The sequence below is a fragment of the Lissotriton vulgaris genome, chromosome 2_2 (genome assembly GCF_964263255.1).
Source record: "Lissotriton vulgaris chromosome 2_2, aLisVul1.2, whole genome shotgun sequence".
Classification (NCBI taxonomy): Eukaryota; Metazoa; Chordata; class Amphibia; order Caudata; family Salamandridae; genus Lissotriton; species Lissotriton vulgaris.
This window is the reverse complement of record NC_141688.1, coordinates 249795879-249867967: the sequence shown is the minus strand read 5'-3', so window position 1 is coordinate 249867967 and position 72089 is coordinate 249795879.

The following is a 72089-nucleotide window of genomic DNA, read 5'->3' as shown; positions in this document are numbered from 1 at the left end:
TCGCTCCCCCCTGAAAATATTAAAAGCAAAACAATGCGCTAAATGGATGGCCCCAGGTTTCTCCCAGTTCAATTTAAATGCAATTTGAAAATGTGCTTTCGATTTTTAAGGATCATTAAAGTACACTTCGCTACAAACGAAAACGAGCTCATTTGGATTTCAATAAAGTAGAAAGTAACTTTAACTACACATTGTTCCAAGGGGTAAGATTACACAGCAGTGGAATAGACTAAAACGAGTAGGCAGCACAAACATTTCCTCTGAACACATGCCTTAGCCTGCAACAACTTTGCTCCTCGGAGCTGTATGAAAGGGGGTGCCACCAAAAATGTGGAGGAGCATTGCATCAGCCAAGCTCATGGACCACTGTTGTATTTAGAGTCAGCTAAACTGCCATGCTTCCACTCGCGACGCGTTTGCTGGACCTGTCAGCGGACCCTTCGGACCCATCGAACCGTAGGGCCATGTGTCAATGAACGTCAGCTCATGCAACCTATTTGGAGCCTGAGTCACAAAGGTAAACTTACACTTCAGTGAACATTTACGATTTTCGCTATTCACAAAGAAATTTTGCGAGTAGCATCTTTACGGCTGCGCACTGCACATAAAAGGATAGTCAGGCAAGCAACAACAACTATCGGTATGAAGGGGACCCCCCCACTCATCCCCACCACCCCCTAACCCCCATCATCAGATGCTGTGAGCTGGGCTGAGGGTGCCAGGCAGTAATCAAGCTTCATCCAGTACATTAGTCTGTCTGTCCTAAAGCCCTAGCATACGCAGTAAACCTCTGTGTTTATATTTTTTACCTCTTTTTAGGGCTTGTGAAGCAAAGAGCCCTTTTGCAGGGGCTTAAAAATGGACCTTGAAATTACACACAGCTCCTGCTTGTGCATTTCCTAGGACCATTTTGATTGAGCTTTGCATTCGTGTTGTTTTTTAACAGAACACGTAATAGGCAATAGGAGGTCGCGTAGCTCCGCCTATGGCCTATTGGTGTTTGTTACGCGCACCAAAGCCCATATGTCTTCAATTATCGCGGGCAGACACGGACGCGATAATTGAAGACATATGCCCGCAGTGGCGCGCGCGCACCACTCGCGAGCTTCTTCTTTTTTTTTGGATCCATTTCACAGTGAAGCAACTAAATAAAACAACCGCTGACTTCTTTTAAATTGTGTGCGCTGAGCCGCGATCTCATAATCCTAGCTCAGCTCGGCTTGTTTTTTCTAGTAAAGGTTTCCCAAGACTACGACTATCTTCCTGGTGCCGCTCTGCCCCTGCTGCGACAAAGTGTCTGACCTTGCCACATTTTTCAAGTCGTGGGCATCTTATAAATGAAGGCCTTGAATACTATTTAGAATTACTCTTGGCAAATCTGGCTGTGACCGACCTACATAGAAATGGTGCAGTACACCGAATCGTTTTGGGATGGGCACCACTAACACACACATACTCACACACTCTTTACAACGCAGTGCCGAGCTCAAAGGAGATGCATCTGTACACGGAGTGTGGTGTACAGCGCTGAGAGCATGGGAGGTATATGTTAGTGAACTTCTCTACGGAGAGAAACCTCTGACAGTGGGCATCAGGACATCTGATGCGCACGGGATACACTGCGTTGTACATTGGGGCATCTGTAATGAAGGTATCTGCCCCTAACCAGGTGCAAGGAACATGTGGTGTCCCAAGAAGCATTGTGTACACCTATCTCACCCCTTGTCACAGAGGATACTTGCTACTTTTGTTCTTGGAAACTCTGTCTGTATTAATACACGGGAAAATGTGTGATGCACAGGGAGACATCCCCACTTCAAACTTATGTAGTGTATACAGGAGCACTGAGTGATGTGTGTGAAGACATCGTGCAGTGTAAGGGGAGATCTACGGGGCCAGCGTAAACGGGGGCATCTGACAAAGGGGCACTTATCGAGTATAGCATAGTATACTGGAGACTTTACCGCAATCAATGTACAGCAAGACATCTAGCTTGACTGTACCAGAGGATGTGTCCCATATATAGAGATGCCTAGTAAGTAATAGGGAAATGTCTGCACAGAATGTATCGGCCTCAGCTATTGTGCAGTGTACAGGTGCACCAGATGTACAGGTGTAGAGGGTAACATCTAACAGATGGACACAATGGGCGTACATAGACGATGCATATTCCTACGTCTAACTTTTACAGCAAGACAATTGTCCAAGGAGATGTCTACCTCAGTGAGTACACAATGGGACATGTCATGTACAAGGGATTTTCACACATGACTGTATTTTGGCAGTTCGAGTATATGGACAGGTTTGCGATGTATAAATATTGGTGAATCTTACAGTGCACTTGTGCAGAGGGGAGGTCTGACCGTGCCCGGGTGCAGCTAAAAGGAATTAAGCTGTGCTGTATGAACTGCAAGCCCGGCCGCCTACACTGCATATTTATCGGCTGGAACAACGATGACGGTGCTCGGACAGTTGTACAGCCGGTAGTGCCATTGCCAGACGCACCTGGGCATGCCTATCAGATCAGAAATGTGTACGTTTAGTGCCTAGAAATGACGAAGGCGCAACATAAATCGCTCTGTAATGTGTATTATTTTGTTTGGTACATCCACAAAGCCTATGCAAGCCGCCACTAGATGTGCTTGCAAGTCTACAAGTCCCTACTAGCTGCTAGAAGGGACTTGTAAATGTGCAGGCGTGTCACCTTTTCCCTTTGGACACTATCAATGTACTAATCACTACACCGTGGCTTGAGGAGTTCTTTATTCCGCGCTTCTGTCAGTCATCGCCTGCTGTCCCATCGGAAGGCTTTCATATATCCTTTTGTTGAACAAAATTGCTTTATTTTGCAATGCACCTTCACACAAATACATGTACGTAACCCTGCTTAGATGCCCCCGTGCTTATATTGTGCCGGTGGTTGCAGGTGGCTCACTTGGGGATCGGAACATACCGGTTCTTCTTCAGACTTTAAAACAAAAAAAAGAAGAGTTAGCGAAAGAGAATCAGTGACAAGGGGCAATTTGTTGGCAGGAATGAAAAATAAGCAGCAGGGTGAAATAAAGTAGCATTAGGTGGAATCAAGTAGAGTAGCATTGGCATTTGCAATCCTGGCACTCAGCAGCACTGGCTGCGACCTTCTGAGATACACTTTGGGCCCAGGACACTTATTCTTTACACATTAAGCCATGGATGCCTCCTGTGCTGGACACAGACAAGACTTTCTGGATGTTTAAGGTTTCTGCTTTTGAAAGGAAAAGACACACAATTATAAGGGGGCAAGGAAAATAGTTTTCTTTTTTATAAGACATGCTATATCTATATCTTCTATATACATGAAAACGAAAGTGGGCCGGCAACGGAAAGGTTCTTTTGAGCTCCATTACTTCCCAGTTCGTCTGCCCGTCCCAGTCCTAACTGGGTGAAATTCCCTCATCGAGAACAGAAATGTGAAGAAAAAAACAGACTGTGGCGGTGAATGCCTGAACCAGGACTACATTGTCTCTCTTGAATCGACTCGGTTGCAGCGGCGGTGATGCCATGTTGTGTGATCCTGTCCCAAGATAAGATTCTTTTAGAAGATAAGGGCACAGAGAGTAATTGGACTGGATGCGCGTAGATGACGTTGAGTGGCATAGGCAGGGAACCGAGTGCCAGCAGCTGGGACTGCTAGTCTGTGGGTGTACGGCCTGCCAGAGCTGCTTGTCAGTGACCCATAGACAGGCCAAGGTGAGCAGAGGTGAAACGACACTTTCTATACAACAGGGACGATGGTACTGTAAGTGTTTGCTTTGTCATAGAGTGTGTTTTAGTTTGATCCAGCAGGGCGGTGCTAGTTATTATTAGCTCAGACCTCCTCTGTACTCTCCAAAACCAGGTAGATTGCATCAACACCTATAGTTTCGCCTCAGCACAAAAGAACCCTTCACGTACACACCACTTGTAATAAAAGACGTGCCACATTACATTTTTTTACAATGCTTTTACACACATCTTTTTAACTTATTCAGATAATAGTTTTTATTAAAACTAACAAATACTGTTTCACACGCAATACAATTCACTTTTGCATATCCATTTCATGTTCACCTAAAACCTTGATGCGTCCTTTGCAAACAGCCACACATTCCACACTATCTCTAGACATTACAGGCCCCACATACTGTGACCTTTTATTACTCCTACAAGAACACTATCTTTTATTGCCTTGTACTGTATTTAAACACAGAGGGGCAACATATCCGCACCTGTGGGAGCAAGGTCAGTAAGGGGTGGGGAGGCAGTTAAAAACAACTGTAAACGTAAGATTACAAACTATCAGTCTGTGTGTCTGTATCTGTGTATCTGTGTATCTCTGTGTGTCTCAGTCTGCGTGTGTGTGTGTGTGTGTCTCAGTCTCTATTTGTGCGTGTCTGTCTCTGTGTGTGTGTCTCTCTTTCTGTATACACCTCTGTCTCTGTGTGTGCGTTTCTATGTCTGTTTGCATGTCTCTGTCTTGTGTGCATATCTCTGCGTGTTTTTTGCTGTGTGCAAGTTTCTGTGTCTGTGTCTGTGTGTGCATCTGTATGTGCGTGTTCCTGTCTCTCGGTGTACATCTCTGTCTCGGTGTGCGTGTCTCTATCTGCTTGTATTTTTCTGTGTGTGCGTCTCTATATGTGCATTTGTCTCTGTAAGTATGTCTCTTCTCTGTGTGTGCATCTTTGTTTCTATGTGTGTCTCTGTTTGTGCCTCTCTGTATGTGTCAGTCTGTATGTGTTCGTGACTGTCTGTGCCTTTCTGTGTGTATGTTTCTATGTGCGTGTCTGTCACTCTGTGTGCTTTTGTGTGTGTTGTCTCTATGTGTGTATCGGTGCATGTGTCTCTCTGTATGTTTGTCTCTGTATGGGTGCATGTGTCTCTCTATATTTTTGTATCTGTGTATATGTCTACTGTTATCAAATCCAAATCAACAAAAGAGTGACAACAAAGATGCAAAATACAGAAGGAAAGGCTGTAAAATAATTCAGTTACTACCACCAAAGTGCAAAGAAAGGAAAAGACAAAAAGCCGATAAGTTTTACATACACTGAGTGGAAAAAGAACCCTCAGGCAACAACTGAAAGTGGGTTGCCAGTTGTCTTCATTGGGTTCTTATGGAATGCATGATTTAGTATCCAACAGTGATAAAAAAGTGAATTAAAAGGAGTATGGACTACTCCCCAAATCAGAGAAAATATTTTAATGAAGGGGTAGTTCTAACTCCATTAAAAACATTAGTGAAAACGGACATACATATGGTTGTGTTAGTTTAAACCAAGTAGTCCTATACATGAAAAAACCACAAAGGTCGACATGTGGCTGGTGCACTCTAAGGCACCAAAAACAACTGGGTCGGGGCAAAAAACAGATTACAAACTTGAATGTAACCGATGCAGGTACTTCCTCGTGCGTCCTCTCCAAAGCGTGAGGGATGTAATTTTCGTGTGACTCAGGAGCGGTACCCCATGTGCTCGTGGCAGGGGGAATTCTTCACGCCCGGATCATTTTCTTCCAGGCGACTACCCTCCAGACGACCTGTTGCGTCCACATCCGTGGCCCGATTACGAATATATGTCTACTGTTAGCCTCAGTTGCAATGTAAACATGGCATGGGAACGCCATAATACACATACTTACTCCACAGATACATACAAACCTGCCATTCCCTAACACACACAGTGCACAAACCAGCAAACATATCCAGCTAAATATAAACAATGCCAAATTATCTAACTCTACCTAATGCGAGACCTGTTGCATTGTAAATTCTTGTTTTCTTTTATTAGCCTGCCCACATGACCCTTTCATTGCTTAATCAGTGTATCTGCATGACAACAGTGCTGAGACTGGCAATGCTAAAGGGTTTATAGTTGTGAAGTAAAGCCAGCCCTCCCCGTCCAGGAATGAACAACAGGCTATCATGAAAATGAAAAGTAATACACACCCATATCACAACAGGCTTTTTTCAGAGAATGTAGGGGAGAGATGAATTTAAAGTGGAGATATGATAGATGTATATAGGGTTGCCACTTTTCAGATACAACTTATGGAAACATCTTCTGTAAACCTTCTTTTGAAATTTCAATCACATCTCTGTTAACATTTTTGCAGAAACAATTTCCTTTTATTTTATGATGTGACCAAACTGAAATGACAATAGGGTTTTAATTGAACACAGTACAGTGAGGGTTACAGAAAGTATAGCAGTCTGAGAGAGGTCACAATACTGACTCAGAATTACAGATCAAAATAAGAGGTCATTTACAGTTGAGTGTATGTGAAGCCTGCAATTATTGCCTTGAACAACTGAGTCATCTAAGTCATCAAGTAAGATCATAATACATTTTTAGGGCCAAACGTTGAACATAAAAGAGTAAGACTCTGTTAGCTTTAATAATCATTAAGGAATTATGTATATTGCTTTGGAATCATTTTGATGCGATATATGCAGGGCCACTGGAATTCTGGGACAGGGGAAAGCCAAATTATGTAGCCGGTTTGAGTACAATAACTGACAAGGTAAGGCAAATTAAGAGGTGTACTGCCAGTACATTTTGAAATAGTATTAATTTATTAATTTGTCATTCTTACACCCGTTAGCACTGTCTAATCATTGGTTGCAACGCATTAGTACCAGTTTAACACCCAAATACAGAAATAAGCAACAGAAAAGTGACCAATCACCATTTGTAAAGGGCCTTCTACTGTGTAGCGACACATTTCACTGTGTTTTATTAAGGGCTGGGCGTAGTTTGTGAAGAAGAACATTGCAAAGCTACGCGAAGTGCACTTAGCACTATGCGAGCTACGTGTAGCACTATGCGAACTGCATAGTAGCATGTTGGCACTGTGCTAGATGCCATTTTCAATGATTGCACAGTGCGGACAAGCATCCGGCACTGTGCAATCATTGAAAACGGCATCTTGCACAGTGCGAGCTGTAGTTTTCTGCCGCTCGAGAAGATTTTTCCTTGAGCGGCAGCTTTCTCAATGCGGACTGGTAGTTTCTCATCGCGAGCGGTCGCGAGCATACGCGACTACTCGCAATGAGAAAACAGACCTCCCGCGTTGATAATCTCGCAGGAAGGATTATTTTCCATGCTCGCCATTGGCAACTTGATGTTGCTGATCGCGAATGAGAAAAAAGTCTCGCCCGGATGCCATTTTGCTTGCTCGCGGTCGCCAACTTGACATTGAGGACCGCGAACAAGCAAAAAATGACCGCTGCACTTCGCTTATGCAAACTTCGCCAACTACGCGAGCGTAGCTGTATGCTTTGCCCAGGCCTAGTTTTTGAAAGTTGTGAACCGTTTGACCAAAAAAAAAGAAATTCCTGTTAAAATTTGATGAGTATGTGGCAGATGATAGATTATGTGGCAAATGCAGCAAATCTGCAACTATGCAAAAAATGTCACAGTTATACAGTTGCATACTTCCAGTGGGCTGGATATATGCTTGTATTATCTGCTTAAACCATGTTTTTCAGAGAAGGCCAAGCTTCAGATCAGATTAGAACGCCTCTGTTGTCATTATGGGTACGAAGAATTGATTTGTATTTGTGTTCATGCTATAGACTACGAGGATACCTTGTGAATATGTAATCGTGACTTTGTGATCCTGTAATTAACACTGAGCTTGTTCAATAAAAAAAATTTAAAACATTAAATATGTATTTCAAAACCTTGTTTTTCGGGGGAGGAGCCAAGATGGCGGACGGGACGGACGTTTGAGCTCCCAGCTCCATAAGCCATCTGACTTTGCAACAATATCCTGTCGTTAATCCTGGCTCACACCGTGTTGGAATGACGGAACGAACGCGCGGAAGCCGACTGCTCTCCTTTGGGACCTCCGCCGTCTGACTTGGTGCAGGACTCGCTGAGTTCGTCGACCTCCGGAGCTGCCCGGGTAGCTGTGCCGATCGCCATCGCTGGACATCACGAACCCAAGACGGTGGGACGAGCGGGGGAGGTGCCGTTGCCTACGGGAGTATGGCGATCTCGGAAATGGACTTATGAGTTCTCTCCCGATGCAGAGTGAGTCACCCTGGCTGAGGAGTGTGTCTTTGTGCGACTGGAGCCCCCCACGCGGCGCTTCCCCCCGCTATGCTATTCATCGCCTGGACATTCTCCATTTTGGGGCGACTCTCGGCTGCAGAACACCCGCATTGGCGAGAAAGGCGAGGTGACTCACGTCCTGTGCGACCCCCTTGCTGTGGGCTGCATTTCTACCGACGGTTTCAACGCCTGCTTCCCCGGATAGGGAAATCGCCCCCCCTCTCCTCATTGCGGATTACCTGAGGGGCAGCAATGGCGCTTGCCTTTCGGGACGAAGAGAAGGCTGCTCCACCATCCCTGTTGCGCGCTGCCCTGCCTGTTCCCGGACTGGAGGCGGACCCCGGGGCATCGCCGCTCGCTGCGGATCGGCTGCTATCTCAGGGCACCCTGACTTATGGGGATATTCTGTTCGCCATTGCAGACTTGGGGACAACATGGCGGCGAAACGTCCAAAAACTGACGGAGAAGATCGAGGGAGCTTCATCTGGTATAACGCGACCGGGGAAGGCTGACCCTCTGCCACCTTTAACATTGTCTGGAACGGTTACAAAGTCGCAATATGAGAGGGCGGAGGTGTGCAGTGTCCCTGGCAACAATGTTGATGGTCTTCTCCTCGGTGAGGCTTTCGATACAATGTTACCCCCCACTTTGAGAACTGCGACTCTGTCCCCACAATGGCTCTGCTCATCGAACTTCCAGTGCCTGACCCCCCCTAAGGTCTTTGCCTCCGGAGCCGTTTTTATACAATGGTGGAGTGTGTGCTGTCCGGTGATGGAGTGGGTGTTCAACAGATTTGATGCTGGACTTGGTGGTGACCGGGGACGCTCCTCTCCGCCTCCTGTGTTTCTTCCTTGTCTAGAGCGGCCATCTTGCTCCTTTGTTCTACCCGGGGAGTGCTCGCAGCGATGGCCATCCCTGGCCGGATTTTGCCGTTCAGGCCAGGGCTGAAGATATTTCCTCGTGGGTTTTGATCGGACGGATGGCGGAGACCCGGACTGAACTATATTTTGATAGGCTGACTGCATAGAATGTGCTCCTTTTTCCCCACTTCGGTTCATAATTTCTATGTCCTGTTCTTTATTCTGGTGGTGGGGTTGTGATTACTGTGCTGACCTGTGACTCCAGATATGGCTGATTAGATTCTCTCTTGGCTGTAAGTCTTTCGAATTTATTGATACACGGTGTGGGAGTTGCACATGGCTGTGTGAGTTCGGGAGACCTGCTTTTGGAAGGAAATTATGGCCCTCCCCCGGGGTTAGGTTTTCTTGGGAGGTTTAGATTAGAATTGTCTTTTCTGGCTCCCTATATCAATGGTGACATTATATTTTTTTCTTTTTCTTTCTTTATTACCTCTACTATATTTCGGGTTTATGGGGCGACAGACGCGCTACTGGGGGGGGGTGGTAGGCCGTAGCCTTCGCATGCGTGTAGGGTGGGGGTTGTGGGATGGGTATTTTGTTTCTTTTTTGTTCCTATGGTGCCTTGTTTTTTCTTCTAATTTAGTTCTTCTTCCTTCTGTCTTGGGTCCGTGTCGACGCTATTGCCGGGTGAGTGGCGGTGAATGCTGTTAGGGCCTTGTGTCTAATATCCTGGTAACATACATCCTGGCCGCCATTCTGCCTGGTGGGATTTGTCCTCTGAGTTGCTGGGCTGTGTATGCCTGTGTTGATATCACTACTTCATGTCTTCATGGACCCTGTTCTTTCTTTTCGTTTATGTTCCACTTTTTATTGAAACGGAATAGTTGGACAGTATTGCTCGCAATGAAAACTTTAAAATTAACCTTCAGAACTCCTGAGACGCGACAGCAAGGGCTCTACAGTGTAACTGCTGAATGCTTACTAATTATACTGCTGTACTGTTGCGTCATCGTCTTGCATGTACATGTGCTCAACCGTATTTGTGGCCGGCCTGAAGGTTGTAGGCCACTATTTGTACTTTTCTAGATGCACTAATAAAGGTTTTAAAAAATTAAAAAAAAAACAAAAAAAAAAACCTTGTATTTCAAACAAGAATAAATATGAGCTTTTGTTGAGTTCCAAGGATTTTTTTACCAGCCTTTTCTTAAAAATATCTGTCATTTTGGTAACAGACAGGCCAGGTGGCAAGTAACCAATGAGAAGTAACAGCATGGAGGTAAAATGGATGCAAGTGGGGCAGAGCCACTGAGAGAAAGTAACAGGCTATCGGAGTGTGGAAGAGGGCAGGGGGAAATGTGAGTGTATGAGGGAGAGAACCAGTGAGGAAAAATAATGGACTACAAGAAAGGTGAAGGGAAGACATATGTGTAAGACTGGCAGAACCAGAGAGAGAAGTTGAGACTAGGGAGAGCTGAAAGTTGAAGATTAGGGAATGGAGAAGGCAAGAGGTGAACTGCACCTGCAGAGACTGCTGACATATTGAACCTATACTGCTCACTATACAATATATTTTTGCAGCGCTGGTAGCAAAGAATGACACACTAGTGCTTGATGTAAAGCTGATACGGATCAGAAGATACTGCGGGGCATATTATCAAGCCACTTATCGTCTCCTTATCCGCTCTTACCTGCCGATAACGCAGCGATATTTTCTTTGCCCTATTATCAATGCAGTGTTAAGGCAATTAATGTGGCTTGGTAATAGGGCCCCTTTCAAGATAAACTTATTGTGAAACGGGGCATGCTGTGGGTGGTGCGGTGGGCGTTCCACCACAACACCCATTCACTTAGACGCTGCCACCTATTTTCAAGCTTGGCGACAATAGGTGGCAGTACCGAACTTAACACCAGAAAAATCCTGGTCTTTAGGTGGCAAAACAAGGAGAAATACTTCATTTATCCTCCTTTCTGCTTTTTTCATATGTGCTGTGCTGCCTTGTACAGCACACATGGAAAAAGCAAAATGCCAAGGTTTCTTTATGTGCAGGAAGGTGTCCCTTCCTGTACATAAATAAACCTCTTTTTAAAAATGCCAATTTGTAACTTACATGTGTGCTGCATGAAACAGCACACATGTAAGTTACTAAATGGCATTACAGGTATGTTTATGTGCAGGAAGGAACTCTTTCCTGAACATAAACAAACCTCCCTGCTCACAGACGCCCTTGCACTCTGGTGCAAGGGTGCCTGCGCTGGCGATATGTTGTAAAACGTATTGCCACCGCAGGGGAAAGCGCTAGGCTGCACCATATCCTTGGTAATATGGTGCAGCCTAGTGTTTCCGAAGTGGCGTAGAGAGGCGTTAAGCCAAGACGGCTAATGCCTCTCATCACCACTTTGTTGATAATATGCCCCTGCCAGTTTTATTATCAGAAGCAGGAGCAAAACTAACAACGAGAATTGAATCCTTTGTAAGCACTTTGAGAAAGTGCAAGACAGAACATCATTCCTTGAATACTGGGCTGAAGATGCAGAAGGAAAAGCTTTAATGGCCATTATTCAGATTGGGGGCCTCACAGAAAGAACTAAGGGCCATATTATCAAGAACGGCGTTAAAATTATCGCCACTTTAGCAACAGGAAACTGCCGCTTAAGCGGCGATAATGGGATTGATAATATGCCCTTGTGAATTCCAATAGAAGCCCAGGTTAACACCAGCACCTGGGCTTCTACGGGAATTCACAAGGGCATATTATCAAGCCCATTATCATGCAGTTTCCTGACGCTAAAACGGCGATAATTTTAACGCTGTTCATGATAATATGCCCCTAACAGCTTTTGCACTGTAAGTGTTTTGGAAAGGTTACTAACCACAACACTTGCAACCTTTTGCCTGATCAAGTTCTTCTCAGATATACAGGCACACAGGACCATATTATCACTACTGCCTTCTACAGGGCCAGCCGGGTCTGTAATCTGTAAACTGTTATACTACATCCAAAGAGGCATAATCGTCCAGTGTTGCTAGGCAAGATGACCCCAGCACTGATAAAAAGTGGGCAGGCAGGGCAGTTTCTTCAGGTTCTACTCCTTGAAGAGGCCCTGCAGTGTGCTACGAGTGAGACTGTCAGCATGATGCGCAGCATCTTTTACAGGGTGAATGGGCAACTATAATCATAGTCATGCTATGAAACAGAACATGCCCATGCTGTGACAAAATCCTTGCTACTAAACAGCTATTTCAAGGTGGTCTGAAATATGTTAAACATGGAAAAGGAGTCACAGTGAAGAATAGCAATTTCCCATACAGCTTAGTCAGTCTTGATAGCCAGACTTGTTAGGTTAGGGCACCACAACACCTCCGGACTGGGCTGGATGAGCGTACACAATTGATGATGAAAAGAAAAAGAAAATCCTGATTACGCTCCAATGGTGTACCAGCAGAGGAGAGCATATCTGGAAGTTAAGAAAGAACTCTCTGCATTACACCTCAGGCACATGTTATCACTCCAAGTTGACCTGAAAGTCTTGTGCAATGGCAAATCTCACATCTTTACTGATACATCAGCAGTGTGGAAAAGCACTGAAGCTCTGACAAACTCTGCGAGCCCTATCTATTGGTCATCCCAGAACAGATTGAGGGCTAGATCGCAACGAAGGAGAAAAACACAAAAGGTTGACAGACCATCCGCTGCTCTACACAAACCGAGAGGTCTGCCGCAGCGGTGGAGACAGTCCTTGAATAGTTGAGCTTGATAGTCACCCGTGGCTTATGAGAGAGCACATGTTCAAGTTCAAGTTCAGGAATTTTTATAGCGCACTACTCACCCAGAGGGTCTCAAGGCGCTTGAGGAAGGGGGTGTATTGTTTGTCGAATAGCCAGGTTTTAAGTTCCTTTCTGAATTAAATGTGGGTTCTGTGTGAGGCGGAGGTGAGTGGGGAGAGAATTCCAGGTCTTAGCCGCCAGGTAGGAGAAGGATCTTCCTCCCATGGTGGATTTGTGGATGCACGGAACTGCGGCGAGAGCTTGATTGGAGGATCTTAGTTGGCGGGTGGGTGTGTAGAAGGACAGTCGCGTGTTGAGGCATTCGGGTCCTATTTTGTAGAGGGCTATGTGTGCGTGGGTGAGGAGACGGAACGTTATTCTCTTGTTGACGGGAAGCCAGTGGAGGTCTTTCAGGTGGCCGGTAATGTGAGTTTGGCAAGGGATGTCTAGTATGTGTGTGGTTGATGCATTTTGTATGCGTTGACTTTTTTTTGTAATTTGGCTGTGGTTCCGGCGTAGAGGGTGTTTCCATAGTCCAGTCGGCTAGTGACCAGTACGTGGGTGACCGTCTTTCTTGTTTCGGTGGGGATCCAATGGAAGATTTTCTTGAGCATATGAAGTACGTTGGAGCAGGAGGATGAGAAGGCGTTGACTTGTCTGGTCATCGAGAGGGAGGAGCCTAGGATGAAGCCTAGGTTACGTGCGTGGTCTGTGGGTATGGGTGCTGTGCCCAGGGCTGATGGCCACCATGAGTCATCCCAGGCAGAGGGGGATGACCTTAGGATGAGGACTTCCGTTTTGTCTGAGTTAAGTTTTAGGCGGCTGTTTTTCATCCATTAGGCTACTTCTTTCATGCCTTCTTGAAGATTGGTTTTGACGGTGTTGGGGTCTTTGGTGAGGGAGAGGATCAGCTGGGTGTCGTCAGCGTAGGAGATGATGTTGAGGCTGTGTTGTCGCGCAATGGATGCGAGAGGACTCATGTAAACATTGAAGAGGGTGGGACTGAGTGACGATCCTTGTGGTACGCCGCAGATGACTTTGGTGGTCTCTGATTTGAATGGGGGGAGTCGGACTCTCTGGGTTCTCCCGGCGAGGAACGAGATGATCCAGTCCAAGGCTTTTCCTTGTATTCCGACGTCGTTGAGGCGTTGTATGAGGGTGCTATGACAGACTGTGTCGAAGGCGGCGGATAGGTCTAGTAGGATGAGGGCAACCATTTCTCCGTTGTCCAGTAGCGATCGGATGTCGTCTGTCGCTGCAATGAGGGCGGTTTCGGTGCTGTGTTTGGCTCGGAAGCCGGATTGTGATGGGTCGAGAGAGTTGTTGGATTCAAGGAAGGCGGCGAGCTGGCTATTGACGGCTTTCTCAATGACTTTGGCAGGGAATGGCAGGAGGGAAATGGGGCGGTAGTTCTTGAGAACCAAGGGGTCTGCTGTTGGTTTCTTCAGGAGAGCACTGAGTTTGGCGTGTTTCCAGCTATCTGGGAAGGTAGCGGAGTTGAAGGAGCAGTTGATGACATCACGGAGATGGGGTGCGAGGATGGAATCTGCTTTGTTGAAGATGTGGTGAGGACAGGGGTCTGTTAGCGAGCCTGAATGGATGGAGTTCATTAGGCGGATGGTGTCATCAGTGGTGAGATGGTACCAGGTGCTCAGGTTGCTAGAGGGCGATTTAGGTTCGGAGGCGGGTGGAGTGGACTGTTCTTTGGAAATGTTTTCAAAGCTGTTATGTATGTCGGCGATTTTGTTGTAGAAGAAAGAGGATAACGAATCGCAGAGGTCTTGGGAGGGAGTAATGTCGTTTGAGGCAGCGGTGGGGTTGGTAAATTCTTTTACGATGTTGAAAAGTTCCTTGCTATTAAGGGCGTTGTTGTCGAGTCGATCCTTTAATGCTGCTTTCTTGGTGGATCGGATCAATTGGTGGTGTTTGCGGGTGGATGCTTTGAAGGAAGCCAGGTTTTCAGTGGTTGGTTTTTTTCTCCATGTTTTCTCGAGAGTACGGCAAAGTTTCTTGGATTTTTTTAAGGTCGTCGTTGAACCAAGGGACCTTTTTACTACCCTGTTTGGTTTGGTGGTTTTTTAGAGGTGCTAATACGTCAGCGCTGTAGGTAATCCATTGTTTGAGTTTGGTGGCAGCTTCGTTTGGGTCCGATGAGAGGGTGGGGGGGTTTTAGTTGAGCGATGTGATGAGTTGGTCGGTGGTGATTTTGTTCCAGTTTCTCCGGGGAATGGGTTGTGGGGAGTTGTGGATCATGGTAGTTTTGTAGCTGAAGTGAACACAGCTGTGGTCAGTCCAATGGAGAGCTGTGGTGTGATCGAAGGAGATGTGTTTGCAGGAGGTGAAGATGGAGTCGAGCGTATGTCCGGCTACATGGGTGGGGGTGTTAACGAGTTGTTTGAGTCCAAGATTAGCTATGTCCAGAAGGGTGGTGGTGTTGCTGTCATTTTTCTTTTCTAGATGGAAGTTGAAGTCTCCCAGTAGAATGTAGTTCTCGGAGGGGAGGGCATGTGGACTGATGAAGTCAGTGATGTCTTCGTTCAATTGTTTACGGGTTACTGGTGGTCTGTAGATGAGGGTGCCTCTAAGTGTGGTCCTGGGGTCGGCGTGATCTGGAAGTGAAGGTGTTCGGCGGTAGCGATGTTATCGTCGAAGCTGGTCGTGATTCTGATGGTGTTCTAATGGACGATGGCGATGCCTCCTCCTGTTTGGTTGGTGCGGTCTTTGCGGATGATCTTGTAGGTGTCCGGGATGGCTATGGCAATGTCAGGTGCTGAAGATGCGGTCATCCATGCTTCTGTAAGGAAGGCGATGTCTGGTGACGCAGTGTCGAGTAGGTCCCAGAGTTCAGTGGCGTGTCTGTGGACCGAGCGGGTACTCAGCAGGATGCACTACAGGTCGTTAGAGTTGGAGTTGTGTTTGGAGCTCGTGGATTTGGTGTGGTTCTTGATGCAGGCGAACTTGCAGGAGTGGCAGGTGAAGGTACCGTGGGTACGTCCTGGGGCAGCTTCATAGCAGTGTGGTGTGCGTCCGGGGTTAAGGGCTAGGAGGGTGGCGACGTCATATGATATGCGAGAGGAATGCGGTTTTTCCGGAGACAGGGGGTATGGCACTGGGCGCGGTCCAGTCGTGGACAGGCGTAGACGGGCTTACCTTTGGCGCACCTTCGGCGCGCATGGGGCGCGACCGCTGCGCGTGAAGCTGCACGCAAATGCATCTGTCATAAGTGGAGAGTGAAGGGGGGAGGGGCGAGGGAGGCTCAGCTGGGAGGCGAGGCGGGCTCTAGAGGACGGGCTTCCAGTCACAACAACAACAAAATGGCAGCGAAAACGAAAGTACACACAGGCACAAAGATAAATGCAATAATGAGACAATGTGTGCAAAAGCGCTACAATGAACTATTTCCTGATCAAGTGAAGCAAAATTTCATAAATAGCGTTACAACAGTGTCAAATTAAATTACAGTGCAAAAGTCGGCAAAACGCGCAGAAATTCCGTTTTAATGTAAGCAAAGCTAATCGCGTTACATTAGATTTGAGAAACAGCAGGTCTGGGTAAGGAGCGCACCACAACGATACCAGACCGAGCAGGGAGCTTGGGGAGTGACCGCTATCAACAGCGTCGAGACGGTCACATTGATGATTAGTGGCAACACAAATAACCTGGAAAGTTCCCTGAATTAGGGACTCCTGGGTAAAGCTCAGTAAAATGCAAACTAGTAATGCCCACTAGCTGCTCTAAATTAACTTGGTCTGGAGTATATTGCCTGTTAGCATTCCCCAATGGAAGCTCCAGGTGGCAGCACTGTGAGATGCAGATTTTTTGGGAGCTGTGAGCGATTCCAATGTGGACTTTTGTAGGGAAATTGGAGGGACCCTAGGGAAAGTGCAGACTGAATCATAAGTGCTAAAGCTAGTGGTTCAAGGAGTGTGTATCAGGATAGAAATTCGGGCTCGAGTGCTGCTAGAGAAAAAAGCATAAAAGACCTAGACTGCTATGGGTACTCTTTTAAGGGATTCTGGGGTTGGCATTAGAAGCAATGATAGACTACTAGCATGTAGGGAAAGGTAAAAGAAGATCAAACAAATATTTAACTGATTTGACAAGCAACACCGAGAAGGTGATAGATCAGGAAGGCTATGTGCAAGCTTTCTGACCTCAACAGTGCTCCAAATTCCAGTGGTGTTGATGTGAGGAGATACCCTGGAGAGTGCACTACACACAGACCTACTTCAATGACATTTTTTATTAATTACCACACCTCCTTGGATGCGCTACCATTTTGAGATATAGGGAGAATTTATTAAAGTTCTTAGAAGATCAGGCTCACGCCATTTCATCAGATAAACAAAGATTTGCTCTGGATGCACCACTGGCCTTAACTAAAACTAGAAATACAAGTGATAACTAGGGGCCAAAACCCAGGGTCGGACGGCCTGCCAAACAAATTTTACTCAACATACAAAAACTACTGACTCCTCAGCTCTTAGAGGTCTGTAAACAGGCTCAAACTTTACTCCTGTTTCCCCAAATGACAGAGCTTCTTGTAGTGGCATGTCATGAAGGTCAACAATAGAACGTGCAAAAAAAACATAATTTGAGGAAAACAAAGAAATGGATGGAAGCAGTGGCTGCCGGCACTGGTAAGAGCGGTGAGTGGTGTGGGGGGAAGTCGATATACTACGGGATATGTAAAATTAAATGAAAAAATAAATAAAACCACTTACCTTGTGCTTTCTGCATCGCCGCCCTACTGCTCTCACATGTGCCAGTCGCCACTGGATGGAAGCAGAATGACTAACATTGAGAAACTCAGTAATACACCAACATGTACCAGATAGGGGTACCAATATTGTTGGAAACTGCAATGCGTTCTAATTATGGGATTTCTTGAACAACAGGTCCTCCCAACTGCACAACATTGTACTGTTGTGTGGTTAATGATTAAATATAAACTGCAGAAGAGGCAGAAGAGGATCAGGGATGGACATACACCTGTGGAGAAGTGTGGCTCAATGATTAGAGCGACAGACCCTGATGCAGAGGTCTGGTCCGGGACCAGGGTTCAATTCCCGCCTCGGTTGGTCTTGGCGGATCTTGGGCTCATAATTCCTCGGACCTGATTTCTCGCCTCGGAGCCTATTCTAATCATGGGTCCCATGCTGCAACTCTGGGCAATAGCTTGCTTAGTCTCCACAATGGCACCATACAGCGCTGGGGATGCCTGGTTGCACCCTGGGGATGCCCAGGAGTGGACATATCACGGGGAAAAACCAGGAAGGGTTCCCTAGCGGTATGAGTACAGCGCCAGGACACTCAGGAGTATCAGTGTGCTTTACAAGTATGGTTACATTTACATAACTACTATTATAATGATAAATGTCATGTGAGAGTAGGGAAACACATTAAGGGCCTGATTATAATCGTATGGGTCCCATCACGAGCTGACGCATCAGCGGCCGGAAGAACACTGATAAGCATCCCGACCGCCACATTACCAGATGACTGATAGGCTGGCTGTGGGACTGTGGCGGTCTTGCCGTGGCCACATGCTTTGGCTCACAGAGACAGCCTGAAGGCAGTGACGCTGCGCAGTGCCTGCACTGTCATGTGTGCACTGTTGCCATGCACCATATCATGCATGGCACACAGTGCGCGCATGATAGTGCAGGCATAGAGGGGACAACATGTGCCCCCAACCACAATGCCTAACGGGCTAAAATGCCATTTTAGTAGTTTTCCTCCATTCTTTTTATTGTATCTGTTACTTTAATTTTACCGTCCTCCTATTTTCTCTGTGATAGATGAGGTGTTTGTCCTTGGCCTCTGATGTTATCAGACTTGGTCACAAGTGTACCTAAAAACTAATATGAAGAACGTAAGCTACAGCCATTACAACGCGTGTCCGTCAATACAAAGACATTATTAAGATTATGTGTTTATCATGCATGGTAAATGGTAAACGATCACACGTGCTTATGACCGCATTGTAATGGCTGTTTCCCCCCAGGACACTGCAGCAACCAGGGCGTCGTGGACTTCAGGGCAGTAGGCGGAGGGCCACACAGCTCCTCATACAATATAGAAATCTTTGTGGAGTGATTATTTCCGTGGTTTGAGGGGCGTGATTGAGGTCCACACATTTAATTTTGTAGTGGGGTACGTTTTCCACAGGAAAATGTGGCATGAGGTTTGTAAATGTGGTACACATTGTTTACTCAGTAGTTACTCAGTAGTTTTCAATCCTAGTCTTGAACATCTTACTATAGTATTTCAACATTATTTTTATTGTGGACCGTCATACCCCCCCTCCCCACAAAATAAAAGAAGTATGTAGTTTTTTTATTAACTTTAATTAAAACAATAACTGTAAATGAAACTTAATTATAACTATTAAAAGCAACTAGAAAAATAACTTTGAAAAAAAATAATAAACAAATTGTGAAATGGACTCCAAAAGATGTCAGATTGGTAACCTGCAAAACAAAAAAGAAAATTAGAGTTTAAAATTATGTAGATGTGAGTAAATGAGCTGAACCATTACAAGTCAAGGTAACTCTACGGTTTTACGTGTGCAGTGTGCCTGGTACAATTAATTTCTGTTATAATGCCGCCTTTAAGTGGTGTCTATATGGAAGTGCCTACTGCGTTACTGACAGAAAAGTGGCACAACGGGATTGTAAAGATGTGGACTTTTTTCTAATGCATTGCAATGAAGGCTTTGTAGATCTAGGCCTCTGTGCTTACCGTTGTATAAACACTGCGGCCAAACACTTCGGCCAGTTGAATTCACAACTTCTTTTGAACAATTCTTCTACACGTGCAAGCAGACAGCAGTGTCTATAAGTTTAAGAGAGAAAGAGAAATTATGTCACAGTGAGAGAGAGAGAGAAAGACAGAAAACAACAATAAAACTGTGTTGCAGAGTCTGGAGTTGACATTTTTTCTTGAAATACCCATGCCCATAACGTGTATAGTCTCCGACTACACAAGATGAGTAACCTAGTTGGAATACATTGTTGCCATCTGATAGTGGTTAACAACTATGCAGAAAATCGGGGTATAAGGTATTGTAGAGGACACCAACATCATGTTGAACTTTATCTATAATAATATTTATGCCGATATATAAACACAATGTATAAATAAGAAAAACGAATGTAACAAGCTGTGTCCCTCGCGCATACTGGCATGGGCTAGAATATCATGTGAGTATAACGTGCTAACTCGCTAAGTTATGTTATGTTATTCGAAATTTATCAAGCGCACGGTCACCCAGGGGTTTCATGGCGCTAAATGTGAGAAAGATGGTAAACAGATCCCTAACTGTGCGCTTGCTTGAATTACCAGGTCTTCAATGCGCCCCTGAATTCCGCTAGCTTAGGGCAGCTCCGGAGTGGTAGGGGACAAGAGTTCCAGATCTTGGGGGCCATATGAGCGAATCGGCAACCGCCCAGTCGTTTCTTTTTGAAAAGGGGCACAGTGAGGAGATACAAGTGGGCAGAGCGGAGATTACGGGTCGGTTCATATTTATTTATCATATGATTGATGAACCTAGGACTTTTGCCATGAAGGGCTTTGAAAATCAGGCAGCCAACTTTGAAGGTAATCCGATGGGCTATAGGAAGCCAATGAAGGGTGGCTAACAGTGGTTTCGCTGAATTCCTGTTATTGCTTTTAAAGATTAATCTGGCAGTCTGATTTTGTACAATCTGCAGGCGTTTAGAGAGAGCCAGGGGGAGGCCTAAATAAATGTGGAGAAGTGTGGCTCAGGGGTTAGAGGCGGCAGACCTGGAGCTTGAGTTCGGCCCGGGACCAGGGTTCAATTCCCCGCCTTGGCGGGGCTTGGGCTAAAAATTCCACTGACTCGTTAATTCTCGCTCCGGTGCCTTCTCAACTCACAGGTTCACACTCTGCGACTCTGGGCAATAGCTTGCTTAATCTCCACAACGGCCCCTCGCGGTGGGATGCCTGGCTTTCACCTTGTGGATACCCTGCCAGGGTTATTTCACAGGGGAATTCCAGGACGGGTTCCCTGAGCAAGCGCTGAGATGCCCCAGGGTAAGTCGTGCGCTATATAAGTTTCATTCATTTCATTCATTTCATAAATAGAATTCGGTAAGTCTAAACGGGAGAGGACCAAGGCGATTACCACCTGGATAAGGGCGGAGTGTGTAAGCAGATGAGCAATTTTCTTAATCTTTCGTAACTGAAAGAAGATGGACGAGATCACAGTTCCTACCTGACTTTTCAGTGAGAGGTCGGAGCTAAGAGTAACCCCGAGACTCTTCACCGACAAGGAAGGAGATGGGGAGGATCCCATTGAAGAAGGCCAAAAATGAGGTCTCCAGCTCGTTGCACTATTGCCTGGGAGTACCAGCTCAGTCTTTCCAGGATTAAGCTTTAGATGGTTCTGATCCATCCACCCTTGAATATGCAACAAAGTGATTTGGAATTCCTCGACAGACTCCGTTGAGTTTAGTGGGAATACCAGCTGCAAGTCGTCCGCGTAATTGTCTATAGTGACTTTCCTGTTTTTTAGGGAATGCAGCAGCGGTTTAAGATACAGATTAAATAGAAGGGGGGATAGTGACTACCCCTGCAGGACACCGCAGGTGGTAGATAGTTTGGGTGCCATAAAGTTCTCGAGCTTGACAGCCAGGAATCGGTCCGTCAGGAAGGATTTGACCCAGCCAAGAGCTGAGCCTCTGAGGCCGGCTTGTTCTACACGGTGTAATAAGATGGTATGATCCACCATGTCGTACGCAGCCGACAGGTCCAGGAGTACCAGGGCCTGATGTATGCCCTTATCTGCGTTGGACCTCAGAGTATCCTGGACAGCAAGGATCCCTGCCTCAGTGGAATGAGCCTGGCGGTATCCGGCTTGGTTGGGCTCCAGGTAGTCAGATGTCTCTATAAAATTGGAGATGCAGCTGGCTACATGGGCCTCCAGCAGCTTAGCACTATAAGGGAGGAGAGATATGGGACGATAGTTTGATAAATTGGAAGAGTCGGCACCCGGTTTCTTAATTAATGGAGCTAGAGTGGCGTTTTTAAATGAATTGGGAACTATTCCCTGTGATAAGGATTCGTTCAAGAGGGGGAGTATTCCTTGAGAAAGTGTTGAATAAATTTCCTTCAATATGTGCGGGAGACAAGGGTCATTGGGGGACCTGGACTTTACTCGGTTCATCAGCTCCACTAGCTTGGGTTGATCAATAGGAGGAATAGCCTGGAGTTTGTAGGGATTTTTACAAATTACCGGCCTATCAACAGTGATAGAGGTGGTTTGAATACTATCCTTTATGATGGCAATCTTCTCCTTGAAAAATTCATTAAGCTGATTACACATCGATTGAGTAGGGGGTTGAGAGGGAGAGGTTCTGACATCATTGCACAGTTCGTTTACGACTCTAAAAATTTCCTTCGCGACCTGAAAGCATGTTTCCTTGTGTTTTAAATCAAGCCAGAAGTAGACAGAATGAAAAGTGACTCGTTACAAAAAAATGTCAGTAATTCTCACTCGTGCACTTACATAGGCTCATATGTGCCGCCATAGGCAATATTATCATTTCTCTACCGAACACTGACGTAGGTAGTGTACCGACATGGGCAGTATTAGCATTTTACCAACGTACACCGACATAGGCTATTCTTTGCTAATGACTAGTTATGTGTTCTAATGCTTGCTGGTGGAATCATAGCATTATAGGTATAGCAATAGATCTTCCATATGCTTGACGGATATGTTGTCATCCAAGCAACAACGTACGCCTCCATAATGGCAATACCAATATCCAGAAGATTAGAGGTTGGGGCAGAGAGATAATGTATTATACAGTATCACAGATAGTAGCCCTAATAGAGGTGCAAAGCGCCCTACAATTACCAATGAAGTATATCGAGTGTGAAAGGCCATAAGATACATATTATACTAGGTTTCCTGAAACATAAACATCAATAGTACACAACATGATTGTTACTTTTTTGTACTACACTGCTTGTGAGGCACATAGTTCTAATGTTCATTTATCATGCCAAGACTAACGTCTATTTCATCTACAGTGTAGTATTGATCAACATTCTAGAAAGCACAGTTAAAAAGGGGGTCATCTAAGGATAAGATGTAAGTAATCTGTTAATTTCCCTAGTCCCTTAGAAATATATGCAGCTCCCTGTGTGTGTTAAGCCCCAAATCCACTGCTCTAAGCTTGATAAGCCACTTAGTCTCCAGTTTACGCAATGCCAACACATTGTTCCCCCCTCTGGCGTCTGGCTTGATCATGTCTATACCATGAAATTGTATTCTCAACATTTCTAGGTCTGGATGTTCCCTATTGTAGTGTGTAGCCAGAGGATAAGTGCTATTGTTGTTGCCAATGGCTCTTACATGCTCTTGTAATCTTTCTTTAAGTGGTGGTATCGTGCTACCGACATATATGAGCCCACAATGACAGATAATACAGTATACAACTAGCTTGGAGTTACAGTTTATAAAATGGTTGATATGGTAAGTTTGTTTGTTGTTATATCGAAACCTCTTTCGACATGGTGGATTTTTTACAATCGAGGGGGTCAATATATTTTTCAGGGTTCTTCCTTTTTTGTATACAATACGGGGTCGTTCCCCGACATATCTTTCTAGGTCTAACTTAAGAAGATGCCACTGTTTTTTGAGTGTTCCGAAGATTTGGGAGCTATTTGCATTGTATTGGGTTATCAATGCCAATTTGTCATTTATTTGTTTCTTGGGACCCTTGCTTCTCCTTTTTAGTGTGTTTTGTCTAGGTACTTTCTGTATCTTATTATGGGCTTTATCCAGTAAAGCCTTTTGGTAACCCCTCTCTCAAACCATGTGATCTTTTTACAACTAGAGGATATTAGGTGTAGAGTATATGGCTTTGACTAGTACTTGTTCTGTTTTTCTCAGGAAGAAAGGCTCCGCCAACCTATTCCCTATACACTTTGAGAAGACACTACCGGGTGACATTTTCCCGCAGAAATACCGTGGTCGTTAAACTTCAGTTGTCCGCACATCTAATTTTTCTTGGTAGGTCTAAGTGCTCTGTTAATGGTTTTGTTATGAATCGCTTTGGCAATATAGTTATTGAAAACTACCTAGAAACATTATCGCGTATTAGATGGTGCCTCTCCCAGCATCATAGGGCCTATTACAATTGTATAATTTTATTGCCAAGTGTGTGGTGCAGACTTTAGGATATAATAAATAGGATATTGCCAAGGAAGTATTGTGATCTTATGAACCTCAGAGCTTATCAAGTCTTTGGGGATGGTTATAGGATATTGAACAATGACATAATTTTGTGTTTGTGTGCTGTTTTTAACATATATACAATAACACTTGTTTGCGGTGTTTCTATTTTTTGAATGGAATAATTTATGAATTGTATTTTAGATGTAAATATTAGGTATCAAATGGTATATCCAGTATTCATTACTGTTTGTGGTTTTTCCATCTTTCTGAATGTAATATATATGAATTGTATTTTAGATGTAAATAATAGGTATCAAATGGTATATTTAGTATTCATTATTGGTTTTTAATGCTTCCAGCCTTGAAGAAGTCTCTGTGAGACGAAACACGTGTCGGCGGTGTGAGCTGTGAAGTTGTTATAAATTATTGGTGTTTAATAAATAAATCTTTGGAAGAATACAACCTGACTTGGATCTCTGAATTTGGAGTTGCATAAACACGGATACTATACAAACTATGATTATGGACAAATTTTAGACTAAACAACTAGTTTGGACTTTAAATATAGCCAGATGATCTTTAATGGGATATATTAATTGAATATGAATAGGAGTGCTGAAGTGGCTTGTTATCTTTGTTTCTTGTGACTGAGGCATTCATGCCTTGTTGACATCCCTGGTGGTGGGTGTGTATCAGGCCACACGAACACCCTTCTGCAGACAACTTAACAAATTTTCTCGTTTTCATTATACATCTTTAAGAATTACATTGAGAAGAATATTACTCTATGTGCGGACGTTTTCCCTGTTCTAGGGGAACACTACTACCACTTTCTTTTCTTGTATTTACTTAAGTGAGTCCTTGCACTTCTGTAATAGCTTCTCTGTAGTCCCTGTTATTTAACCCATTTTGACATGGCCAGGTTTGATGATGACCGAGACAAAATGTTCAATGATATATTCTCCACTCAAGGGATCTAAACAGCAACAAAGTAACCGCAGAGGAAAGATCACAAGGCTTAAAGCAGTTATTTATCAAATTGGAACGTCTGCGTAAAGCAGAGTTGTCACGATGGTGGGATCTAACCACCCTCAAGAAATACATTGAAATCAAACAAATCCCTAGAGGATTGAGGGTGATTATATTCCCCACGTTTGAGGATCTGGACCCAGATCTTTTGGGGGAATGGGAGAACCTCATTGCTGGGTCTTCATTCGGTATGAGGGCATCTTGATCCGTCATGCAGAAAGAAAAAGGCATAAAATCTTGAAAGACATTGAAAAGATAGAGGGAGAAATAAATGCCCTTAATATGGGTGGTATAGCAGACAAGAATTTCAAAATACTAAGCGATGTTTTAACTTCACATCAAAGCTATCTAAGAGACAAGAAAATCAGAAAGTTGAAACGCGATGAACTTGATAACAAAAATGGTAGAGTTTTTACGTTCGCGAAAAGATTCGATGAAGTTAAACCCAGAGCAGGAACGTCTTCTTTGAAAGAAGCTAGAACAGATAAAACAGTCTCTGTTAGTGAATCAGAAATATCCAGTGTGACCAGTGAGATCAGTGTAGTGAGTGACAGACGAAGCGAAACATCTGTGGTGGCAGGACCATCTAGAAGCCCTATCACTGGTTCATCTTTTTTAATAGAACTGGAAAGATACAGGAAGGGAATACAGTCAGGGTTCAACCGCAAACCCCAGCCAGGAAAAGAACAAGGAGGGGGGCAGGAAGAACAGGAGAAGACCAAACCCAGAGGGTCACCAGGTCAGCCTCAAGTCAACAGAGAAAGTAAATCTCAATGAAGTTGTTAACACATCCAATAGTAGTAGCTCTATGATTTCTAATGTCTTTAATGATGTAACTATGAGTAACTTATCAGAAGTTAATGATGTGTCTGTGATAAACGTATCAGAATCAGAATTATCAGAAGGTGAATTGTCATTGCTTAAAAAGGGTTGAAACTTCTATCCAATGAATAAGGCTGACTTTACATCTGTTCATATTGACTTGTATAAGTTTATAAGGAAGCTTAAATTGAAAAAGTTCTTTGATTTGAATAATAAAAAAACAAAAGAAACTATGATATACAATGTCAATGACAGTGGGAAAACAATCCAGGATATATTGGGGGTTCAAATGCTCCTTGAAATGGATGATGATTTAGAACAAACTCCCACTATAAATAACATTATGTCAGATTTGGGCATTGAAAGCAACCTCTATACAGACAGTGGTCTCAGAGTAAAATCTACATTTCTACCAATTACAACAGCAGATACTTTGATAGATTGTTATTATAAAAGTGTCACTCGTGAGCTATACAAATTGGAGGATAGAACCTTGGGTACGAGGCTGGGAAAGAGATACAATCTTAGTAAAGATGAGAGAGATGCGTTAACAACACTTAAAACAAAGAGCAATATTGTGATAAAAGAAGCAGATAAGGGCAGCAATATTGTCATGCTGAATAGTTATGACTATATCAAAGAAATTGATCGCCAATTATCTGATACTAACTCCTATACTAAATTGACATCTAATCCAATGACTACCATAACCTTGAATCTAGATAAGATCTTAAGGTATTGGCATAATCATAATTCAGGACTGCTATCTGACATGGAGTTGAAATACTTGACTGTCCCAAATGCGAAAGCAGCATATATTTACATACTACCAAAATCCATAAGAGTATGGTGGCACCCCCTGGAAGACCGATCATTTCAGGGATTGGAGGACTAATAGAAAGGGTATCTGAATATATTGATATTACCCTACAACCAATTGTCCGCAATATTCCCTCCTTTTTGGAGGTCACTAAAGATTTACTATGTAAACTCGAAGACTTAGAATGGACACCTGAATTCAGATTAGTGACCCTGGATGTGTGCTCGTTATATACGAGTATCCCTATAGATAAGGGAATGGCTGCCCTAACTTACTACCTTTCCAAAAGGGACGCCACTCTTTATGAACACACATCTATGATAATTGAACTTACCAGATTAGCCCTTAAAAACAATTGTTTTAAACACTTGGAAGACTGGTATCAGCAACACTCTGGTGTTGCTATGGGAGCAAAATTCTCCCCTTCTTTTGCCAATATATATATATATATATATATATATATATATATATATATATATGTCCAAAGAATTGCTCACACGTTGAAACGTGTGATCAAGGCACCCTTGTGCTGAAACGCGTAGCGTTACCTCGTGAATAAACCCTTGTTTGCTGCACCTTTCCGAGTGCGTGTCTTTGCTTTTGAAAGCAATTCTTTGGACATGGTTAATACTCGGCGATGGGATTAGCCGAGCGTGACACGCCACCTGACTAAGGGATATGGATCCCGGTAAATAATCCTCTTGCTCCTTTTTGAATATATATATATATATATATATATATATATATATATATATATATATATATATATATATATATATATATATATATATATATATATATATATATATATATATATATATATATATATATATATATATATATATATATATATATATATATATATATATGGGGTTTTTTGAAGATCAGCACATATGAAAAAAGGGTCCACCATTACTCACTGAACAGATAGTATATTGGTGTCGTTTCATAGACAATGTTTTTATGATCTGGAGAGAGGATGAGGAGCAATTGAATAATTTCATACTCTATCTTAACACTAATGAATATAACTTAAGCTTCACATCTGAATCCAGCAAAGACAGTATTGCATTTCTGGATGTTACTTTGTTCATCGCTAATGGAAGACTAGAATCTAAACTCTATAGAAAAAGTATGTCGTGCAATACAGTTCTGCATGCAAGCAGTGCGCATCCAGCTTCCCAAATAGTAGCCATACCGTATGGGGAAATGATGAGGTTAAGGCGCAACTGCAGCACGGAAGAGCACTTTGTACAGGAGATCGAGAATTTAAAACAAAGATTCCTCTAGAGGGGTTACCAAAAGGCTTTACTGGATAAAGCCCATAATAAGATACAGAAAGTACCTAGATAAAAAACACTAAAAAGGAGAAGCAAGGGTCCAAAGAAACAAATACATGACAAATTGGCATTTATAACCCAATACAATGCAAATAGCTCCCAAATCTTCGGAACACTCAAAAAACGTGGCATTTTCTTAAATTAGATCAAGACCTAGAAAGATATGTCGGGAAACGACCCCGTATTGTATACAAAAAAGGAAGAACCCTGAAAAATATATTGAGCCCCTCGATTGTAAAAAATTCACCATGTCGAAATGCTCAGATATGGCTGCCCCCCAAGCCATGTGGCTTCTATAAGTGCACACAATGCCATATATGTCAGTTTGCAATGGATAGGAAAAAGAGGTTTCGATATAACAACAAACAAACTTACCATATGAACCATTTTATAAACTGTAACTCCAAGCTAGTTGTGTACTGTATTATCTGTCATTGTGGGCTCATATATGTCGGTAGGACGATACGACCACTTAAAGAAAGATTACAAGAGCATGTAAGAGCCATTCGCAACAACAATAGCACTTATCCTCTGGCTACACACTACAATAGGGAACATCCAGACCTAGAAATGTTGAGAATACAATTTCATGGTATAGACATGATCAAGCCAGATGCCAGACGCATTGCGTAAACTGGAGACTAAGGGCCAGATGTAGGTAATTTTTATTTTCCGACCTCTTAAATACCGAGTCATACCGACTCGGTATTTCAGAGGTCGGAAAATAAAAATACCGAGATGTAGGTAATTGCAGATGTGCAATTACCGAATCGGAAACAGTCGGTAATTTCCGATGCGGTAAATACCGACCAGTTGATGCCCATGCATTCCTATGGGCTTTGAAGCCCATAGGAATGAACGGGCATTTACCGGTCGGTATTTACCACATCGGTAAATACCGATAGCCACAAGGGTGCAGGGGGTGTCACTTTGACACCCTCTGGCACCCCCAAAAGAGGCTCGGGTGCCATGTGGCAGGCATACCTGCCCCAAGGGCAGGTCTGCCTGTCATATGGCATAGGTGTGCATGCACACATGTGCATGCACACCTGAAACGGTATTTTACCATCAAGTATTATTTGATGGTAAAATACCGATTTTGTACTGCTTGTGGGACTCAGAAGAGTCCCACCTACATACCAATTTACCGGTAGCCATAATGTTACCGACTCGGTATTTTACATACTCGGTAAATTTACCTATCGGTAAATTTACCGAGTCTGTAAATTACAGGGACCTACATGTCAAATTGCTTTTACCGGGTGGTAACGGCCGAATTCGGCCGTTACCACCCGGTAAAAGCCTACCTACATCTGGCCCTAAGTGGCTTATCAAGCTTAGAGCAGTGGATTTGGGGCTTAACACAGACAGGGAGCTGCATGTATTTCTAAGGGACTAGGGGAATTAACAGACTACTTACATCTTATCCTTAGATGACTCCCCTTGTTAACTGTGCTTTCTAGAATGTTGATCAATACTACACTGTAGATGAAATAGACGTTAGTCTTGGCATGATAAATGAGCATTAGAACTATGTGCCTCACAAGCAGTGTAGTACAAAAAAGTAACAATCATGTTGTGTACTATTGATGTTTATGTTTCAGGAAACCTAGTATAATATGTATCTTATGGCCTTTCACACTCGATATACTTCATTTGTAATTGTAGGGCACTTTGCACCTCTATTATGGTTACTATCTGTGATACTGTATGATACATTATCTCTCTGCCCCAACCTCTAATCTTCTGGATGTTGCTATTGCCATTATGGTGGCGTACGTTGTTGCTTGGATGACAACATATCCGTCAAGCAAATGGAACATCTAATGCTATAACTATAATGCTACGATTCCACCAGCAAGCATTGCAACACATAACTAGTCATTAGCAAAGAATAGCCTATGTCGGTGTACGTTGGTACAATGCTAATACTGCCCATGTCGGTACACTCCCTACGTCAGTGTTCGGTAGAGAAATGATAATATTGCCTATGGCGGCACATATGAGCCTATGTAAGTGCACGAGTGAGAATTACTGACATTTTTTTGTAACGAGTCACTTTTCATTCTGTCTGCTTCTGGCTTGATTTAGAACAGAAGGAAACATGCTTTCAGGTCGCGTTAGTGAGCATAATAATACTTAGCGAGTTAGCACGTTATACTCGCATGATATTCTAGCCCATGCCGAAATGCGCAAGGGACACGGCTTGTTACATTAGTTTTTCTTATTTATACATTGTGTTTATATATCGGCATAAATATTATTATAGAAAGAGTCCAACGTGATGTTGGTTTCCTCTACAATACCTTATACCCCGATTTTCTGCATAGTTGTTAACCACTATAAGGTGGCAACAATGTATTCTGACTAGGTTACTCGTCTTTTGTAGGCGGAGACTATACACGTCATGGGCGTTTAACAACTAAGCCTTCAAAAACACGCGGGAAAGCATACTGATTGTTTGGCGTTCGGACGACGGTTACTGAGTTGGCTGATATTCGACTAGTCATAGGTAAGCGGGCTACGCACTATATTAGTGCATCCATAAGAGATTGGAGATTATGTTATACTGAAGCCGCCTGTGCTTTTCTAACACCCAATAATGTAGTATTCATGACATTAGGATCATATAAAAGGAATATGTTTAGGGCAATTTAGTGTTCATGGTATATACGCTACATTTGCGTATCTCATATGTTTAGGAGATATATACAAAGTATTATCACACAATCAGTATGAGTGCAAGCAAGTAAACCCCTTTTTTAATTTTCTTTGTTTTTCTTTGTAGACTTATCATGGTCTCGTTCACAACCGTCTTGCTTGTATGACCAAGAAATTACCACCCACCAAGCTGAGGTTTACTATAATACAAGTGAGTGAATATGATTCTATTACTTTGTATATGGGAGAGGTGGTAATTATTTGAAATAGAACAGTGAGTGGTCATCTCCAACATATGCTTTGTATTTCATTCTTAGATACGAGTGCGTAGATTCTGAGCAATATTGGCGGTTAGGTTCAGGAAATATTCGTCATACTGAACCTTGGTAAGTCAACCAGACATTAGGAATTTGACGTTTTTTAACTTGAGCGAAGCGAGTAACTTCTATTGCGTATACTAATAACACCACTGTCGTGACTGCATGAAATATGTATCTCTAGGATTAACACACAACATTACTGTATGGTTTCCATTTTAATTGAAGTGACTTGTGTCTATTACGTTGCGTAATACTGACAATTGCGATTTACTGCATGAATATCTGACACACTAATGTGAGTACTAACTATTGCACTGTGCTGTCCATCTTTAGATTCTTTGCGTATTGGTGAGGGGAAGTGAATACTACTTCCCCTCACCTCAGCGCGCAGGTTAGCAGGCTAGTTGCTCTGCCCACCAGGAGTACAAGAGCTGAGTACTCCCACGTGCCATCAGACTCGACATACCAGGTAACGGAGACTGCTGCGCACCATCAAGCTCCTCAAACCAGCAATTATTCGTTTTTAAAGAACTGCTATTAAAAATTCACGTTGCTCTCACCTGTATACACACCCCCTTACCCGGTCCACCACTGACATCGTCAGATTGTTGTGGAGGGAAGGCGGGCCGTAAGTGAGTACTACTACCCCTCACCTCAGCGTGCATGTTAGCAGGCTAGTTGCTCTGCCCACCAGGAGTACAAGAGCTGAGTACTCCCACGCGCCAACAGACTCGACATACCAGGTAAGGGAGACTGCTGCGCACCATCACGCTCCTCAAACCAGCAATTATTTGTTTTTATAGAACTGCTTTTAAAAATTCAAGTTGCTCTCACCTGTCTACACACCCTCTTCCCCGGTCCACCACTGACATCAGCTGATTGTTGTGGAGGGAAGGCTAGCCAGAAGTGAATACTACTTCCCCTCACCTCAGCGCGCAGGTTAGCAGGCCTAGTTGCTCTGCCCTGTCCCCCTTGAAAAGAACGATGCTTTCCGTTCGTTCAGCGGACGCCCGATGGCGTACCAAAGGCACTTCAAAGGCAAGCCTGTCATTGCCCGTCCACGTCAGGACGGGCCCAGGGCCAGTATTCTCTGCCCCTGCCGCCTATTACAACTCAGAAAGGTCCACTCACTCTCCCCAGAGGATTTACAAAGTAAATGCTCCCACTGCCCCTTTATTCCTCCACCAAAAACAACCCCACCTCCCACCGATTTAGAAATCTGCATGGCCCTGCTAAATTGCAGATCGCTGCCCAAATACTCTGCAGAAATAAACATGCTTCTCCAGGACACACATCCAGATGTTCTGTTCCTGACAGAGACTTGGCTAGCCTCAAGCTCTGATCCAGATGTTGTGCAAGCCCTGTTATCGGAATACCTTATCCAGCATCTCGATAGAGTAGGGGGAAAGGGTGGCGGAACTGCTATTATCTACAAAAGCCACCTCTCCTGTTGACTACTAGATAGCCCGACCCTCGACTGCGAAAATGTCCACTTCATCATTCAGCTCTCCCCCTCTAAATCACTGTCGGGCATTCTCCTGCACCGTCTGCCGGGAGCACTGGGGCAATTCTGTAGTTCTCTGCTGGAAGCCACCATCTCCTGCACCTGCCTCTCATCCAACTACACACTACTAGGAGACATAAACCTCCACTTCGACGGCCCCTTGGACAAAGTGGCAGGTGACCTAACACTTAATGTGGGTACTTATCCTATTCACTTGAAAAATCATCAAGTTACACATATAAATGGCCATTTACAAGACCCTATCTTCTCCAACATCTCCTAACTAAAAACCAGTAAGCCCCTACCCATCCAATGGTCTGACCACTTCCTAGTACCTTTCACCTGGCAAATCACTACCGACCCCTCCCCCCCAGGAGCAACCCCTCGTATACTAGAACGCCCCTGGGCAAAACTGGTCCTGGACAACTTGAAACTCCAACTTGAAGGCACGACCCCCACACTTGACTCAGATCCACTCCGTGCTGATAAGCAAATTTCATCCTGGTTCAAAAACTCTCTAGACCAAGTCCTGCCAAAAAAAAATCCACCTAAAAAAATAGAACCCCCAACTCCCCGTGGTTTACCTCAGAACTCTGCGTCTTAAAAAAAACAATGTAAAAAACTTGAACGCACATGGAGGAAGGACTGGGCCATTAATAAAAAAACTGAATACAAAACAGCCGTCAGGTCCTACAAAGCCACCATGAAAACCACCCAGGCAGCCTTCTTTGAAGAAAAAATCAAAGCCTTCGCCAACCCCTAGGGAAACATACCGGATCGTTAAAAAATTGTTGAAAGCCCCGGATCCACCCCCGTCACCAACCCCTCTGGGCATAGAGGCAACGAACTGGCCGAATTCTTCTCCACTAAAATTCAAAACATCTTAAAATCCCTTCCAGTCCCCTGCCACCCCCCAGGTCACCACCCCCTTGCTCCCTCACCCAATATCCCTCACCTAGACTCCTTCTCCCCCCTTACTGTGGAAATGCTTCTCCATATCCTAAACTCAATCAAAAGCGGTTCTCCCCTCGACCCTGCACCTTTTAACATCCCATTGCCAACCTAATAAACACTACACTAGAACAGGGCATCATTCCCCCACCTGGAGATAAGCCACAGTAAGAGCAGTACTAAAGAAACCCCATCTGAACCCATTAGAGCTGGGCAACTACCGGCCCATCTCCTTACTCCCCGGAATCAGCAAGGTGGCAGAGAAATTTGTGAACCAACAGCTCTCCACCTTCCCGAATCGAATGGCCTTCTGCACTGCTCGCAAACTGGCTTCTGACCTGGCCAGGGCACTCACACCGCCCTGCTAGCAGTCGTAGAAGAAGCGGGAAAGATCCTAGACTCGGGCAGATCCGCAGCAGTGATCCTCCTAGACTTGAGCGCGGCCTTTGATACGGTGGACAACCGCATTCTTGTCCACCGTCTAAACAGCAAGGGAATTACAGGGATTTCAGGTTTCCAAAAGCAACACTTTATCCAGAGCCATTCCACTACAATGCGGGGTCCCTCAGGGCTCTTCCCTAAGCCCTACCCTTTTCAATGTTTACATATCCCCGTTAGAAGAGATCATAACCCCTTTTGGCATTAAATTGGTCACGTACTCAGATGACACACAACTTGTTGTCTCACTTAAACAGACAGATCAATCCCCAGGAAACCTAGGCCCCTGCCTCAAAAAAATCTCCAGCTAGATGAGCAAGTCCCTCCTCAAACTTAATGGAGATAAATCCAAAATCCTTGTGCTAGACAGTCAACCCAAACTTACCCCCAAACTGATGTGTCCCACCTGCATGGGACAAGCCCCCTCTCCGAAGAACGAAATTAAAAGCCTAGGTATTTGGCTGGACCAGGACCTCACTTTTCGTGCTCAAGCCAGGAAAACCACAGAATCTGCTTTGGCCTGCTATGCACCACACGCAAAATCCTCCCCCTTCTTCCCCCACAATCCAAAAAACTACCCATCCAGGGCCTTATCCTCCCCAGACTAGATTGCGGGAATGCCCTCCAACTTGGCGCCCCGAAATTAGTCCTAAACCAACTCCAACTTATCCAGAACTCTGCAGCTAGACTGCTAACAGGTACAAATAACAGAAGCACGGCCAAGCCCTCCCTAAACGCACTACACTGGCTCCCGATCCAAGAGATAATTAATTTCAAATCTCTCTGTATAACACATAAACTACTCCAGGATAAGGGCCCCCCTATCTTGAAAACCCTGATTAAACCCCACAAAGCCAACAGGAATCTAAGATCCGACCACCTCCTCTTGGCCCACGTCCCAAGAATCAAGTAGGCGCGATCAGGAGGACGCATCTTTTCCTATAACGCCCATAAGCTGTGGAACTCGCTCCCCTTGAACATTCGGATGGAATCCAATCTGTCAAAATTTCTGTTTATTAAGGCTCCCTTGAGCCGGTCGAGCTGACGAGCTCATGGTTACGCACCTGCGCACCGCAAGAGGTATCAACACATGTTATAGTTAGCTGGATATTTCACTCATACAAAACCATTGAAATTCCCCAATTATAGTTAGTTCAGCTAACTATAACTCGTGCGCCCGCAATGCCATCACTCATGACATGGTCAGTGACATCACTGATGACATCTCAAATGATATCTCTGACGACATCATGCAGTGAATGTGTGTCTTTCTGAAAAATAAATATTTTTTCATATGTATATCCAAACGTTGATGGAAGAATAAATGGGTGACTAAGTATCTAAATGGATGGTTTTTTTGTAAAATTGATTGTATAACTGACTTATTAAGTGTATCTTAGTGAATACATATATTAGCGAGTATTGTTTAAATATGTAAATATCTGTATCAGTGTCTCACTTTGTGTATAAGTGGCTACATGGGTTGGTGAGTAGTTACATGAGTGTATATATTTTTGAGTATCAGTATGAGTGTCTGTATGGTTTGGTGGGGGGTATTACTTAGCGCATAAATGCATGAATGAGTGACTCACTGTATGTGTTTTGAAGACAGCATGTGTGCAGGACTGTATGGGTGGATGAGTGTGTGTATGGGTGTGTTCGTGAGTGAATGACTATCTCAATAGTATCTTTATGAGTAGCTACATATGTTTTAAACTAGTATATGTGAGTATTGATGTATATAGGTGAGTATATGTGAGAGTGAGAGATTGTAGGTGTTCCTGTATAAATAAATATGTGTTTCTATAAGTGATGTTTAAGAGAGTAAGTATGTGTACGTTTCTATAAAAGTAAATGTAGTAGTGTGTTTATAGCTGTATATACAAGTAAATGGATGTTTGATAGTTTATTTGCATGTGTGTGTATGTGTGTGAGTAACTCTATAGATTAGTGTCGGTGTGTAATAAGATCTATAGGTGTATGAGTACATATGATGAGTGAGTACATGTATGAGTGCCTATATAGAACTGTTAGTGAATGAATGAATGTGTATGTAGATTTTAGAATTACTGAATAGGTTGTTCTAACTGGTATTGGTATCTCCATTTTTTTGAACATTTTAGTTTCTATTTTTGAATGTGTGTATCAAGGGTTATTCTATGCTGAGAGGAGGTCTGTCACTCTTTCACAAAGATGATGTCATCAGTGAGGTCATCAGTGATGTCATTTGAGATGTCAGTGTGCGACCATATGGATTTCTGTTTATTAAGGCTCCCTTGAGCTGGTCGAGCTGACGAGCTCATGGTTACGCACCTGCGCACCGCGAGAGGTATCAAGACCTGAGAAAATGTTTGGCAGCCTACGCAGCAGCCCCATACACACGCCTATTCCCTTCTGATGAAAAGTAACGACCTAGAAACACGTTTCCAGGGATGGCCAGCACAACGGTGAATATACTCAACATTTTCCGAGAAGCGCACACGCTGGAACTTACTGCATTAACCATAATGCTCAGGGGTAAACCCGCTGGTAGGAGGAGCAGTGTGCGACCATATGGATTTTCATTTGAGATATCATCAGTGATGTTATGAGTAATGTTACTGACCATGTCATGAGTGATGTAATATATGACCTCATCAGCAGTGCATTGCGGGCGAGCGAGTTATAGTTATCTGAACTAACTATACCGGGGGAATTTCAATGGTTTTGTATGAGTGAATGTATAGCTAACTATAACGTGTGAAACCTATGGTTTTTAGTGGATTTCTAAGGTTTTTTAAATGCTTATCACTAACCATAACGTGTGTGAAACCTATTTTTTTTCAGTGAATGTATATATATATATATATATATATATTGCAGTACTCTATCCGCCAGGATTCCAAAGGAACAAAAACGGACTCAGATAGACAAACGGACCCAATTATTTAGTGCGATTTTCATTTATTCAAGTTTTCTGCCCCCCATCTCTGCCGCCATGACGCGTTTGGGTCCCACCTGGACTTTGATCAAATGACGCGTTACCCATGGACAGGCGCCAAATTTAAAGTGCAAAATTTACAAAATAGCAGGCAGCTGTGTCATCACAGGTATAAAACTGGAAGACAGACTATGTATTAAAAAATACATGAAACAGACTGCATATGATAGTAAAGTGGCTACAATGGGATGTACAAGGATAAAATTACCATATACAGATTTCATTAATGTACAAGCCTATATATACAATATTATAAATACTATAAACATATATACATTAATAAATATATATTATAAATAAAGTTGTAAAAAGCTCCCTAAGTTAGTTCAAGGAGTTTCACTCGTGTATTTAAATGTTAAGAAGTTTTCAGTAGCCACATAATTTGAACACCTGAATACAGTCTGTAAATTGCTGCTAAGATAATAAAGCCCAAGTGGGCAAGCACTTTAAGTAGGCAACCAAATCCAAAACATAATGATCGATTATAACAAGTGCCTAAATGTCAAAGGCAAAAACTAACGTGATATATGCATTCAAAAGTGAGAAGTGAACCCAAAATAGATAATTGTTGATCCAAACATATAGATACCAATGTGTAAAAAGAATAAGTATTAAGTGAAACGTGTAATCAAAAACAGTACATGATTTCAGTATAAAGGCGCAGATGTATGTATTAGGATCATTCTTAGACATATGGATAAATTTAAACTGAGAAGGCTCAGATGAGTTCGACTTCAACTAATCATTCAAAATAACCTTGTGACATTGGAAACCCAACATCTTGTTGGTCTATATTCCCCATAACATAGGTTTAATCAAGAGTCAGAGAGCAACAACTCCATATAGTGCAAATATAATGATTTATATACAAGTATATAAATCATCCGTGGTGTTAAGGCTCGTCGAAGATTTAGAATTTAACTCCAGGATATATTTAGATTCTGATACCCGTAAGGCACTGTCTCTATTCCCACCCTTCCGTGACGGCGGTATACAGTCGATGGCAAAATACCAAAGGAGAGTATTGTCACTGCCATGTTTGGCCTCAAAGTGCCGTGCAACGGGATATGACTGATCCTTGTTGTTGATGGCCCGGAGGTGTTGTAGGATCCTCATGTGCACAGGCAATTTGGTACTGCCAATGTAGCGGAGTGCACAGGGGCACTCCAACACATAAACGACGTATTCAGTTTTACAGGTGATACGTCGTTTGATTTTAACTGGTTGGGGCAAGAAGGGGGTGTCATATTCCTTAACATTTTTAGCATGTTTGCATGCTTTACAGGTAAAGCATTTGAAAAAACCTTTTTGTTTAGAGAGCCACTTTGAGGGTGGCCTGATTTCTGGATTGCATTTGTCGAGACAATTACCCATGGACCTGGCTTTGCGAAATGTCATTTGTGGGGTATGATTACTCTTGATCAAATCCTCACCAATGACTGGATCTTTTAATAACAAATCCCAATGCCTCCTGAGTATTTTTCTTATGGCCGCTTGTTGTTTGCTGTAGGTGACGATGACTCTCACCTTATTAATAGCACCACTAGCTGCGATTGGGATTTTGGGGGCCAATGCACTATCACAAGTCATGGACTCAGTCTTGCAGATAGCCTTCTCTATAATAGAGAGACTATAACCCCTTGAAAGAAATCTTTCTTTACAACTATTTTGGGCCAGTTTACATTCCTCCACACTACTACATATTCGTTTGATCCTCAGCATCTCCCCATATGGGATGCTGTTAATCAAATGTTGGGGATGGTGACTGGATGCATGTAGAACTGAGTTCCCAGCGGTCGGTTTACGATGTAGTCTAGTACATATACTGTTATTACATATGTACACCTCCACATCGAGGAAAACTACAGACACCTTACTCATTACAGCGGTGAACTCCAAGTTCAGTTGATTAATGTTTAGCCTGTTGATGAAGTCTCTGGCTAGGTCCTCTGACCCCCTCCACAAAAGAAAGAGGCCATCAATATACCTCAGCTAGAGAGGGACATGTGCCTTCAAGGTTGCCTCATGTTCTAATTTCAGGACCTGCTCCTCCCACCAGCCCATATGTAGACAGGCGTAGCTAGGGGAGAACCAGGCCCCCATGGCAACCCCCCTGATTTGTTGGAAAACAGTGTTATCAAATGTGAAATAGTAATATTCCAAGCACATTTTGATCATATCAATCAACATTTTGTTATGTAGCATAAAACATGCAGGTCTGCGAACAAGGTAATGTTCAACCGCCCTGATCCCATTCCCGATGACCAATAGAGGTGTAGAGGGACGTGACGTCCATGGTAATTAACATCAAGTCATCAGACCAGTTATTATCATGAATTTTTCTTAGGAAGTCCGAAGTGTCCCTGACATAAGATGGCAATGTGAGCACCCATTCCTGTAGAAAATAATCTACGTATTTAGATGTATTTTCAGTCAAACTGCCAATTGCAGAAATTATGGGACGACCAGGGGGTTTGTGGATGTTTTTGTGCACCTTAGGAAGAAAGTATATGGAAGGTACAGCAGGGTAATCATTATGCAGGAATAAGTATTCATCATTACTAATCAACCCACTGCTTTTCCAAGCTAACAACTTCCCATAATAATCCAACCAAGACGACTTCACCATTTGTAAATTACTACGTTTATAGCAAGATACATCATTCAGTTGGCTGTATGCCTCCTCCATATACATGAGTCGCGGCCAAAGGACAATGTTGCCCACCTTGTCTGATTGTTTGATGACAACTTCCTCATTGGCCTGTAATTTCTTCATCAATTCAATGTAGCACCGTTGTTTCCAGTTCATTTTGGTGCCATCGTGATTAGTGACTCTGTATAGATCTTTTGAATCAGAGGCAACAAGCTTATGAAAACGATCCAAGTTGTCGTGCATCATTATGGGCAGGAAAATTGATTTGGGTTTGAATGGCGTTTTTGTAGTACTACCAAAGTCCATACCTTCTAATCCCAGTGCACCAATAGGTTCATTTTGATCTCCCTGTAGTTGTTTTAAATCAAAAAATAAATCCACATCCCCAGCGGAGAGTAACGGTGGACTAGTTGCATATTGAGGAATATTGGTTTTCTCTTTATATATATATATAAAGCAGGTTCCACTCAGGAGGAAGAGATGAGTCGCTCACCTTCCGTGATTTAAAAGCATTTATTTGCTGCTTGCAGAGATCGTATTTCCTGATGCATTTCGGTAATTTCTCTGACCTTTCTCAAAGGAGAAGGATGTCCCGGCAATTAAATTGAAACAGCTGCGCCAGCACTTTTGTTGTTACAGAGGGTTTCTGCTCTCTGGTGGTGGCCTCGCAAGGTTAACTCTCCCTCAAGGTGTGCTGGTAAGTGTAGTCCGCTGTTCCCTTTTAGCAGTTATTGATGCCGTTTTCCTTCCACTGCAAGCTGAGTGTCACGAAATCCCCACACGCCACTTGTCAGGCTGTAGGGACCATTCCAAGGTCCAGTCCTTGGAGGCTGCTCGACTGCCCTTTAGCTTAAACAAACATCAGAGTTAGTCCAAGTTCGGGCAGTATTCGGCGGTCTTGGTGGGGGAGCGTGACTCGAGGCAGGACCAAGCCTCATAACATAAAGCAGGTTCCTCTCAGGAGGAAGAGATGAGTCGCTCACCTTCTGTGATTTAAAAACATTTATTTGCTGCTTGCAGAGATCATATTTCCTGATGCATTTCGGTAATTTCTCTGACCTTTATCAAAGGAGAAGGATGTCCCGGCAATTAAGGTGAAACAGCTGCGCCAGCACTTTTGTTGTTACAGAGGGTGTATATATATATATATATATATATATATATATATATATATATATATATATGTATTACCTACTGGCGGTCGCCAGTAGGTAGTTATAGTTAGGACCTACTTTCCATAGGAAATCACAACATTCTATTTGGAATAACTTTGGTGTCAGTGGATGAATCTTCGCAAATTTCTCCAAGAACATGAGCTGCTCAGTTCTGCTCCTTCTCTGAAAGTTTGGGGGTGATTCGTCAAGTGGGGGCTGAGAAAAATGGGGGGTCCCGAAACTTGTTTCCCCATCCAATTTTCCATAAGGACCTTTAGCCAGGGCTATAGGCCGAACGGCTGAATGGAATTACACCAAATTTTGCAGAGAGGTAGAGTTTGGTTCGCAGATTGTGCTTTTTGTCAAATGGTGTATATACGTTCAGTAGTTTCTGAGAAAATTACAAGTAAAATCATAGCGATATGTAGAGACGGAGTATGGCACGCGTACGGAAATCCGTACAATTATAAGCACAAGCTGCATGCTGATTAGTTGTCAACTGTTTGTCAACATTCCAAACCAGGAAGTGTTGGCAGCCATCTTGTTCTTTGCTAGAACCGAGTCACAAGAAAACAGTAAAACAAAGTTGAGAAATAAGGAAAGGGGGCAGGTAGAAACATCCTGACCCTCTAGGCTTGTTCAGGGGGTCGTTCATGAATGTTTAGGCTATATATATATATTTTTTTAAATAGAAAAATCGCAGTGTACGCGTACAGAAATTCGTAGAATTACGAGCACGAGCTACATGCTGATTGGCTGTCAACTGTCTGTCAACACTGCAAACCAGGAAGTGTTGGCAGCCATGTAGAACTGAGTCGGAAAACAAAGTTGAGAAATAAGGAAAGGGGGCAGGGTAGAAACATCCTGAACCTCTAGGGTTCCTCAGGGGGTCATTCATGAATTTTTAGGCTATATATATATTTTTTAGAAAAATCGTGGAATACGCATAAGGAAATTCGTAGACGCATGAGCTGCATGTTGATTGGCAGTCAACGCTCCACAATAGGAAGTGTTGACTGCCATGTTTTAATGAGGTATTTGGGGGGTCATGGCCCTCATACATGCCCCGGGGACCGCCACCTTCCTGGGGCAGTAATATTTTTTAAAAGGGGGGTCCGTGATGGCACGGACCTCCCAGCCCAGGGGATTACCATTTTTTAGGGGCTTTTTAATGTTGGGAGGGGTCATGCGGTCTCCGTACTAGAGCTCTTGATGGCTCTGGGGATCACCAGCTCTCAGGGCCGACTCTTGTAGTGTCCCGGAGTTTCTACCCCCGGGACACTGCTGTTTGGTTTGGTAGGGTGGGAGCGTCGTGGCTCCCACTGTAGCACAGGAAACCGGTTTCCTATTTGAAAAAGAGAGCAAGTTAAGCTGCTGTGTCTTTCAAGTAGGAAAGCAGATTGCTTTTCGTTAGAGAAAGCAGCATATAAACTGCTCTCTCTGACAAAATATGCCGGCTCTCGAAGGACGCGGGGAGCTGGCTGGGACCGTGGAGGTATTGGTGTTCCCCACACGGTCCCTAATGATATTTTTTGAGTCCCGGGGAATGGGTTCCTTTGCAGCTCTTTAAACATTGGTACGTTTAATTTCTGTAAAATTATTTTCTTTATGTTGGGAAACAGAGTATTCCTCTAGGTACTTTGTCATCCATGTATGTTTTTTACTATTTCTTCATTTGAATTCCGTTTTATTTATGGTATGTTTCTGCCTCTCTTAAGAATCAGTTCCACAGCATAGTGTCCGTTGCAGTGTTTTTAGCTTTTTCGTTCTTTTGCTTACTTACCATTTTGTGTTCAAGATTCGGTGTCCTATTTGTGTAGCTTTCCTTTGTGTATCTTTTGTGTAGCCTTCTTTTGTGTGTTTTTTATCTGAGTTTTTTAATTCAGTTCTTCATTCAGTGTTCTGAATATAGCAGTACGTGTGTAGACATGTACTTTACTCCTTTTCTTTGCTTCCCTCCACCCTAATTGACAACATAATGAGTCAAAGCATGGCACTCGTGTCATCACTGTTTTAAGTCTGCAACACAGTAGGTAGGATAAATAAATAAAGCACTGGACACAATGCAGAGTGACACTATTTATTATATTTAATTTTCAAATGTTTTCAAAATAAAATACACTCATGTACAAAATATAGTTGATATATTTGCAAGATAAATGTCTAACATAATTCATATGAATCACCACATATGCTGATATTACAGTAAAGATAAAATGAAGTGTTTATGTTTTTGTACAAGGACCTACAACATAAGAAATTTAGTGTGGAAAATCAACAAAACAATTTGGAAAACAGTTTCGAAATTAGTAACAGTGTCATACAAGAGCTGAACATACTTTTTACAAGTAGCAAGAATGAAGAGGAAGATATAATTGCTGCAGATATTAGCTGTGATTTCCTAGACCAAACCTTAGATGTAGATTTTCTGGAAGCATTAGATGACATTGAGTATGATCATATGAGTTTTGAAATAGTCAGTAATATGAAATACATGAAGAAATTATTTCAGAAGCTCTTTTAAGTTATGAGATGTTATAAGAATACAATTATTACAGTGGATTGAGACATTCATGTGCAAAGTGGGACTTAGGGCATGGACTGCTTAAAACTCCTATAGACTATGTATGCAGTTTTTCATGCACCAGCAAATATGTCTTCTCTACCTTTAGTTTCCTTACACTTCCAGGAAACACTAATACACTTCTAGAAAGGCAGTAAGCATGCAATTTTCTTACTTCCTTCGGCTGGGGTAGTTGTTACAACAAAAAGGCTCGATAAAGGGCCTGCAGTTTGAATAAGAATGTGAAATAGAAAGGCAGCAAGTAGGTGTGTGTGTACGTGTAGATGGTGTGTTGATTGAGTTGAAGATGAATAATGTAACAATGAGAACAGCTGCAAGTGTGCAAATTACCCACTGCCATTCACGGGTAGTAGTTACCAAGAAGGGTCAATAAAAGGCCTGTACTTTGAATTAGAATAACAAATAGAAGATTTGATAACCTTAGACCATACTGTTTCTTTTTTAATATTTACCAAGAAGGCTCAATAAAGGGCTTGTACTTTGAATTTGTATTACAAGAAGAATAATTGATAACCCCAGCTAAGAAAGGAAGTAACAGCCACATGCATCAACCTATTTAGGAAGTGCAAACGGTGCGAATCAGTAAATTCGGCCGTTTGCGATTCCTAAATCGGTTATTGGGATGCATCAAACAGTTTTGGGAAAATCGCTATTTTTAGCGAATTCCTAAAATGCAATTGCTTTTAAGGAATCGCAAATTTGTGATTCCTTAAAAGCAATGCATGATTGCTTTTAAAATTGCGAATTCGCAATTAGGGGGTGCAAATTACCACGAGGGTGAACCTCGTGGTAACTATACATTGATATATTGATCACTATAACAAAAAAAAAATCAATTTGAAAACCTTGTCAAGTAGATTTTCTAGTTTCGTTTTTCTTCTAAAATGCGTTAAAAAAATATTCACGTTCTTAATTAAAATCGTCACAACTGTATTATAAAATACAAGAATAATTGATTACCCTAGCCAAGAGAGGCAGTAAGCGTACACATTTTATACTGCGTTCGACTGGGGTAGTTTTTACAATAAAAAAGGCTTGATAAAGGGCGTGTACTTTGAATACGGGTATGAAGTAGAAAAATAGTTGATAACCGTAGCTAAGAAAGGTAGCAAGTAGGTGTCTGTATGTGTAGATGATGTGTTGATTGAGTGGAAGATGAATAATGTCAAAAATTAGAAAGGCTACAAGTGTGCAAATTAATCAGTATCTTTAGGTGGGGAAGTAGTTACAACAAAAAGGCTAGATAAAGCGCCTTGACTTTGAATTAGAATATCAAATTGAACAATAGTTCATAACGTCTGCGAAGAAAGGCAGTAAATGCGCAAATTTTGCATAGCCTTCTGCGAGGTAGTATGTATATGAAAAAGGCTTAATAAAGGGCTTGACTTTGAATCAGAATATCAAAATGAGCAATAATTTCAGTTTACCACAATCAAGATTAATATGAGACTATGGACTGGTTGCCGAAGATGCTGTTGCAGAAGTTGATGTGCTTTGTTGAGCAGTAGGTGGGTTTCCCTTCAATCTTTGTATTGCAGCTCAAGCAAAGTTGATAGGGTACACGTACTTCATGTGTCGCACTATATTTGCTGTGCTAAAGTAGTTTTTTTTGTTTGGATCACCCTTTGAAAGAGTTGTTTGGCACATTTCTCAGATTACTTTTGGAGTATTAACCTTCGGCTGGGATAGTAGCTATGACAAAAAGGTTCAATAAAGGGCATTGATGTTGTATTAGAATATGAAATTGAGGAATAATTGATAATCCCAGCCAAGAAAGGCAGTCTAGTGTGTCTAAAGCAACATAGTTCTATGGAGTGTGTTGATGTGTGGTCCAAGTACGACACATTGGTAGCAAAGTCTTTAAAATCAAGTTTTCTAATAAATATTTGTTGTCCATTCACAGAAGTTGAAGTAGATCTTTAAAAAGTATGATATATTTTTTTCTAAATAAGTCATCTCATTCAATACGGTCACGTGGTGATGAGTTGTGGTGTGGTGCACTAAGTTAGTAATACCTTTGGTGGGGCATCAGAGTTATTGTTGTTTTCTTTAAGGGATGGCATGCCCAGAATTCCCTATGGCAGGGCTGAGTGTGTACAACTGTGTGGTCCCCATGAAAAGCTACCTGTAAGGAATAATGTGGTTCACTGTATGACTCTTGGTTGGTGGAACTGAAGAGTAGATGTGCATGAAATGACTGAAGTGCTATTTAGTGCTAAAAGTGCCCTATGACATGGGTGAGTGCAGTGTATTGTCCTGCTAGTGCAGTGGAGTTGAATGTCATCTATTACATTATGACATGGATGGGGGCAGTATATGCTCCCGTTTGGTGGGTGGGGATTGAAGTGACAGATTGCCCTACACAGAGATTAGTGCAGTGTACGGTTCCAATAGTGGTGTGGGACTTGAAGTATGCAAAATGTCATGGGAAAGGCATGCATGAAGTGATTTTGAATGCACAGAATGCCAGGGATGAATACACATATGTTGAATGCATGGAGAATCATTTGACAGGGTAAGTGCTCTGGAATGTAGGCAGCATGGAAGTCTCTATAGCAGGGGTGGTGCAAAGACATATGTTCCATAGACTGTCTAGTACAGGGAAGAGTGGAGATGGCATTAGGTTTCATTTTTCATTCGATAGGGGCTATTAATGTCCATTGCCTGTTGTATTGATTTTATGGGAGGTCGTTGGGTTCTGGTTGGAGTGTTTACTACTCCAATTAAAGTCTAAATGTGCAGACACATGTCTTAGTTGTGTTGTAAAAGAGAGAGGTGTGCTGTTTTGGGATCTGTTACTTATATGTTTTTCATGACAACACAGTATGGGATGTTCGTTCTATATAAAAAGTTAGGGATGTCATTCTGTGAATGTGTGAATGTGAACATGAGTTGAGGACGAGGGTCCTGGTGGGAAACTAGAAATCTATTTTTGATTGCTTGTATTTTACTGCTAATAAAGGAACTACCTGAATGAACACCTGTTTCAAGATTTTATTTGTACATCTAACACCCCCGACTTATTGGATTGTCTCACTACTGTGGTATTTAACATATTTTTCCATAAACCTTACTGTTGATGGCCTAGGAAATCTACAAACCAGGTTGTTATGAAAATATGGAGTAAACACAGCTTTACTTCAGCTGCACACTGGAAACAGTCATGTAATAGAGGATTAGTTAAAATTAGCAGGGATGGGTACAATTTCCCCCTCATCTCATTACCAAGGAGGATAAGAAAGTGAAAGAACTCACATAAATAATCAGTTGGTATATAAAAGCAAACCAAAAAGAGTATTTATGGTTGAGATCATCTCAGCGGTTCTTCCTTCTATCTGTGATAAATTAAGTATCATTATATTTGGGGATATCTATAATGTTTTATTGAGCCACCAGGTTGTCAATAACCAAGTGCAACTTCTCCTGGTGTCCAGTGCCTTGAAGAACACGCAAACCATAAACCACCAGCCACTTCACATGCCAATTGATAGATGAATTGAGTCCAATCCCTTCTTAATAGCCAAGTCTTACACAAAGCACCATTACTCCATTTAGCAACTGGATACCGTAGTGGATCTATCCCTGTAGATACTCCAAAGGTATGGGATCCCAAAGATAACAAGAAACCTACTCATTGGTGCTGAATAGAAGGGGTTCGTGTGTCACTGTTATCATAAAGGCTGGAAGGCGTGATCTTTGGTTGTATAAAGGAAGCAGGTAAAGAGATTTATGAAGAAGGACCCCTTTATGCCTTCTTAGAGAGGTAGGCTTGGGAATTTGAGGGATAGATGTGTGCCATAACCACAGGCAGACTGTTATGAAAGGCAGGGGCGGATTACTCAGGAGTTTTCAGTGATTTCATGAGCAATTCAGTTAACAACCAGTGATCCACACTTAAAAAACATTCCTGGCAACATTCATGTTTCAGAGGGCTGACAGGAGGCAATTGTATTATTCTAGTGGTTGTACGGGCTGTTATGTGATTCGGGGTTGAGGTTCCGTGACAATTGTAAGTGATGTTTTCGACTCGCACGAATATGGTCGAGTCTGGTATCTACGAACCGCAAATGACGAGTTTAATGGGTGTACGCAGTTTCGCTGTGTTAACCTAAACCGTTCGTCTGTTACGTGGGTTTTTCTTTCTGTACCCACGGGTTCCATTTTAGATACGGCATCCATTTTGTCTCTTGCCCTCAAGTAGCCAGCGAACGGACGTTGTCCGTTTCACGACCCTGGGATTCCCAAGATATCTGCGGAAGACACATGTTCTTTGAAGTGTCTTTATGACGAGGGGGATGATACTGTAAGGCAGATGGCCCCGCTCGAGGCTCATCTTGCCATGCCGGTTTATTGTCTCAGCCGTGCATCTCATTAGGCACGTCCCTTTAATGCCTGTAGCTCGTGTTTCCCGATACCTCCCCTTTTACACCCTTTCCAATCTCCCCACTGTCTTCATCTTCCTCTACACCTGTCCTTGTTCATTCTTCGATCTGTTTTATTGCTGATTGGAATGTACTAATGGTGGGAAGATGGGTTTTTACAGTTGGGAACCGCCAAATGTTTCCGCATTTATGTTCCGGACCTTGAATGTATCAAAGTGACCAAAGCGACCCCTCTCGGGGATAATTATGGGAACCGAGTCGTAAACCTTTGTGCACCATGTAAACCTGTGGAAGGAACATGTATAAAAGGAGAGACCCACTTGTCGCAATTTGAAGCAGTCTCCCCAAGTTGCACGTGTTGTACTTGCTGTGACTTCTGTGTTCCCTGCAGTAATAAAGCTCGAATCTTTGACGCCGAAGGAAGTGTCCCGTGTCTCTGTCATTCGTACGCCGGAGCAGGTTACCCACGAAGGTTTCAGGTGTTGTCCCCTGGCACCGCTGGGTCTTAAAGAACCCAGTCCTTCAGGGTGAGTGAGGCGACGACTCCTGTTTTACACTAGTCCTGCAATACTATTCTGTGGCCACCGGAGTCAACCTCTTGTTAATCCCAAAAGGAGAAAAGTATACAGACATGTCTAGAAGAGGTAGCCTGTGTGGGGTTTCTTTATCTGTGCCTGGGAAGTGTGAAAATTCCTCATAAAAGAGGGAACTGTAACCACCTGGAGAAACTTCCACAAGACCAGTTAATACTTGACTTGTGACTATGTGCCAAACTAGGAGTGGGGCACGGTTTTCTTTCTTGAACCCATGACTTGTTGCTCAAGAACCGTCCTGTAGTTGTTACAAAACTTTGGGACAACCCAGGAAAATGCATAGAACGTTTGCTGTAAGTTCAATTAGTCCTTACTTTTATTTTAATGCTATCATGGATATAAAGAAATGGGTTTTACACTACTTTTTCCAATAACAATTTTTTTCTTAAACTGTGGTATTGCTTTGTTTTAGGAGAAAAAAAACGAATGTTCCTCTGTACCCTATGACTGTTTTTGAGAAGCCCAACTAGAGTATTGGTGTGTTTAATTTTCACTTGCATAGACGAAGAACTCAAATATGTCAGATCTTGTATTTTTATATCTCTTGATCTGTACGTCAGAATTGCTTAATTTTGTGTGATTTTAATAATTAATACGTGTTTTTTTTAACTAAATGACTTTCAAAATATTATCCAGATTAATTCTTCAGCTGTACTGTTGCTTTGGTTCGGTTGGTCATGTACAAGCACATTTCACTGATGAAGACCTTACTGACTGTGACCACTTTCCAAAGGTTAGTTTAAGATTCCTCGCTGTATCATATTCTTCCTTTTAGACACTGGGCTGTGTTAAATGTTTTACCACTGCTCAAATTGAGACTGCACCCACTTTTCCCCACAGTATTATAATCCCGTAGGATTTAGGAACACAGCGCTACAGAATTGATGGGTTAAAAGGACTGTGTTTAAGATATACATTCAGGCAATGTTTGGGTCGCAATAAAATGTTTGATAAAATGTACTTATTTTAAACAGTTCTATCGTTATTCCCAACCCATCAGCAAATATACACCCACATTTTATTTTGTCAGGAATTCTGAAAACACATTTAAGTAGATTGTGTCTAGAGTCTCAAATAAGTTTCTCAAAATAATTGCAAGAAATAAGCTGGTTAACTTTGATTTATGGAACTCCTTAATAGGGGCCGATTACAATAGGAGTGAGCCCGCCAACCATAGCCCGTCGGTGGCGGTCTCAAGTTTCCCGTCCGCCATAATACAATGGCGGGCGGTATGTTGGCGGTTGGGAATAATGACCGCCACGCATCCGACAGGCTCCTTGAGCCCACCACTGCGTCGGAGGCTGCCATAATCCCTACATGGTGGCCTTTGAGATTATGATGTCCCTCACCGGCAGCTGTTTCATGGAGGTTCACCCGCCATGAGAAGGCTGGTGGAAAGGGACATTCCTTCCCCTGTGGCCCTTAATTTTGTGTGTTGGGTGCACCTAAGGGTCCCCCCCTACATATTCCTGCACCATGTGGCAGGCACCGCATGGTGCCTGCCTCGTAGTGCAGGGATATGTACAGGCTGCATTTTTTGCATTGCGGTAGGTGCTGCAGCCAGCGGTCACATCGTAATCACAATGACAGGACTGCCAACAGCTACTCAGTTGGTCCCTTTCATGACAATATAAGTCCGCTCAACATCCTAAGCTGGGCATGGGATTCGTAGAATGTCAGAGAACGAATAATTGAACAACTGCTAAAGTATATTTTCAAATCGTGGAAAGTGGTCGCTAGTCCTTTTGTCTGAGAAAAGATATTACAAGAAAGGACCCGCTACGAAATAGTAGATTCAGGGATCAATAAAGAAAGCATTGTTTGCTGCTGATCAAAGAACCAACTGCAAAATAGGCACACTGCATAAAGGTGTCTTCTCATCTCTTATGCAGTGATGTGCCTCGACCCATCTTATTTTTGCCTCATATTTTAGGCTGATTCCCAATCAGCATCTATCATTTGATTTTTCTTGATCCTTTTCCTCTGTGAAATTTGCAATAGTTCCAATATATTTGGCTAGGTCTTCTTGAATGAAAAAACATATTACTCAATGTTAACTATTTTTTTTTCAATGATATTCAGTGCAATTGGGAATATTCTTCTCAACCAAAGAGTAATAAAGTGAAAACAAAATTGTTGAATGCTGATATGCATAAATTAACTTTTTGTTTTCACTTTGGTAGAACAAACCAACTGATGCCTGATAGGAAAATAAAAGTAAACATAAATCAAAAAGAGATTTTACAAATAATGTCAAACAGTACAAAACTAATTTGGTCTGTTATATGGTCTCAATTCTACCTATGCAGAGGGCTCAATTAATTCTACTTTCAAAACATCTACCAAGTATTTATATACTGCAGTTAATGCATAGATTCAAGCTTGTTTGTTTTTCCGATTTATTTTCTTATTCTGGTCCTTGATATAGGTTATAAATTAAAAACCAAAGGCGGCAGGTCCTTCTCGGTTTTGGTTCCGCAGGTCTGGAACAATCTACCAGAATCACTTCGGAAAGAAGCGAATCTCCTGCGTTTTAGGAAGTTGTTAAAAACCTTTTTATTTAGGGAGGCACTTGATCCAGCTAAATAAATCTTATTATAGGTCCCTGGCTCTCTTCCTTTCTCATGTACTGTTGTTTGCTGTTTGTTTTTAAGCGCCTAGAGACCTGTTGGTGAGTTGGCGCTATAAAAGACCAAGTTAACAATAACAATAACAATAACAATATGCCTCGTGAATAGGCTTGGGCGGAGCTCACGATGATCTGCTACGTGGAAATTCACTGATTGCCCCAAAAACTCTGTGAGACTCCTTGGAAATCAAAAAGAGGGTGGACCTGCTCAACATGCCTATTCTTGCTTTGTTTTTGGCATTCAGCAACACAACGCAGGTTCTCGTACCTGAAATTGCACTCGAAATCGCATGTAAACGGCGCAACAGGGAGAATATTGGCTCAGGGATGCATCCGCCGTCGCTGACACTCTCTGGCTCTCTTCAGAACAAAGGTGCCAGTTATTGCAGGTGCAGCCTAAAGCTGCGCTTGTGGCTGGCATGTCTTGTAAGCGTTCACATGAGACCGGCAAGTGTTACCGGTTCTTGAAGGAGCCCAGAAAATCTCAGCAGCTCTCACGAGCTCTCGGCAAGACTCGTAGCATTCTGAAGATAACTTCTGCTACAAGGCAGAATGCAGAATTGTTTGAGCACTCCACATTCTCCATAGCACAGCAGAGTTCCTGAATTCTGCAAATTGTGTGACCAGAGGGGAATTTTACACCCAAGCCTAGTCTAGAACCATACAGCAACTTAACTTTGTCACAGTTGGCTGAGATGACATGTGTGAGAAAGCCATCATATTTGCCCTGAACACTCCGATCTTTTGCTTGATACTGGTGGCAGCTGTCTCTGAGTAGCCCCTAGGCTCTTGCTTACTAGACCCAGGGTCCATGCTCTGATTATCAGGTCTGTGGTTATTAGGGTACATTATAATTGGTACTGACAGCTTAGCTGTATGTCCTTAGTATATAATATTATGTGTTGGTTTAGTAGCCCAGTAGACTTAATGCACTTAAGTGTGCATTACTGTGTTGTCTGCTGTAATTTTAAAGGCAGCCCTGCTTTTCAAGCACCCTTTACAAAACAGTTAAATGCAAAGTCGACTTTAAATTTAAAGGAAACTGCAATGTCTCAAACAACCTTATTTGTGCATATAAGCCTCCCCTTAGGACTCCCCTGGGTGCCCCAGAGCCAGCGGGCCTTGTAACTATAACCTGGAACATTTAAAGGATATTTTATAAGCCCTGGTGAGGTAAAACTGCCACATTTGCTACTCCCCATTGTAGAAATCTAGCTCCATTGGCTAACTTGGGAATATTTTATTCAATTATAAATATTGATAGGCATGAGCTAGAAATATCAATCAATAATAAGTCCTCCAACTAGTCACTGTTAGATTTATAACGATTATCGAAAATAAGTTACAGAACTTTCTTTTCTGTACACCACAATCTAGCGTTCCAGCTGTGTCCTCCAGTCTAAGCCAGGCTGTCTTAATGAGCCTTACCTGTGGGTTACCATAGCCAGATTAAATCTAAAGGGAAAAGTTTCTCCATCTTGCATTTTAGCAGAATAGTGCTGTATGGGGCAAGAATAGGCTCCCATTTTGAGGAAGTGGGTGTGCCTTAGAGTGGCACCCTACTTCAATTGGTATGAAGTGCCCCCCTGTTCGATGCCTAGGAACACTGCATAAATATGCAAGAGTTGTAAAGCAACTCAGATCTACTGCCTGAAACAACAAAGAGAAGAAGGGCTGCCCTGCTGAAACCCTGATCTGCACCCTAAGGACTAGACTCTGAAGGACCAACCTTGATACACAGCCTGGTACTTCATCCCTAAGGACTATGCCTGGCTTCACAAGGATTAAAAAGTGGACTCCCTACTAGATACAGGCCAACAGAGCCCACCTGCATCACCTCTTCTAAGAGGTCCCCATCCTGGAATGCATCCAGTGTACTTTTTATGATTTGGCTGCGAGGTCCGCCATCTTGGGGATATTGCGAGGTCAGCGGGGCAGTTCTTCTGGCCCAGGGACTACAAAAGCAGGCACAGTCGCGGTCGCAAATGTATCAGACTCCTGAGGCGTGAGCCGGGAGTAAAGGCGCTGTCTATCTTGTTTTATTTAGCTGCCAGCAGTTTTTAAACTTAATGTTGCTTTCCCCATTTGCTGCATATAGATCTACCTGAGCTAGCGGAATCGCGGGGATCAGTGGTAGGCATCCCTGTGACGAGGGCGGTGGGTCGGACTATTCTAGCAGGCTCACCCGGATTGGCTGGGAGGTCCACCATCTTGGGGGGAGTGCAAGGTCAGCGAGGCAGTTCTTCTGGCACAGGGACTACAAATGCATACACTGCCATGCCAGCGTTGCGACACGCGCAGCAGGCACGCTGCCGGCGCGCCAAAGGCAAGCCCGTCTGCGCCCATCCGCGCCGGTTTGCCGCCAGCCGCGATGACCCCTGGATCTGCTACAATAAAACATATCAGGTATTCACAGGAGGAACTCGTTTCTCCTTTAGTTCTCACTGACCCTCCTTGCCCTAGGCTTTCAACGAGCCTTCCTTTCAATGTCAACTTTGCCCTTTTCAGCTGTCTTAATGAGGTGTAAAGTAGCCTGCTAGAGCACAAATATCCTGTGGAAAGAGAACTACAGCATTAGAAGCCCAAGGCAGGATGAGGTGAGGTAGTCAGACTGGTCTTCGAAGAGAGATTGACACCTTAGGAGAGCAGAGGCTCACACCCACATCCTGCACCCCCCGGCCACATTCAACTCTGTAATTCGATTAGTAAAGCAGCTGGAAAGTGTGTGTAAGAGAATCTAAGCCTTACCTGTGGGTTACCATAGCCAGATTAAATCTAAAGGGAAAAGTTTCTCCATCTTGCATTTTAGCAGAATTGTGCTGTATGGGGCAAGAATAGGCTACCATTTTGAGGAAGTGGGTGTGCCTTAGAGTGGCACCCTACTTCAATTGGTATGGAGTGCCCCCCTGTTCGATGCCTAGGAACACTGCATAAATATGCATGAGTTGTATAGCAACTCAGATCTACTGCCTGAAACAACAAAGAGAAGAAGGGCGGCCCTGCTGGAACACTGATCTGCACCCTAAGGACTAGACTCTGAAGGACCAATCTTGATACACAGCCTGGTACTTCAGCCCTAAGGACTATGCCTGGCTTCACAAGGATTAAAACGTGGACTCCCTACTAGATACAGGCCAACAGAGCCGACCTGCATCACCTCTTCTAAGAGGTCCCCATCCTGGAATGCATCCAGTGTACTTTTTATGATTTGGCTGCGAGGTCCGCCATCTTGGGGATATTGCGAGGTCAGCGGGGCAGTTCTTCTGGCCTAGGGACTACAAAAGCAGGCACAGTCGCGGTCGCAAAGGTATCAGACTCCTGAGGCGTGAGCCGGGAGTAAAGGCGCTGTCTATCTTGTTTTATTTAGCTGCCAGCAGTTTTTAAACTTAATGTTGCTTTCCCCATTTGCTGCATATAGATCTACCTGAGCTAGCGGAATCGCGGGGATCAGTAGTAGGCATCCCTGTGACGCGGGCGGTGGGTCGGACTGTTCTAGCAGGCTCACCCGGATTGGCTGGGAGGTCCACCATCTTGGGGGGAGTGCAAGGTCAGCGAGGCAGTTCTTCTGGCACAGGGACTACAAATGCATACACTGCCACGCCCGCATTGCGACACGCGCAGCAGGCGCGTTGCCGACGCGCCAAAGGCAAGCCCGTCTGCGCCCGTCCGCACCGGTTTGCCGCCAGCCGCGATGACCCCTGGATCTGCTACAATAAAACATATCAGGTATTCACAGGAGGAACTCTTTCTCCTTTAGTTCTCACTGACCCTCCTCGCCCTAGGCTTTCAACGAGCCTTCCTTTCAGTGTCAACTTTGCCCTTTTCAGCTGCTTCCTGCCGAAAGGGTTGGACGTTCTGTTTAGGTTTTTGAGCCTTAATTTTAGCTCGTTGGCAAAACATCATGCAGAGGTTCTCGATCTCCTGGTCGACGAGCGCCCTGAAGCCCTTTTCATCAGGGAAACGTGGCTCACTTACGACTCAGTAGCTGAGTCGTGGCTGCCGTTGCCACTGGGATATGTACTTGTGCAATTAATAGAGAGGGGGGCAGAGGGGGAGGGATTGCAGTAATCACCAAAGAGGCTTACTCTCTCAGCTTAAGTAAGGAAACCATAGCGGGATGCGAAAATGCTTTATTTAAACACACAATCTCACTATATCCGGCCTGCCCTGGTTCTCTGAATCTCTTACATTGGCAAAAAAGCATTGTAAGCAGTTAGAACGCACATGGAAACGCTCTTATGAGCTGTCAGCTAACACAGTATATCGAGCAGCCATCAAACAGTACCACAAAAGTATTTGCAGAGCCCTGACGGACTATGTGGCTAGTAAACTCTTATCAGGCGCTAATCCTGCCAAAACCATCTTTTCACTGCTTAGTGATATGAAGAGTGCAGGGATTAAGAGGAACTCTTCCATCAACTCTAACCAAAAATGCAATGAGCTAGCTCCGTTCTTCCAGAATAAAGTAGAGCTGATCTATAGGGGGCTACAGACAATACCTTCCTCTTCTGATGCTGGGCTGCCAGGCGCGCCTGGCATCCCAGGGGCAGCCAGTTTGTCCTCATTTTCTCTCCTGACCTTGTCAGGTTTTGAGACCTTGTGCTCAAAAATCAGGTCTGGCTCCCCGGCAGATCCACTGCCACCTGCCCTTCTTCGTCAACTTTGTCCCTCAATCTCCTCGGTTTATCTTGAGCTGGTCAATTTATCTTTGAGCTCAGCTTCCGTCTCCCGGGCATGGAAGCAGGCCAAAGTGGTCCCATTATTAAAAAAGCCTTCTCCGGACCAGAGTGAGCCTGGAAACAATCGACCAATTTCCCAGCTCCCTTTTCTGGCCAAGCTGGTGGAATCCCATGTTAACTCAATCCTGGACAAATTCCTTGAGCAGAACGCTTGTCTTGATATAACTCAGCATGGTTTTCGGCCCCGGCACAGCACTGAGTCTGCTTTACTTACCGTATCAGAGTGCATCTGAGGGAGCTTGGACACAGGGGACTATGCAACACTGGTTCTCCTGGACCTCAGTGCCGCCTTTGATATGGTCTCCCATGAGATCGTCTAGAACTGTCTCAAGGAGGTAGGACTGAGGGACCTGACACTGGCCTGGTTTTGGTCCTTTCTTGAGGACAGGTCCGTCCAGGTCTTAGTTCCTCCATACCACTCTCAGGAGGATGCTTTACATCGGGGAGTACCGCAGGGCTCCGTTTTGAGTCCCTTGTTGATCAACCTGTATGTCAGACCTCTGGCTGAAGTGGCCAGGAGCAGGGACCCCCCTTTAGCCTGAAATACTGAAATCAGCTGACTTATGTCACTGTGCACTGCGCTGCACAGTGGCCTGGCAAAAATCTGGGCGCATAAAAAAATCTCACCCCCTTACCAGACCGACGCCTATCTGGCCTAGCCAGGTCGTATAATGCTTCACATGGTATTAAAATTGCCTTTCCCCAGGCTTTTCCCCAGACCCCCCTGTTCTCCCTCGCTGCACGAATGGGAATCTGTGTGCCCTGATAATCTCAGTCTCCCATTTCCATCCCTTCAGATCAGGGAAGTCTTCCTTAAACATTTCGATGATAACTTGTCTAACATCCTTCCCCTCCCTATTTTGGGGGACACCCAAAACTCCAAGATTGTTCCATCTCGATCGATTTTCAAGATCTGTTAGTTTCCAATCAATATCTTCTTTTGTTTTTGTAGAGCTACAATCGTCGTCTGCTGCTGAGCCAACAGATTTTCCACCCAAGAAATCCACTCTTCTGCCTCCACAATCCGTGGTGTTATCTATGGGCCATAATCACCTTATATATTGTATTTAACGTGATCTCCCCATCCAACTCTAAGGGAAAACTGGGATTAGTTTCTGCATGATCAGGCTGAGAAGAGGGTGATCAGTCCCATATGAGCAGTCCCATATGAGCTGACCTGCAGGAGATCAGAGTCTCTTGAGAAAGAGGATTACCAGTGTCTCTTACTTTTCTAACAGTCTCTTGTTTCATTGAGAGCTCGGAACTGGGATCATCCTCCTCTGGGTGCGACTCGATTTCGTCCCCCCAGTCCCTAATTGCACTCACATTATTATTCTCTCAGAGATTTGAGAGGTCCGACATAGAATAGAATTTTCCACCAGAGCCGGCAGACTCCGCGTCATTCAACCTGTCAGCTACTGGATTTCCATTATTCTGTGTGTTCAGTAAACTCAGTTAAGCCTCCCCTGGGACTAATGAACCTCCACCAGCCATCAAATTTAGGTTCCTGCATGAACCAAATTCCAAGACATTGCCCGCAAACCTCTCTTGATCATTCATGGAGTTACTACTTGACACCATAACAGAAGCACTGGTGCTGGGGGTAGGATTCACATTGTTACACTCCGTTGTATTACCCCCAAATCTTCTGCAACAGCTACAGTTAATACAGTGTTGATTCACAGGGCGCTCTCCCGGCTTACCTTTTAATGCTGGTTTCCTTTGAAATATAGCTGGCACAGTTCACTCCCTAACAGGGATGCCTTCTTTCCGGCTTCTGCTGCCATGTAGCGTGGTCTCCTCCGCAGCCGGAGCCTCATGATCTACTCTTAGGCACGAGTCTTGAGCGTTTCGTGCATGTTCCGCTGCGCGTCTCGCATTCTGCCTTCCAGCTCGCATCTTCGCGCCCCTCCCGCTCCCCTTCGGGCCATCCTAACATAATCTCAATTGAGAATGATGTAACGGGAGCGGATGGAGCCCTGGTGCCGAGCACCCCTACACCAACCAAACCAGCGCGGCTGCAACCGTTTGAAACGCCACTTCCTCCACTGCCAAGACGCCACCAGGCTATGATGACACCGCGCCTCGCAAGAGAAGTTCCAATACACTGAGGCTGGTGAATGTCAACACAGGGTCCATAGAGTAGCAGCCAGAGCATTACCAACACGTCCTGTACAAACCCAGCTGACTACGAGAACAGTAGGTGTAGTGGCGATCACGGGTGAGCAACTACACGGGAGCAGCCCACAAGCCTCTCACACAGCCACCGCAACAGCCACCATCTTGCCCCCCCTATATATTGGTATTGGATGTAAGTTGTGTATTGTGTCTTAAACATTTAATATATTTGTGTTTTTAAATGCTTTGCACACTTGTCTCCTAAGTTAAGCCTGCCTGCTTGTTGCCAGCTACCAAGAGTTATGCAAGGGAATAACTTATTGAGACCATAACTGAACCTTTTGTTTTGTTTGTAGCATTTATTACTAGTGGTAAGGCACTACTTATTACTACTAATAAACAACTTTCCAACAACATGAGATCAATTGCAGCAGAAACAACAGGTTGCTTTTGGATTCACTGCAATGATGACTTTACCTCTGTTGCTAAAGCACTCCAGGCAATATTTGATTGCTGTTAATGCTTTTGCGGGGTCTTGAGTCCTAATAATGTCCATGGACTTTTCAATTCTCGCTCCGGTGCCTACTCGATTCACGGGTTAACACTCTGCGACTCTGGGCAATAGCTTGCCTAATCTCCACAACGGCCCCTCGCGGCGGGATACCTGGCTTTCACCCTGCGGATACCCTGCCGGGGCTATCTCATAGGGTAATACCAGGGCAGGTTCCCTAAGCAAGCGCTTAGAAACCGCTCGGTGATTTGCGCTATATAAATTCCTGTACATTTACATTTACATTTACATACTGCCACTCCTCCCAGGACCAGACAAAATCTCAGTTTGGTTTCTATTCCACCTGCAGAAAGAAAAAACTGGTATTAAAAATGAAAAAGAAAGTTCCAATAGAACATAAACAATTACAAAAATACCTGTTTCAAATTCAAAAAATTGCGAAGTATACATTTCCCATTTAAAGGTCAAAAGCAAAGTATTTAATTTTCAAATGTAGATACTAAAAATGTTAATACATTAAGATAAAAGTAAAAATGTTGACATAGTTAAAAAAGATATTTTTAAATTACCTAATTGTGGTTGAAATATCAAAAGTAAAAATTTAAGTATGATTAAAATTCAAGATGTGAAGTGTTGAATTACATTTAAAAGTTAATAATGTCAAAATCAGGAAAACACCAGAACATGTGCACATTGACATACAACATAGCAAAGGTATTATAGAGCACATATTTACCTCAAGGAACTCTGGGGCATATTATCAATCAGGGCGAATAGGCAATTATCGCTGCTTTAGCGGCCGTTTTCAGCCGCTAAGCGGCGATAATTCTATCACCGTATTAGCAAGCTGTCCCTAACTGATGTTAGCGACAGCTTTTAGGCGATAGCGAGCGGTTTGGGGCCCGCTTTTCATGTAATCGATGTTTATCACTAATGAAATGCAAAGTGGGCGTACCCAACCAGTTAGAGACTGAAAGCAGTCGCTAACGTCGCTATCGACTATTAGCAAGGCAGGCGTAGCGATGGAAATATTCGCACTAAGCGCGAATATTTCCAAATGCAAACACCTACCCAGACCAGTTCTTAGCCATATTATCCAATGGGAGGTGAATAACATGCCTAAGAGAATTTTGTCGCTAATGCGTGAATATCGCTGTATTCTCAGCGATATTCACGCATTTCGCCGCTATCGCTGGATATTTTAGCACAATGGAGAAAAACGTTGCCTATAGCATGTTTTCTCCGCTAACATATCCAGCGGTAGGCAGCGATAAAAAAAATGCGCTAAGCGCATTTTGCGATAAATATCGCTATCTCTTGGTATAATATGCCCCTCTCTTTGCAATATTGACATGTAATAAGTAGTTTATCGCAAGCCAACTCAATGATACCCATGCATCATCAGGAGAGCATTGGTACAGGGAGAGCATGAGGCAGTGAGTGTAATACACAGCTATGGGACACAAAAACAGATATCTGCGTGGAACATCTACAAGCATTGCCAATGGAAGCAAAGCCGCACAGACGCCGCAAATGACAGGCACACACATGTATACTGTCAGAACCAGCAAAACACCACTGGTGTCTCAGATCCTTGTAGAGCTCATAATTTGGAGGTGTTGAGTGAAAGATGCAGTGCTTACTCCTAGAAGAGAGGCCGCTCCGGCTGCGTCATAGCTGTGCACTCTATCTGATGTGGGCATTCAAACATACAGACTTAGCACCTTGTGGGTGATGCATCATTACAGAAGGGCCTCTGGGGGCTGCTCAGCAGTGCAGGCTGTGCATCTGACGCACACACCTGTGCTGTGCATGCCGGGCCTTTGTTTCAGCAAATTTCTAATTCCATCTGACTCACTTGATGCAATTGCATGATTGTCCACAAATCACTTTCACTCCTTGTACTTCGGTTCCTTACTGTCTGTTTCTAAACTTGAAACCAAGGGAAGGAAGCAAGTAAAGCACCCGGACTGAGGTATATCAAATTCTGTTCATTGCAATGTTTAGATTGACTCTATTTTTGAGGCGAGGATTATGCATATCAGCACAGATGCTAACCTCTGGAATCCAAAAGGTTTTAGTGAGAGATTAGAACAGAAAAATCTCAAAACGCTTCCTGCATAATTTAATAGTATCTAAGAATCATTGAACCTGTGGCCACTTGCCCACAGCAATGTAATTAAAGGCTATCCAATTTGCTCTGTGATAAAATTCAAAGGCATGAACTAAATTCCAGCTGAGTTCTTGGTCTTGCACGTCTGGCATAACAATATTGTAAAGGTCACTGTGTTCCTACAGATCCGGAGATATAAAGGTTTACTTGTTAGGTGCTCTTGGTTTTCTTGTGCAGGCATTTCATTTAATAATGTTTCATTCTTTAACTAGTGCTGCATGTACCCAGAGTTCCCAGTATCATTTGCCGAGGCTGGTGTAGAGAGATAGACTCCTGAATTAATAAAAGGTTATGGATAACTATTTAGAATGGGCCATGAAGCAGCTTTCTTCACACTGTCTTCGTCACAGATCGAACACTCCCGATGATAAGCTTGATTGGAAACTTACTCTTGTGAAAATGTGATTCCTGGCAGGTGTAAACCCATTTATGGGAGCAGATTTTTTAACAATGAGCGAGGAGATCTCTGTAGTAAGTCCACCAAGAAGGTGGTTAAATGGGCATTTCAGGGAGTGACTGGCCTTGAAACATACCACAAACATGGCATTCCCAAACTACAATTTGCCCCACTGCACTCTTGAAACGGTAGGAGATTTACTGCAGTGTGGGGCTGATGTACTTCACCTTCCAGGCCGGGAAACAGAGGGAATCACCTCCACTTTGGAGCAACAGGAACATCACTTTTTTGACGGTCTTGTGCTGAGGCATATTTACAAGGCCATGTAAAGCCACTTTACGTGGCTTTTCATGGCCATGTACAAATGTGCACATTGTGAACAGAACACTGCGCTGAAGGGGCGTTCCTTGGGTGTTGCAGTGGATGTTCTAACGCAACACCCATGGAATAAGACAAATTTAAAGTTTTTCGGGGAATCGTAAACGTGGCAATGCGTCAGATTCTAACGCCACCCCAGGGGTGGCATTAGGGAGTCGCAACGAGGAGAAATGTTTCCTTTTATTTTTCTTTTTTTCTTTTTCTATGTGTGCTGTTGTTGGAAATGGCCCTTTTTGCAGGGTTATCCCCAAACTTTTTGCTTCTTTCTCCCTTGTTTTTCCTGACCTGTGGTTGTTAGCAATAGAACTCTGGGCACTTTACCATTGCTGAACAGTGCTAAAATGCAAATGCCCTCTGTATAAATTGTTATTGTAATTCGTTATCCATGATTGGCATATTTATATCACCAAGAAGTCCCTAGTAAAGTCCACAGAGTGTGTCAGGGCTGCTGATACAAATGCTACTAGTGGGCCTGTAGCACTGATTGTTCCACCCACATGAGTTGCCCTAAAATGGTGTCTCGGGCCTGCCACTGCAGTGCCTGTGTGCAGTCCGTGAACTGCCATGTCCTCCTGGTCAGTGTCCCCACTGACCAGGCCTAACCCTTGCCTTTCTGTGTACATAGGTCACCCCTATGGAAGGCCTAAGGTACCCCCTTGGGTAGGGCGCAGTGTATATGAAGGGTAGAGCATGTACCAGTGCAGGTGACATGCCCTGGTAGTGAATTACAGCCAGTTTTGTTTTTCACTATTGTAAGGCTATCTTGCCCCATAGGCTATCATGGGGGATGCTGGCTACAGTGGCTACCAGCATATCTTCCCATAGGAGCAAGAAAGGACATAATAGTCTGGTATCCCTGAACTCAGAGTTTAATAACACATCTTTTAGGAAAGGTTGTTTTTAAATCCTGTGTTTGAGAATAGCCCTTTTAGAAAGTAGCACTTCTATTGTCTGACCTTTCTGTGTGCCGAGGACTGTTTGTGAATTGACTGTCTGGGTTGAGAGTGACAGGGGCTTGGGAGCCCCCAGGAGGCTGGCTGTGTCAGCCCTAGGATGAATGGCTGCATCTGCATCTTGAATGGTGGGAGGGGATAGCCCTTGCCCCTGAATAGGGCTGTGCCCTCCTCCACAATGCCGGCTCCACCTCCTGCTGGGCGGCCGACGACCCTGCACCTCACTCTGAAAGGAAAGGAGAAGCCAGAAAAACAAAGTGCTCAAGGAACACCCAGAACTGGTTTAGACCGGGCTCAGAGCCCTCCTGCACAAAGGGAACAAAGACTTTTAAGGGTATAAGTACAGGACCCCTGACTTCAGAATATTAGATCATCCTGGAAACAAGAAGGAACCTCTTGCAAGGAGAAAGCAGGGAGACTGAAGAAGAAGAACTGCCCTGCTGTGTGGTGCTGGACTGACCTGCAGTTGCATTGCTGCCTAGGAGAGGGGAAGGAATTTGTTGTTGCTTTGTCCCCTTACCTGAAGGAATTTCAAAGGGCTTCTTGTGAGCTGTTTTGAAGTCCCAGGAACAAAAGGACTTCACCCCCAGCTTCCCTGAGCTCTGCTGAGAGAGCTCTGTTCTTCCTAGAGTGCTTTGGCCAGTTGTAGTGCCTCTGGAAGTTCTACCTGTGTACAGAAAAGTGCATCGCTCGCTTGCGGAGCGCATCCCCGACAGCGCAAGGAAATTCCTGCCACTACGAAGGACAAGATCATGGCAGCGCCTCTTGCTGCTGCCGGAGACGTTGCATCCTTCGTTTGACGGAACATCACCATTGCTGCGAGCATCGTCGCAGAGCCTGTCATACCTGAGTGAGGTCACTGCACTGCCTGCTTGCAGGCCAGAACACGTCCCTGCGAACATTGTCGCAGAGCCATCAGATCGATGAGCTGCGAGAGGTAGAACTTCGCTGGATCACGCATCCTCAACCCAGAGTTTGTCGCAGCCCCTACAGATCATCGCATCGTGCCTTGCAAGAAAAACTACCTACGGAACCAAAGGACCGGAATCCCTACAAGTCGGTCCTTCCTCCCCATAAAGACCAGATACGTCGCTACATGCCCACTGCTGCAGCAGGACTGTCGCCATCACCTCCCCATGGTCTCAGGAACAACACTCGCTTGTTTTCCACCGCCCCAGCTTCTGCTTTGGTACTTTGTCTCATTAAAAGTACTGTTGGCTAAACGTGACGCAACTGTGAACTTTTAACGCAACTGTGGATTATTTGATCGCAACTGTAAGAATTCTTTTGCAAACCATATTTTTGAACTGTGTATGTTGTATTTTTGTTGTTTTGGTCTTGTGTAGTTTAGATGAAATACCTTTATTTTTCTAAACTGTTGTGGAGTCAGTTTGTGGTGCTTTCACTGTGTTACTGTAAGTGTTGGTACAAATACTTTACACATTCCTTTTGAATAAGCCTGCTTGTGCCAAGCTACCAAGGGGGTGAGAAGAGGTTATCTAAAGAGTGTTTTCTTCTTACCCTGACTAGAAGCAAGGGTCCCTATTTGGACAGTGGTACCTACCTCTGCCAACTAGAGACCCCCAGTTCTAACAGCTGTTATCTGCAGCACACATAGAAAGAGGAAATTGCCTGAATTGGTTGATTTTGTGCAGGAAGGTGTCCCTTCCAGCACAAAATCAATCAGACCCACAACGCAGGAAGCTTTGCAAGGACAGGAATGTGCGTTATGTCCAAGATACAATGCATTCCTGTAATTTTGGAAAAATTCCTTTAGGCGTTGCCCTGCGCCAAAAGCTCATAAATGAGTCCCTTGGGGAGGCTGCAGGTGAATATTTTTGACATAGAGACAAAACATATAAAAAAGGCATTTACATTAGGGTATCCTTTCCCTCAGTATGCTGTTTTGTACCATATATTATTCCACACTGAAGGACTTGAGACAATTTATTTTTAATCACATGATTCCTAGTGGAATTAAAATGGAAACCATCACTAGGTATAGATTCCTATAGACCGGTGAATTCTAAACATTTGCAAATGTGTATGCATTTTTATAGGACTCTTCGAATAATAATAGTAACAGCACTAATATTACTACTACCACTACTACTACTAATAGCAAATACAGCAATACCAATAACAACAATATTAATTATTTTTAGTAGTGGTAGTAGTATCATAATTCTTATATTTTTTCTTTTCATTTGAATCATAATAATGATATAACTCATGCACAGAAACAGGCAACTGAGCCAACCATATAAGCTTTACAGAGACATTTTTGCTCTTGTACCTGATCTGAGAAGATCTTTCATCTCAAAGTCAGGTGTACCTACCAGGAAGTAATCACAGCATATAGGAGTGCTACAGCTGCTGGACTCTTCCAACTGTGATTCCTGCCCTGCCAAGACGTTCTAAGTCTTGGGCCTTCAAAAAGAGTTCTACAGCTGAACACCAGGGTGGATAACTCCCTGGGGGGGGGAGAATGAGAAGATGTTATCCACCCTAGTATTCAGCTTTCTCAAAGCCAGGTCTCCTACTGATAATGATTGGGCCCTACTAGACCTACTCCTCACTGCTGCAGTAAAGATTGTTCTCAATAACTGGAAGGACACACGCAAAGCCTCCTTCAGCTGTTGGTTAAATTGGGTCACCAACCTAAGAGGTGCTGATAGTACTGCACTTCAAAATACGCCGTGGCATCCTCCTCACAGACAAATGTGGGTCACTCTTGACAACTACTTTAGCGTACACAAACCACCTTGAGCCTCCTATCTTACACTTGCACTCCCACCCAACACGACCCTACATGATCTCTCCAAGCTAATCCAGCAAATACAGCAAATACAGCAGCTGAAATCATCAGTAGGTCACTGCACTGATACTACATATGTAACTTATACGGTTGTGGATATGTATTTTTTCTTTTGTTGGATTCTTGATTTTTTTAATGATCTCCTAATATATATCATCACCCATTAATTTACTTTTCTTTGTTTTTGCAGTCACTGTTCATTCTTAATGTCTCCACCATTGGTTCCTATGTTTTCATTGTCTGTAGTGTATATTTTCTTTTGGAAACTAATAAAAAAACTTTAGAACTGAAAAAAAGGGTTCTACAGCTGTTTCTGCCAAATATCTATGCAGCACCTGCTATGTGTCAGTCAGAAAACAATGCATTTGCCTGCAACACCAATGCACTGTGGCTTTGGAGACTCAGCACCTTCATCTTAAGAAATTCGACAATGATGCAGGACCCAGTGTGTTCATCGTAAGGTGTTTAATGACAACACAGGGCTGAACTGCACGGCTCGACGATGATGCAGTGTCTTCATGGTAAAGGGTTTGATGACAATGGAGGTACCTCAGTGCGTGACTCAGAACGGATGCAGTTGCTCCTCGACCTTTGTATGGACTGGACACAATCCCCCTGCATGAACGTGGGGTAAATAGAACGTGAAAACTAAAGACAACTTGAATCACGATACACAATAATACTCAAGACTAAGGCGCCGACAGGCCTCAATGTTGATGTGGAACTTTTTGTGCACTTGTAAATAATCATTGAGGGACTTGATTGTACTATAACAGATACAATGATTTTGAAAAGTACTTTTGGTAAACTGTTTCTAGTGGGTATTTGGAGCCATGGTACTAAACCATAATGAATGGAAAGCCGCTATGACCTTACCTTGTACTATACATTCTAAAAAGTATAGGCTCTAACGGTACAACACCGACACAACCCTACCTTTGAAAAGGAGATTAAAAAAATCTGAGTACTTTTGGTATAAGGTCCCCGGTATGCAACAATCACTGTATCATGCAATTAATGAATAATTGATCTACAATGTGAATTGGTAGCGCATATATATATATATATATATATATATATATATATATATATATATATATATATATATATATATATATATATATATATATATATATGTTTTCCAAGTCCGCTCAGAAGTGCTGCCTGAGGCCCCGAGGGAGGTGGCACCAATGCCGGCCGAGCACGCCGGTAATAAAGTTCCAAAGTTTGCGAAGCAATGTCGATGCTCTCAGATCACAAACAACGCGACTCCAAATGCAACTCCAAGGGTGTTTATTCACCTAACAACAACATGTTTCGGCTGCGGACAGCCTTGATCACGTTAGGGTGTGAGTCAGTTTCAAACCTACTTAAAGTTTTGAAGTGATGTCACTGACCATGTCATGAGTGATGTAATATGTGACGTCATCAGCAGTGCATTGCACGCACAAGTTATAGTGAGTCCAACTAACTATAACGTGGAATTTCATTGGTTTTATATCAGTAAAATTTCCAGCTAACTATAACATGTGTCAAACCTATGTTTTTTTCAGTGAATTTCATAGGTTTTTTAAATGCTACTTCCTAACTATAACGTGTGTAAAACCTATGGTTTTTTCTGTGAATTTCATTGGTTTTTAAAATGCTAATTCAGAAAAATGTCGTGTATGCAACCTATACTTTTGTCAATAAAGTTCTGGCAATATTTTTTTCGAAAACAAGCCATTTTCTTCACTGTTCAAGTTGCATAGAGACTCCTTGTAAAGCGATACAGAATTCGAAAGTCTGTACCTTGCCTTTTTTTAAACACATTAAAATTTGTCTGTAAATAAAAATAGCCTTACTAAACTTTCGTGCGCGACCCGGTGTGCGCACTCTCGGCAACAGTTGTCAATAAAATGGATATCGCATTTCCAGGCTTTCGTGCGCGACCGAGTGCGCGCACCTGCCTATATATTTCGTGAAAACTTTGCAATTTGAACTTATTGAATTTCTTCATACACCCCTCAAAGAACTTATAGTACGTCAAAGAGACTGTACCTAGACTTCTTTTTTTATTCTTATGAAACTTTTCAGTAAATGGAGCCGAATGTCTTTTTAAACTTTCGTGCGTTACCGGATGTACACACCTTGGTATTTTTTTCAGAAATATAAAACGTTTCATACTTTAACAATTGTGTGCTTAAATCCAGGTCAGAAGATATACAAAATCAGGATGGTAGTTGGTTCAACCCGGACCGTTTATTAAAGGTAGATCGTCCGACTCCACCGGAGGACACCCCTAATAAAAAGGACATATATATAAAATGCGGACTAGCCGCTGTATCGTGCTAGCAAACTATAACATATAAATTGTTAGAAAAAACTAAAGGAATCGAGCAAAATCAGTAGGCCACTGATGGGATCTTTTTTTGACCTCGCTAAAATAGAAAAATTAGGAACAACCCCTCATGAGAAATATGAAACTAGTGAGAGGAACCGAGCTCGACGCCATGATGGCTGCAAGACAGCTCGGCTCCTCCGCCCACCCCACCCAAAATAAGGACAAATATTATAAAGATATACAACACACCAGCAAAGTAACAGGGTAAAACGTTTTATTAAATAACTATTTACATGGCAGCCTGCTGCAACATGAAAACACTTTCAATTGGTTCTTAATAGTTTCAATTCTGGAATTTACACGCAGCACTCCACCCACTTCCCTCACTATCTTTTCTACTCTCAAGAGAGAACAACGTCCTACATCTTTCGGAAGACTTTGGTGAAATGTCTCGTATCTCATTCATCTTCCGAATCTGACCAAAATGATCGACTACCTTTAATAAGAAAAAATAAATCTTTCATCTGGCAATTTTTCACTTATCCTGAAGATCAAAAGAAAGTGAATGCACCAAAAGTAACCTGCACGATATGTGACTTGGTTCTCTCAAGAAGAAATCCAGCAAAAAAATATTCCTTTTCCATACATACCATGGTGCGGCATGTCAAACAAGTGCACCCTCTGCAATTTGCAGAGGCAACGACAAGAGCCCTGGCCACGCTATTACCATTAGAGGTGGCCAGCACATCTTCTGATCGACGACCTGTATCTCCATCGAGTGCAGAGATGGACTTCAGATATTTAACTATATATGGTCTATAACCTATGGTTTTTTCAGTGATTTTCTTTGGTTTTTTAATAGCAAATATCAAAAGCTTTTTTGTGGAAAATGACTAAAATTAGGTATACATAAGCGGCGTTCATTTATGTTCACCACAGCCATTGTTAAAAGTAAAGTGAAAGTCGCGAAACAGTGGCCACGCCATCTAGTCCCTTTTAGGCCCCATCATGCACGTAAGTAACAGCCATTTTCTGTGTCATGGCCTCTCTGCCCACTGCCAATAGCCTATGATTGTTCGAAATTGGTTCTCTTTGGGTCATTCTCTGTTCACAAATAAGCACAGAGTCGCAATACTCTGTTTAGTTTTTGCAGATAGTGAAGGATAGGTAGTGCACACTTTTGTCCCCTTTGTAACCCGTCATGCCTATCTCTGCCCCGTTTGTTGGTAGTTGGTTCAACCCGGACCGTTTATTACAGGTAGATCGTCCGACTCCACCGGAGGACCCCCCTAATAAAAAGGACATATATATAAAATGCGGACTATCCGCTGTATCGTGCTAGCAAACTATAACATATAAATCGTTAGAAAAAACATGAAACTAGAGAGAGGAACCGAGCTCGACGCCATGATGGCTGCAAGACAGCTCGGCTCCGCCGCCCACCCCGCCCAAAATAACGACAAACACTATGCAAATATTATAAATATATACAACACACCAGCAAAGTAACAGGATAAAACGTTTTATTAAATAACTATTTACATGGCAGCCTGCTGCAACATGAAAACAACACTTCTAATTACTTCTTAGTAGTTTCAATTCTGAAATTGAACACCCAGTACATCCAGAGGTGATGTCCGACAAGTTGTGTGGGGGGATTCCTTGCTAATGCCGCCACCCCCACCACCTTCTGTAGGAAGGACTCTGGATAAGCTTGGTCCCTGAGAGGCTTCGATGTCCCTGCCTTGCACAAATGTCATAAGTTCTGGATGTTGAGTGCCATACTTCAGGGTCTGACAAGTTGTGTGGGGGGATGCCTTGCTAATGCCGCCATCCCCACCACCTTCTATAGGAAGGACTCTGGATATGCTTGGTCCCTGAGAGGCTTCGATGTCCCTGCCTAGCACAAATGTCATAAGTTCTGGATGTTGAGTGCCATACTTCAGGGTCCAAGAAACGCGGACTCGGAGGGGGCGCTTGGCTCCTGCCCCCTCCCCAAGTCTTGACCACAGCTGCGTCCACTTCACCTTCAAGAGAACGACGACCCACCAACACCAGCAACAGACCGCCCGCAGAAGCTGGAACAAGATCACAGCAGACCAGCTCGCCACCTCCCTGAGCCAACACCCTCCTGCCAGCTCAGCGAACCCCAGCCAGGCCGCCGACAACCTCACGAAGTGGATCAGCAACTGCGCGGACGAACTCGCCCCGCTGAGGACCCCGCCTAGCAGACCCGGCAGCAAGAAGGCCCCATGGTTCACCGACGAACTCAAGAGCTCCAAGAAGAACTGCCGAGCCCTCGAGAAAGTCTGGAAAAGGGAACCGACACCGGACAACAGGACCTCCTACAAACTTGCCACTCGGAAATACCACCAGCTGATCCGCGCCGCCAAGAAAACAGCATTCAAGGACCGGTTGGACAACAACGCACACAACTGCAAGGAACTCTTCAACATCGTGAAAGAGCTTTCCAACCCCAGCGCAGGAAACAACGACATCACCCCATCGCAAGACCTCTGCAACTCCCTCGCCTCATACTTCCACAACAAGATCACGGACATACACAGCAGTTTCAACAACCAACCAACGCACACCACGACCGACCAGCCACCCCCCCCACCACCACCCTCCACGCCTGGACCCCGATCAGCACCGAAGACACCATCCGCACGATGAACTCCATCCACTCCGGATCACCGACCGACCCCTGCCCTCACCATGTCTTCAACAAGGCCGACGCTGTCATCGCACCCCACCTGCGAGACATCATCAACACCTCCTTCGACACCGCCATCTTCCCTGAAAGCTGGAAACACGCCGAACTCAGCGCTCTACTCAAGAAACCAACAGCGGACCCCACCGACCTCAAGAACTACCGCCCCATCTCGCTTCTCCCGTTTCCAGCCAAAGTCATCGAGAAGACCGTCAACAAGCAGATGGCCGCCTTCCTCGAGACGAACGGATCCCTCGACCCCTCACAGTCCGGCTTCCGAGCCAAACACAGCACCGAGACCGCCCTCATCGCCGCCACCGATGACATCCAAGCCCTGATGGACAATGGAGAAACAGCGGCCCTCATCCTCCTAGACCTCTCCGCGGCATTCGACACGGTCTGCCACCGCACCCTAGTACGGCGCCTCAGCAACATCGGAATCCAGGACAAGGCGCTGGAATGGATCATCTCCTTCCTCGACGGAAGAACACAGAGAGTCCGCCTACCACCGTACAAGTCAGAGGCCTCCGAAGTCATCTGCGGCGTCCCCCAAGGATCATCCCTGAGCCCCACCCTCTTCAACGTCTACATGAGCCCCCTCGCGGCCATCGTACGCAAACACCACCTCAGCATAATCTCCTACGCCGACGACACCCAGCTGATCCTCTCCCTGACCAACGACCCCGCCGCCGCCAGAGCCAACCTGCACGAAGGGATGAAAGAGGTAGCCGAGTGGATGACGACCAGCCGCCTGAAACTGAACTCGGACAAGACGGAGGTCCTCATCCTGGGCGCCTCACCCTCCGCCTGGGACGACTCCTGGTGGCCTCCCGCCCTGGGCACCGCACCCAAACCGACAGACCATGCACGAAACCTGGGCTTCATCCTGGACTCCTCCCTCTCCATGACCAGGCAAGTCAACAGCGTCTCCTCGGCGTGCTTCAACATCCTACGCATGCTACGGAAGATCTTCTGGTGGATCCCCACAGAGACCAGGAAGACCGTCACCCAGGCCCTCGTCACCAGCCGACTGGACTACGGCAACGCCCTCTACGCCGGGACCACCGCCAAGCTCCAGAAGAGACTCCAGCGGATCCAAAACGCCTCAGCCAGACTCATCCTCGACATCCCACGATCCAGCCACATCTCCGGACATCTGAGAGACCTTCACTGGCTCCCCGTCAACAAGAGAATCACCTTCCGCCTCCTCACCCACGCACACAAAGCCCTACACGACCAAGGCCCGAGCTACCTCAACAGCCGAGTCAACTTCTACGCTCCCAAACGCCACCTCCGATCAGCCAACCACGCCCTCGCCGCCGTCCCCCGCATCCGAAGAGCGACTACAGGAGGAAAGTCCTTCTCCTACCTGGCCGCCAAGACCAGGAACTCCCTCCCGTCCGACCAGCGCCTGACCTAAGACCACCTCTCCTTCAGGAAGAAGCTGAAGACCTGGCTGTTCGAGCAGTAGCGGCACCCCCCCCCCCCCCAGCGCCTTGAGACCCTACGGGTATGTAGCGCGCTTTATAAGTGTCACTGATTGATTGATTGATTGATTGTTCCCCTGGTATGGCCTGAGATCGCCCCCGACATAGGCGGCCGGCTCCCGGGGTCAGGCGGAACTTCTTGCCTTTTGATGCCTTTTCCATTCTGGACCTTGTCCCACAATCCGTTTGACCTGAAGACACGTCCTGCGGTGCCCTGGTCCGACCATCACATATACCTGCGCCAGGAGACGGCGTGGGGTGCACTGGAAGGGAAAGGCGGCGCAAACGAGCCTCTCCCACCTCACCAGGTGGAGGTTTCTTAGCTACACCCCAGCGCTTCACTCGGCCAGCTGAGTTGCGCCTGCTCCTGCGGCACAGTGCCTCGCTCGGACAGCTGAATTACGCCTGCTCTTGCTATTACACCGTCTCATCCGCCATCCGGCAGAATTGCACCCACTCTTCCGATACAGCGACAGGCGGCTGCCACGGAGCTCAGGAAATGGCGGTCGACTCCACAGACTTGGGCCTGGCCTGCAAGGATGGCTCTGGGCAAACCTGGAACTCGGACGCTTGACTGCTAGGGCATGAGCCCCATTCCCAAAAGCGTCCCCTCAGCCTTGAAGATTCTACAAGAGTCCCCGAGGCCCCCGACTCCTGCAGACTTCCGGTGGGGAGCGACTGCCATGATTGCTCGCGGAATGGCCACGAC